General features: G+C 38.5%; 6 protein-coding genes across 6 annotated transcripts; 2 read left to right on the top strand and 4 right to left on the bottom strand.

Annotated features, from left to right (window-relative positions):
* Positions 1 to 20643: 20643 nt before the first annotated feature.
* On the bottom strand, positions 20644 to 21693 carry LOC105249119 (protein GVQW3-like). The gene has a single exon (XM_011254353.2). The coding sequence runs from the start codon at positions 21691 to 21693 to the stop codon at positions 20644 to 20646; it is 1050 nt and encodes a 349-aa protein (XP_011252655.2).
* Positions 21694 to 23866: 2173 nt separating this feature from the next.
* On the bottom strand, positions 23867 to 28252 carry LOC112639723. The gene has a single exon (XM_025414599.1). It carries the CDS (start codon positions 28250 to 28252, stop codon positions 23867 to 23869), a length of 4386 nt encoding a protein of 1461 aa, XP_025270384.1.
* An 82-nt stretch (positions 28253 to 28334) lies between these two features.
* LOC112639722 lies at positions 28335 to 28985 on the bottom strand. Its single transcript, XM_025414598.1, has one exon. The coding sequence runs from the start codon at positions 28983 to 28985 to the stop codon at positions 28335 to 28337; it is 651 nt and encodes a 216-aa protein (XP_025270383.1).
* A 6459-nt stretch (positions 28986 to 35444) lies between these two features.
* On the bottom strand, positions 35445 to 39492 carry LOC112639721 (putative uncharacterized protein DDB_G0290521). The gene is made up of 3 exons (XM_025414597.1): positions 39403 to 39492; positions 36845 to 37129; positions 35445 to 35555 (listed from the first exon to the last, which is right to left on the bottom strand). Exons 1-3 carry the CDS (start codon positions 39490 to 39492, stop codon positions 35445 to 35447), a joined length of 486 nt encoding a protein of 161 aa, XP_025270382.1.
* A 3493-nt stretch (positions 39493 to 42985) lies between these two features.
* On the top strand, positions 42986 to 44832 carry LOC112639720. The gene is made up of 2 exons (XM_025414596.1): positions 42986 to 43496; positions 43583 to 44832. The coding sequence occupies exons 1-2, from the start codon at positions 42986 to 42988 to the stop codon at positions 44830 to 44832; spliced, it is 1761 nt and encodes a 586-aa protein (XP_025270381.1).
* Positions 44833 to 61264: 16432 nt separating this feature from the next.
* LOC112639719 lies at positions 61265 to 64189 on the top strand. The gene has a single exon (XM_025414595.1). It carries the CDS (start codon positions 61265 to 61267, stop codon positions 64187 to 64189), a length of 2925 nt encoding a protein of 974 aa, XP_025270380.1.
* Positions 64190 to 72089: the final 7900 nt, after the last annotated feature.

Genomic DNA, 72089 nt, shown 5'->3' with positions numbered 1-72089 from the left:
TTTTCCTGTTATCTTCAAACATTATACATAAAAATATGAGAAAAATATATATATTAGCGTCAGTCAAATGCATTTAAATGTCTTGTCATATAATTTATGATCTCCAAAGTACAGCCATTGGCAAGCGTATAAAAAATCAAGAGAGAAGCATATATTTTGTTACATTTGTTTATTTTTTATTCATTTTTTTATTTTTAACTTGATGTTTTATTCTAAGCCTTGTCACACGCATGTCTGCAATTATAAAGTTATACACAATTATTTAAGTATAAATTAAATATTTCTTTTAGAATACATACGCGCATTATATTTATACGTGTGTATATATAATAATTAAATCAGGATTCATTGATGTTTTTAATTAATAGAATTGTAATTAGATAAATTAATTAATATTTTTTTTATCGTAGAAAGAATGTACCAAGTAATCGATAATATAGAAAAATAATTCATGATATTTCGTTAGTATATTTTTAATTAAAATTCATGAATGTGATCTGTTATCAATGCATTAAATGTTCTTTTAAAACCTAATGAGCCCCTAATGGATACATTTCCATATATTCCTAATATATTTCAATCCAACAATGAAATTTGCAACACATGAAATTAATAAATGATAACAATTGCAAGACGAAATAGCGCTGTAAAACGTTCTCCTAAATATTAAAACACAATACATTTTTAACGTATTATAATATATTTTAGGAATTTAGATCTTTTTCTGAATATATAAATGTTTTGATCATGGATCAAAATATAGATGCTTGCATTTTTAATTTGCATTTCGCAGAGATTATGAGTTTTTGTGTACCTATTAATTTTATCCTTTTTCAAAATGAAAGAAGTGTAACTATTAAATAGAACTTCATATTTTTAAATTAATATTCTAAAAATGCGCGTTATATTCATGCGGAAACGGACATATAATAAATTTTTATTTTATTATATATAGAATAAAGCTTTATTTTAACTCAGAAATGTCTTTTTTTACTAATTAATCCTTTACAAATTGTTACTCCTCTCTTAAAACTTTGTAACAGATTTACATAGCTGTTTAATTTTATATATTTCAAATATATATTTAATTTTTTAAATTTTCTTTATCTTATATTTCTACTAATGTATAAAAAAATAAAACACAAGAAGCAAATTACGATATCAATTATTAGACATAGCAATATTTGCATTGGTAAAACATTAACTAAACAAACATTGATCATAAAAATTGGAGATATATACATATTGTTAAGCTATTAAATAAACTTATATTTATTTAATGCTTAACTCATTATTTTCATTATTAAGTACAACACTTATTTTTATATACGTATATCTTAATAAAATTTATTTATTAAAGTTTTTTAAAGTAAAGTAATGTTATTACATGTTTAATTACATTATTATTATATGTTTAATTACAAGCTTTATATGCACTTTCTCATTGAAATTAACAATTTATTTAAGTTATTATGTTGTATGATATAGACAGAGTATACATATGTAACCATACAATTTTTAAATTTTTTAATTTATTTCTGTTGAAGGAAATCCTAAATTGGAAAAATGGACGCTCAATTCAATTCGACGTGCGGGATTGTGCGAAGATCATTTTCTTCAAAATTCCTTTACAAATACAAGAGGGTTAAAACGCAGTGCAGTGCCAATTCCTTTCGAGTCTCGAAATATAAACGTAAGTAACGAACACAATGTATGAATTGATAGAATCTCATAATATAAATAAAAATAATGAAAATAAGAAAAGAAAAAGCATGATAATGGAACAAGTGCTTCACTTAGAAGAAGCCCAAAAACAAAGTATGAACAATATTGCATCGACGTCTACTACACCATTTACGTCTACTGTTATTAATCTTAATGAAAATGTAATGGACGAGCATGCAGAATCACAGTTTATTGAACAACGAACAAATTCATTGCGATGCTATCAGCCACGACATTTAAATTTTAATTCTTCTATAGACAATGACGATTTAATGGAATGGATGCACATTGAGCCTATATATGAAAAAGTCCTTACGCCTCCTTCGTTTAATAATAATAATAATAATGATGATGATAATAATAATAATAATAATAATATAATAATAATAATAATAATAATAACAACAATACAAATATTATGGAATCTATGTATCTTGAACCATCGATGTATGAAAGAGTCCCGCCTCCTCCGTGTAATAATAAAAGAAATATTAAAAATAGAACAGAAACTAATACAAAAGATGAAATAATACATAAGCTATATGCTAAAGTTAAATCTCTAAGATCTGAAAATATACGATTGCGAGGGCAAATAAGAAAGCTAAAATATCGCTTACATTATTTCACAAAAACGTAAAACGTCAAAAAAAGATAAACAAAAGAGAATAATAAATCCACAAAAACTTAAAACGTCAAAAAAAGATAAACAAAAGAGAATAATATTAAAAAAATTGATAGATGAACAAGATCTAAATCCTGTTGCAAAGGCAATGATAAATTTACAACTGCATATACCCAATACACCATATACAGAAGAAGAGAAAAATCTTTCAAGGCAATTATATTATTATTCAGCCGCTGCTTTCTGCCGCTTAAGAAAAGCAGGTTGCAATTTTCCCGGGCAGCGAACTATTAAAAGATGGCTGGAAGAATATGACGTACGGCCAGGATTTTGTGATTTTATATTTCAAAAATTAAAGGAAAAGATTTCTTATTTACCAATAGAGGAAAGAGTGTGTGCCTTAAAGTGGGACGAAATGGCCATAAAACCTTATGAAGAATATTCGCAAAAACTGGATGAAATAGAAGGTCTTATTGATCTTGGTCCTCTACGAAGAAAATCGGAAAGATCTAAATGCGTATTTGTCTTTTTCCTAGACAGTTTAAATGCACGTCGTCCATGGCGACAACCTTTAGCATATTTTCTCCCGGGAAAATGCATGAAAGCAGAAGAAATAATAATATTATTGAAAGAATGTTTAGACAAATTGAATGCAACAGGTGCTGATGTACAACTTCTAACATGTGATCAAGGCACATGTAATCAAAGCGCTTACGCTCAATTCGGCATTAATCCAGAAAATCCATTCTTTGTATATAATGGGAAAAAATATAATGCGTCATTCGATTTCCCACATTTAGTAAAAAGATTGCTAAGTTTTTTTAGAACTCATGAAAATCTTTACTGTGATGAAAAAATTATATCATATTCTGATTTCGAAACAACATGGTCTGTTGATAATGCCACAAAAGGAGGTTCTAATTTATTGTCTCATATTACAGAAGCGCACATTCATCCAAATACTTTTGAATCTATGAATGTGAAAAGAGCATTCCAAATATTGAGGCACACTTTTGCAGCTGCAATAAAAACAGCCGGTCATGGAAAACAATTACACACAATTACATGGCAAGCGACAGCTGATTTTGCAGAGCGCTTAAATAAAATTATTGATGCATGCAACGGTTACAGTATTAATATTTCAGTTGGCGGCAAACGACCACTATCGTCTAAAAATCCGGATATTGAAAATTTATTAATAGATTTCGTCGAATGGTGCTCAAGATGATCTAAGTTGGAAAAAAGCATAAGTCAAGTTCCTTGTTTTAAAGATTTTGTTGTGACAGTAAGAGCTATTCTTGAAACTTATAAAACACTTTCAACGCAATATGATGGATTTGAACTTGCGACCGGATTATGCAACCAAGACTCAGTGGAACATTTATTTTCGAAACTGAGACAACGCCGAGGATTTCATTCTAATCCAACTGCAAGAATGATCCGATTTTCTATCAGACACATACTTTCTACAGGATATATACAAACTAGTGATAAAGGCAATACTCAATGCCCAGAAAGTGAAGCTCTTATAAATGAACCAAGTCAACTTATAAAAAGGATCGAAAATATGAATATGAGCAATAACGTAATAGAATATAATGACTTCGAAGATGAAATGGTTCTTCAAAATGACATTATTCTTCTCGAAGAATTTAACATGGAAGAAGTTGAAAAAATGTCAACCCGCTTAATACATATGATGAAAATGCTGTCGCATATTTTGTTGGGTTTATCGCGCGACGAAGCATTCAAAAAAGCAACTGTGACCATTGTCGTAATGATATGATGAAAATTCTTATGGATGAATTGATGGAAAACGAAAAATATAAAGAATTTCGAGAATATGAAAATGAAGATGAAGATGCTCCAACAATAACAAAATTAGTACGCCCAACGACTTTATATACAAATATTACTAAAACACAATTGATGGCATTTAATCGCACGTGGCAATATCATTGGGCATCTACAAAAATTCTTGAGAAAATTGTAACTGAATGTGTGCATGCAACAAATAAAATACATTCTGAATGGTTAAATGAAAATGAAGCATGTTACGATCATCGGATGCAAGCATTAAAATATATGATTACAGTGAAATTATATTCTCGAACGAGATACAATAATCGTGCTGCAAAAAGAACTAATATATCTTCAAAAAAGAAAGTTAAAAGATTTTTAAACAAGTAAAAACTATATTACAATAAATCATTTTGAGCACCGTTAGAGATAAAGAAAAAAAGAGGAAAAAATATAATAAAAGAAAAATATATCAAATCAACAACAGTAAAATAAAAAAAGAAAGCAGGAATAAATATTTTAATATACGTGAAAAAAAATGAAACTAAACATGAAAATAAAAAATAACAATAAATAATAAAACAATATAGAACGCGAAAAATGCATTATTTTTTAAAATTATATTTGAATATTGCTTTCTTCTTTTTAATATTATATGTTTTTTTAATTTTTGTCATTTAGAAAAAATACTTATTGCGCCTTCGCACTATGATTGGATTCATTATCAAAAATGTTTGCAAATCATATAGTTTAGCGCAATGACTATTATATTCTATTAATGAGAAAAATACGCATGAATTTTTCAATTTCGTAAAAGATCGCAATCACAGTTGAAATAAATTGCATAAATCGTTATAACTAGCAAGTCTTATCACGATATAAACCAAGGTAAAAGCGGTCATGCTACGAAATTGTAAAATCATGCATTTTCTTATTATCAATGGCAATATAAGACATATTAATATTAATTAAGTTTTAAGAAAATATAATATAGAAATATATATATATATATATATATATTTGTATATATATATATATATATATATATATATATATATACATACAGGGTGATTCAAAATAACCCCTGTGTCCACGAAATGACACATTGTTGAGTCAATTCTAAGACGATTTTTCATTTTGCAAAATTTCGTCCGAAGCTTAGTTTTCGAAATATTAAAGAAAGAAGTTAACGCATGACGAGTTGGATACAAGAGGCAGGCAAGGGTGACGCGAGACCAAAGCTGCCAGATCTCCGCCGCAAGCAACATGCAACACGGCGTGGAGGGGGTAATGAGGATGTAAGCGTAAGCGTACGTGTGAGCTCGGCGCTTCGGCTAGCTTCGGATAGTAGAAGAGGACAGAATACAGTCTTCTGTCTCCTTCCTACCGAAAGACGGGCACACGCGACGCGTCACGCTCCACGATATCTCGATATGCGCTCAATGTTTCTTTTACAGCATTTTTATTGTATAATGTGTTTAGAATATGTCTCTGTATATATATATATATATGTATACACATACATATTATAAACATATTATAAAGAATAATATTTAAATAATTATATTTGTATTATATATATATATATATTATATATCTAATATTTAATATATTTATAATATATTATATATATATATATATAGTATATATATACATATATATATTATATATATATATATATATATATATACCGTACAAATATAAATATGTGTTAATTATATTACAAAATATATTATAAAATTTTAGTTTTTAATAATAATTTAACACTTGTTTTCTCTCTTCTCTCTCTCTCTCTATATGTATATATATATATTTATATATATATATATATAGTATATATATAATAATACATTTAAAATAATAAAATAAAAAAATTTAATGAGTGGCGATTTCCACACCACCCACGGGGTATCACCAATGGCACGTTAGATTTTTTTATGTGGATCTTCGCCTAGAGCCCTATTATACCACATTGCATTATTTTATCATTTACAAGTATGATGTCTGTTACACAGACAAGATGTTTTTAATACTTTTACTTTCACAAATATGATGTTGTTACACAGACAAGATGATTTTAATACTTTTACTTTCCACAAATATTATGTCTGTTATACAGATAAGAAATTTTAATACTCCTACTTTTTACAAATATGATATTTGTAACAGACGAGATGTTTTTCACGTATTTATCTTTTACAAGCGTAATGTTTGTAATAAATTTATTATTTATGAGATGAGGGGCCAGCTATGTCAATGGTATCTGCAGGATGTAATTTTAAAAACTTTTATTTTTTTGCAACGGTAGCATATAACTTATCCGCTGACATAAGAGACAAATGCTTTTCATCAATTTTCATTTTGATAGCTGTCTCGCCTCTCGTTTTTAATGCAGATTAAATACACAAATAGCATTAACAGTAGCTGACGAAAAACTATTACGTTTTTTTGTTTTTAAATATTTAAAAGAGAAAACATTCTCTCCGAATCGATTTGAATTTGGAAGAGATCGAATAGTACTTTATAATATTTGTTAAATTGGGATATTTAGCAAGATTGTTGTGTCGATTTTGTAAAATTTTTTTCCACATGCTGTCGAAATTTAATTTAGAAAAGTTTTGTTTTTCTTCTATTGTAAAATCTGATGGTAAGGCCATCCATTCCTTCTTTAAATCAGTTTATCAAAACCGCCGATAGTTTTAGCTATAAAAGAAACATCATTGAATGATGTTTCTCTATTGTTATCAAATAAACTTATATATGGTCGAAAAAACTTGTAACTTTGATAAAAATATATTATTTAGAGGTAATCTTTTACGAATTTCTTCTGCAGCAGTCACATAAAATAATAAACAATTCTCTCGAACAATTGTAACTATGTTTTGTGAACTTTCAGCGTTAATTCGTTTAGATATTCCTCACATTCTGATCCCAAAATAATTTCATTAATAGGTTTTTTGATTTTCTTTTAATAAAAATATAATATTGAAGGAAAATGGTTTTAAATATTCTTCTTTTTAAAATTTCGACAGATTTGGAAAGAAAAGTTTAAAGATTTTGGATATAATAAATGAATCCTTGTTTCTAATGCTTGAAAAAATGCATTAAATGCATTAAAAAAATTCAAAACATATTTTAAAAATAGAAAATAAGTTTTTTATCTCTACGTTGTCCATCATAGACAAGAGATATTTCCCAGAATTTGTTTTTCGCTAACAACCTTTCAGTAAAGAAAGTATTTAATTGTATCCCAAATTCAAGACGTCTTTTCGATACATAAATAAATGCGAAGCCAGCGCGTATCACATANTTTATATTTTGATTGTAATACTTATAATGTTATATAATTTGTATTATCATTGTTCCTATGTCTTTATGAATTATATGTATAAGATTATTAATATGGCAAATTACGCTGTTTATATATTTTATTTTGTTTTTATTTTTCATAAATTTTTTATAAATTTTATCATAAATTGTAATATAAATATTTTTTTATGTCTTTTAACGTTCAATTAATTTTCCAATATTTAATATGAATTGAATTTTATATATTGTATATGTATCGTGAAAAAATTGAATATTATATAATTATTATTCTACTTCATGTTACATTTGTATAATTATATACATATAATAAAAAATTGTATTAAACGAAATTGAAAATGAGAAATGTTGAGTACTTTTCGTGTTGTCTTATCATCGGCTTTTTTCGCGATCTACCGCTTTGATCAATACACGCATGCGTCTGAAAAAGTCAGCATGTGACGTAGCGCAGCGTAACATGACACGATTCATCGACCGACGTTCAACGAGCCGGCTAGTTCTTTTGAGGAATTGAAGACAAATTAAACGTAATGGTAAGTAAAACTTTCTCATTTATTGGTTGATTATGTTAACGTGACTCGCGTTAAAGGAGAGAGTGAGATATTAAATACTTTGTATTAATTTTCCTTAATAATTCAACTTGATTCGCTCGCTTTAAAATAAGATAAGGTTTCCAAATATTGTCATCCAACAAACTTAGTGTCTATAAAAACTTATTTTTTTAGTTGGCAATATAATATTATCTGCATTGATTGTCGGATAAACACAAACGATCAAAACTTTGATGATTGTTTTTGTTGCTTACTTTTTCTGCTTTTTTCTTTTATCGCCCTCTCTCTCTCTCTCTCTCCTTCTCTCTTTCTGTTTCATTAACGAGCTTTTTCATTAACCTTTCATTAACGATATAATCCGCGTTTTTTAAAGTTTATACTTATATTCATGTTTTTTTAATCCTTTTTTCAGAATACAAGCCAGGCGGAATCAATGCCGACACAAGCATTGTCGACGTCGGAATCGCCATCGACGGAGGTTCCGACGCCGATGGCGATCCGACGCCGACGTCGATGGAGATCCCGGCGTCGACGGAGGTTCCGACGCCGATAGCGGATCCGACGCCGATGGCGGATCCGACGCCGATGGCGGATCCGACGCCGATGGCGGATCCGACGCTGACAGTGGTTCCGACGCCGATGGAGATCCCGGAGTCGACGGAAGTTCCGACGCCGACAAGAATGATAACATTAAGTGTAAGTTTAATTTTATAAAAAATATTAAATTAATAGTTCTTTAGTTAGATTCTTTAGCTAATTTGGAGATGATTGTCTTGATGAAAATGTCGAAAAAGTTAAATTTCTACAAGTTTTTAATTTTTGTCATTAATATCTTATTAAATTAAATTTTAGCAAAATAAACTCTATGTAAAATTAAGAATGAAGATATAGTTTTATTAATCTTTTAAATTTCACAAAGTATAATTACAAAAAGTTCTTTTTAATTATTTATAATTCGGAGATTATATTTCATTTTCGCTAGGGAAAAATTGTCTCCTGATTAAAAAATCTATTATTTTAATAAATAAAAAATGCTAAGTTATTTTGGAACTATATATATTTACAAATATACGTAGAAATATTGTTGAATTAAAAATAATATTATATTGCTATTCACACACAATATAATAACAATGTATATATAAAATAAAAATATTAAAATAAATTCTAATAATAACATTATATAAATTCTTAGCACAAATGTATAGCCAAAAATAATTTTTAATCAGACAAAATGTTTCTTCTATATTTTTGGATGCTGAAAATGATGCTACAAACCAATTTTTATCAACCACATCAGGTTTCCGATATAATAGAGGTGTGATATTCCAAAATATGACTTTTTTGCAATATTTCAGATTTCTTATAAAATGTTAACATTTTCTGAAAATTTGGATCAGATGTTATGAATGTATTGTTTATTTTATATAAAGTTCATTTTTTAAATTTTACTTTGTAGCCATGTTATGAAAAATTAATTAAGAACTGGGAACTACTCCAGGAGTAGTCTACTCATGTGGAGCGTCCGTCTCCATATGAAAAGTAGTTTCAAATTTTAATATTTCATAATATGACTAACAAGTAAGATATCGAAATTTTAAAAATACATTCTATAGAGGAAAAACAATACACATGACATCTGATCAGAATTTTCAGATAATGTTAATATTTTTTACAAAAAAAAACCTTTAATGTTGCAAAAAAGCCGTTTTTTACATATTAAACCTGAAATTATTTCGGAAACCTGATTTCACGTACTGCTGAATATTAGTTTGCGGCATTCAAAATGTATAAGAAATATCTTGTCTTGTTTAAAATTGTTTTTGCCTGTAAATTAGTGTATTATTAGTATTTATTTTAATATTTTTGTTTATATATATGTTATTATAATATGTATGCTCTGTCTTATGTTTTTCATATATACTTTTTGTTTTAGACTGAAGAACTAAATAATATTATAACAAGAGCTATTTCTTCTGTGAGAGGACGGGGAGGACGAGGAGGACAGAGAGGACGGAGAGGACAGAGAGGAGCAAGAGGACAAAGAGGAGGAAGAGGAAGAGGACGGCAACGAGGCAGGGGCAAAGAGGGAATAAATATATATATATATAAATAACCAAAACAAATAACATTCTATGTATATGTCATATCAACATAAATAATAAAATAATATAAAGAAAAGAAAATCATAATTTACGTTATTTAATTTCGTATTTTAATATATTTGTTTGCATATTGTTTGCGTCTTTTTTTTGGTAATATATTTTATAATTTGATCAATAATTTTAGACAAAAATAAAACTTTTTAAAAAAAATTTTTTATACACTTTTGTTTTACACATTTTAAGTTAATAGATTTTTGCATCAGTAAGAAATAAAGTACGCGATAATATCAAAATTTTGGAAACATTTTTCCTGTTATCTTCAAACATTATACATAAAAATATGAGAAAAATATATATATTAGCGTCAGTCAAATGCATTTAAATGTCTTGTCATATAATTTATGATCTCCAAAGTACAGCCATTGGCAAGCGTATAAAAAATCAAGAGAGAAGCATATATTTTGTTACATTTGTTTATTTTTTATTCATTTTTTTATTTTTAACTTGATGTTTTATTCTAAGCCTTGTCACACGCATGTCTGCAATTATAAAGTTATACACAATTATTTAAGTATAAATTAAATATTTCTTTTAGAATACATACGCGCATTATATTTATACGTGTGTATATATAATAATTAAATCAGGATTCATTGATGTTTTTAATTAATAGAATTGTAATTAGATAAATTAATTAATATTTTTTTTATCGTAGAAAGAATGTACCAAGTAATCGATAATATAGAAAAATAATTCATGATATTTCGTTAGTATATTTTTAATTAAAATTCATGAATGTGATCTGTTATCAATGCATTAAATGTTCTTTTAAAACCTAATGAGCCCCTAATGGATACATTTCCATATATTCCTAATATATTTCAATCCAACAATGAAATTTGCAACACATGAAATTAATAAATGATAACAATTGCAAGACGAAATAGCGCTGTAAAACGTTCTCCTAAATATTAAAACACAATACATTTTTAACGTATTATAATATATTTTAGGAATTTAGATCTTTTTCTGAATATATAAATGTTTTGATCATGGATCAAAATATAGATGCTTGCATTTTTAATTTGCATTTCGCAGAGATTATGAGTTTTTGTGTACCTATTAATTTTATCCTTTTTCAAAATGAAAGAAGTGTAACTATTAAATAGAACTTCATATTTTTAAATTAATATTCTAAAAATGCGCGTTATATTCATGCGGAAACGGACATATAATAAATTTTTATTTTATTATATATAGAATAAAGCTTTATTTTAACTCAGAAATGTCTTTTTTTACTAATTAATCCTTTACAAATTGTTACTCCTCTCTTAAAACTTTGTAACAGATTTACATAGCTGTTTAATTTTATATATTTCAAATATATATTTTAATTTTTTAAATTTTCTTTATCTTATATTTCTACTAATGTATAAAAAAATAAAACACAAGAAGCAAATTACGATATCAATTATTAGACATAGCAATATTTGCATTGGTAAAACATTAACTAAACAAACATTGATCATAAAAATTGGAGATATATACATATTGTTAAGCTATTAAATAAACTTATATTTATTTAATGCTTAACTCATTATTTTCATTATTAAGTACAACACTTATTTTTATATACGTATATCTTAATAAAATTTATTTATTAAAGTTTTTTAAAGTAAAGTAATGTTATTACATGTTTAATTACATTATTATTATATGTTTAATTACAAGCTTTATATGCACTTTCTCATTGAAATTAACAATTTATTTAAGTTATTATGTTGTATGATATAGACAGAGTATACATATGTAACCATACAATTTTTAAATTTTTTAATTTATTTCTGTTGAAGGAAATCCTAAATTGGAAAAATGGACGCTCAATTCAATTCGACGTGCGGGATTGTGCGAAGATCATTTTCTTCAAAATTCCTTTACAAATACAAGAGGGTTAAAACGCAGTGCAGTGCCAATTCCTTTCGAGTCTCGAAATATAAACGTAAGTAACGAACACAATGTATGAATTGATAGAATCTCATAATATAAATAAAAATAATGAAAATAAGAAAAGAAAAAGCATGATAATGGAACAAGTGCTTCACTTAGAAGAAGCCCAAAAACAAAGTATGAACAATATTGCATCGACGTCTACTACACCATTTACGTCTACTGTTATTAATCTTAATGAAAATGTAATGGACGAGCATGCAGAATCACAGTTTATTGAACAACGAACAAATTCATTGCGATGCTATCAGCCACGACATTTAAATTTTAATTCTTCTATAGACAATGACGATTTAATGGAATGGATGCACATTGAGCCTATATATGAAAAAGTCCTTACGCCTCCTTCGTTTAATAATAATAATAATAATGATGATGATAATAATAATAATAATAATAATAATAATAATAATAATAATAATAATAACAACAATACAAATATTATGGAATCTATGTATCTTGAACCATCGATGTATGAAAGAGTCCCGCCTCCTCCGTGTAATAATAAAAGAAATATTAAAAATAGAACAGAAACTAATACAAAAGATGAAATAATACATAAGCTATATGCTAAAGTTAAATCTCTAAGATCTGAAAATATACGATTGCGAGGGCAAATAAGAAAGCTAAAATATCGCTTACATTATTTCACAAAAACGTAAAACGTCAAAAAAAGATAAACAAAAGAGAATAATAAATCCACAAAAACTTAAAACGTCAAAAAAAGATAAACAAAAGAGAATAATATTAAAAAAATTGATAGATGAACAAGATCTAAATCCTGTTGCAAAGGCAATGATAAATTTACAACTGCATATACCCAATACACCATATACAGAAGAAGAGAAAAATCTTTCAAGGCAATTATATTATTATTCAGCCGCTGCTTTCTGCCGCTTAAGAAAAGCAGGTTGCAATTTTCCCGGGCAGCGAACTATTAAAAGATGGCTGGAAGAATATGACGTACGGCCAGGATTTTGTGATTTTATATTTCAAAAATTAAAGGAAAAGATTTCTTATTTACCAATAGAGGAAAGAGTGTGTGCCTTAAAGTGGGACGAAATGGCCATAAAACCTTATGAAGAATATTCGCAAAAACTGGATGAAATAGAAGGTCTTATTGATCTTGGTCCTCTACGAAGAAAATCGGAAAGATCTAAATGCGTATTTGTCTTTTTCCTAGACAGTTTAAATGCACGTCGTCCATGGCGACAACCTTTAGCATATTTTCTCCCGGGAAAATGCATGAAAGCAGAAGAAATAATAATATTATTGAAAGAATGTTTAGACAAATTGAATGCAACAGGTGCTGATGTACAACTTCTAACATGTGATCAAGGCACATGTAATCAAAGCGCTTACGCTCAATTCGGCATTAATCCAGAAAATCCATTCTTTGTATATAATGGGAAAAAATATAATGCGTCATTCGATTTCCCACATTTAGTAAAAAGATTGCTAAGTTTTTTTAGAACTCATGAAAATCTTTACTGTGATGAAAAAATTATATCATATTCTGATTTCGAAACAACATGGTCTGTTGATAATGCCACAAAAGGAGGTTCTAATTTATTGTCTCATATTACAGAAGCGCACATTCATCCAAATACTTTTGAATCTATGAATGTGAAAAGAGCATTCCAAATATTGAGGCACACTTTTGCAGCTGCAATAAAAACAGCCGGTCATGGAAAACAATTACACACAATTACATGGCAAGCGACAGCTGATTTTGCAGAGCGCTTAAATAAAATTATTGATGCATGCAACGGTTACAGTATTAATATTTCAGTTGGCGGCAAACGACCACTATCGTCTAAAAATCCGGATATTGAAAATTTATTAATAGATTTCGTCGAATGGTGCTCAAGATGATCTAAGTTGGAAAAAAGCATAAGTCAAGTTCCTTGTTTTAAAGATTTTGTTGTGACAGTAAGAGCTATTCTTGAAACTTATAAAACACTTTCAACGCAATATGATGGATTTGAACTTGCGACCGGATTATGCAACCAAGACTCAGTGGAACATTTATTTTCGAAACTGAGACAACGCCGAGGATTTCATTCTAATCCAACTGCAAGAATGATCCGATTTTCTATCAGACACATACTTTCTACAGGATATATACAAACTAGTGATAAAGGCAATACTCAATGCCCAGAAAGTGAAGCTCTTATAAATGAACCAAGTCAACTTATAAAAAGGATCGAAAATATGAATATGAGCAATAACGTAATAGAATATAATGACTTCGAAGATGAAATGGTTCTTCAAAATGACATTATTCTTCTCGAAGAATTTAACATGGAAGAAGTTGAAAAAATGTCAACCCGCTTAATACATATGATGAAAATGCTGTCGCATATTTTGTTGGGTTTATCGCGCGACGAAGCATTCAAAAAGCAACTGTGACCATTGTCGTAATGATATGATGAAAATTCTTATGGATGAATTGATGGAAAACGAAAAATATAAAGAATTTCGAGAATATGAAAATGAAGATGAAGATGCTCCAACAATAACAAAATTAGTACGCCCAACGACTTTATATACAAATATTACTAAAACACAATTGATGGCATTTAATCGCACGTGGCAATATCATTGGGCATCTACAAAAATTCTTGAGAAAATTGTAACTGAATGTGTGCATGCAACAAATAAAATACATTCTGAATGGTTAAATGAAAATGAAGCATGTTACGATCATCGGATGCAAGCATTAAAATATATGATTACAGTGAAATTATATTCTCGAACGAGATACAATAATCGTGCTGCAAAAAGAACTAATATATCTTCAAAAAAGAAAGTTAAAAGATTTTTAAACAAGTAAAAACTATATTACAATAAATCATTTTGAGCACCGTTAGAGATAAAGAAAAAAAGAGGAAAAAATATAATAAAAGAAAAATATATCAAATCAACAACAGTAAAATAAAAAAAGAAAGCAGGAATAAATATTTTAATATACGTGAAAAAAAATGAAACTAAACATGAAAATAAAAAATAACAATAAATAATAAAACAATATAGAACGCGAAAAATGCATTATTTTTTAAAATTATATTTGAATATTGCTTTCTTCTTTTTAATATTATATGTTTTTTTAATTTTTGTCATTTAGAAAAAATACTTATTGCGCCTTCGCACTATGATTGGATTCATTATCAAAAATGTTTGCAAATCATATAGTTTAGCGCAATGACTATTATATTCTATTAATGAGAAAAATACGCATGAATTTTTCAATTTCGTAAAAGATCGCAATCACAGTTGAAATAAATTGCATAAATCGTTATAACTAGCAAGTCTTATCACGATATAAACCAAGGTAAAAGCGGTCATGCTACGAAATTGTAAAATCATGCATTTTCTTATTATCAATGGCAATATAAGACATATTAATATTAATTAAGTTTTAAGAAAATATAATATAGAAATATATATATATATATATATATATTTGTATATATATATATATATATATATATATATATATATACATACAGGGTGATTCAAAATAACCCCTGTGTCCACGAAATGACACATTGTTGAGTCAATTCTAAGACGATTTTTCATTTTGCAAAATTTCGTCCGAAGCTTAGTTTTCGAAATATTAAAGAAAGAAGTTAACGCATGACGAGTTGGATACAAGAGGCAGGCAAGGGTGACGCGAGACCAAAGCTGCCAGATCTCCGCCGCAAGCAACATGCAACACGGCGTGGAGGGGGTAATGAGGATGTAAGCGTAAGCGTACGTGTGAGCTCGGCGCTTCGGCTAGCTTCGGATAGTAGAAGAGGACAGAATACAGTCTTCTGTCTCCTTCCTACCGAAAGACGGGCACACGCGACGCGTCACGCTCCACGATATCTCGATATGCGCTCAATGTTTCTTTTACAGCATTTTTATTGTATAATGTGTTTAGAATATGTCTCTGTATATATATATATATATGTATACACATACATATTATAAACATATTATAAAGAATAATATTTAAATAATTATATTTGTATTATATATATATATATATATATATATCTAATATTTAATATATTTATAATATATATATATATATATATATATGTATATATATACATATATATATATATATATATATATATATATATATATACCGTACAAATATAAATATGTGTTAATTATATTACAAAAATATATTATAAAATTATTTAGTTTTTTATAATAATTTAACACTTGTTTTCTCTCTCTCTCTCTCTCTCTCTATATGTATATATATATATATATATATATATATATATATGTATATATATATATATATACATTTAAAATAATAAAATAAAAAAATTTAATGAGTGGCGATTTTCCACACCACCCACGGGGTATCACCAATGGCACGTTAGATTTTTTTATGTGGATCTTCGCCTAGAGCCCTATTATACCACATTGCATTATTTTATCATTTACAAGTATGATGTCTGTTACACAGACAAGATGTTTTTAATACTTTTACTTTTCACAAATATGATGTTTGTTACACAGACAAGATGATTTTAATACTTTTACTTTCCACAAATATTATGTCTGTTATACAGATAAGAATATTCTTAATACTCCTACTTTTTACAAATATGATATTTGTAACAGACGAGATGTTTTTCACGTATTTATCTTTTACAAGCGTAATGTTTGTAATAAATTTATTATTTATGAGATGAGGGGCCAGCTATGTCAATGGTATCTGCAGGATGTAATTTTAAAATACTTTTATTTTTTTTAGCAACGGTAGCATATAACTTATCCGCTGACATAAGAGACAAATGCTTTTCATCAATTTTCATTTTGATAGCTGTCTCGCCTCTCGTTTTTAATGCAGATTTAAATACACAAATAGCATTAACAGTAGCTGACGAAAAACTATTACGTTTTTTTGTTTTTAAATTATTTAAAAGAGAAAACATTCTCTCCGAATCGGCATTTGAATTTGGAAGAGATCGAATAGTACTTATAATATTTGTTAAATTGGGATATTTAGCAAGATTGTTGTGTCGATTTTGTAAAATTTTTTTCCACATGCTGTCGAAATTTAATTTAGAAAAGTTTTGTTTTTCTTCTATTGTAAAATCTGATGGTAAGGCCATCCATTCCTTCTTTAAATCAGTTTCATCAAAACCGCCGATAGTTTTAGCTATAAAAGAAACATCATTGAATGATGTTTCTCTATTGTTATCAAATAAACTTATATATGGTCGAAAAACTTGTAACTTTGATAAAAATATATTATTTAGAGGTAATCTTTTACGAATTTCTTCTGCAGCAGTCACATAAAATAATAAACAATTCTCTCGAACAATTGTAACTATGTTTATGTGAACTTTCAGCGTTAATTCGTTTAGATATTCCTCACATTCTGATCCCAAAATAATTTCATTAATAGGTTTTTGATTTTCTTTTAATAAAAATATAATATTTGAAGAAAATGGTTTTAAATATTCTTCTTTTATAAAATTTCGACAGATTTGGAAAAGAAAGTTTAAAGATTTTGGATATAATAAATGAATCCTTGTTTCTAATGCTTGAAAAAATGCATTAAATGCATTAAAAAAATTCAAAACATATTTTAAAAATAGAAAATAAGTTTTTATCTCTACGTTGTCCATCATAGACAAGAGATATTCTCCAGAATTTGTTTTTTCGCTAACAACCATTTCAGTAAGAAAGTATTTAATTGTATCCCAAGATTCAAGAAGTCTTTCGATACATAAATAATGCGAAAGCCAGCGCGTATCACATAATTTCAATATTTTGCGATTTGTTTCTTGGAAACATTCACAAAATTCACGAAAAATAGCCGTACGTTTTGGACTGCTATTGAGATAAGTAGCAATTTTTTTTAGAAATTCTTCGCCATATGCAGGCATTTTAGAACATGCAGCGTGCGCTGCTAATGCGGAGGAATGACATGGGCATGAAAACGTTAATAAATGTGGACATATTTCTTCTAATTTTTTTTTAAACGATAAATGTTTTCCTGTCATAACAGATGCATTGTCACATGATAAAGCTACGATATTTAAAAATGGAATCTGTAATTTCCACATTTCACATTTAAATGCCTTAAACAACTTTTCTGCACTTGAATCTTTGGCATCAATATCAATTAATTTAACTAATTGTGAGCGAATATCTAATGTCTCTGGATCAACGTATCGAACAAGAAAAGTTATCCATTTATCATTAGTTATATCAGATGTTTCGTCAATAAAAATTGAAAATTTTGTATTCTGAATTTTATTGACGACACGATCTGTTTCAACTGGGCATAAAACATTTGTAATAATGCTTTTACATTTTGTTCGGCCCATACTCATGCTTTTTAACACATTAGGGTCTTTTCCAATATGTTGAAAAAAGTTGAGAATTTCTTTTGCAGTTTGATGCGAAATATTTTTATCAGCAATTAATGCAGCATATCGAATTTCTGCTATTTTTTTTCGCTCTTCAAACGACAAAAGTGAATCATCTGTTATGTTTATATTTTCGTTTGTATTCTTTGTTTCTGTTTTAATTTTACATATTTCTATATGCGCTTTGGATTCTGCGTGACGATAAATTTTCGATAAATCACCTCTCATTGATTTATCACAAAATGAACAAAAAAATAAATTTTCATCATGTGATACTTTGCGTAACCATGGCTTAAATAATTCTATTTCTAGCCATTGTTCTTGAAATTTATATTTTTCGGATATTTTTTTATCTGAATTTTTATTATTATTTTCACACACATTATTAGTATTTAAAGCTAAATTATTTTCTTTAATATTATTTTTATGACACGCAAAATCCGCATGTCTTAAAATATGTGTATTGCACGAAAAATTTTTATTGCATATACTACAATAATAAAGACTATCGTCGGATGGTACTTTGCGTATCCAAGATTTATATCGATCATCATTGAGCCAAGCATCGGAAAAGTTTCGCTTAAATTTTTTTTTCAATTCATCACTCATTTTTGTGAAACAAAAAATAGACAGAAACAAAGAATTAAAGAAGCTGAAGATGAAAAATGATATATATATATATATATATATATATATATATATAGAAATTTGAAATAATCAGAACTCACACACAAATCGGGATTGTGACAGTTCTTGAACACCAAGATTTCAGAGCACGTATAAAAAAATACGTTTACTTGATAGTACAAGGCGACAAGATTATCTGATGAAAATAAATGCCGCGAAATAAATGAACGGCGTAAAACAAATTAAACGGCATGAAACAAATAAACAAATGCCGAGTGTGTCTCATTGTCTGTTCATCCAAGCACGGCGATAGATCGAACATGTCTCGTAAGTAAATCATTATTTATACAAAGATATTAAAAAATAATTTAATCTTTAATTTCTATTTTAATTTTTTCTTCATAATTTTATAGAAGATATTAATGAAGAGATGGACGCTTTGGTGCTGCAAGATGCTGCGCAGCCAACGATGCAGCAGCTGATGCAACAAATGTTGCATCAGCAACATTTGTTGCATCAGCTGCAAATATTTATGCAGCAGCAGCAGCAGCAGTACCAGCACCAGCAGCAGCAGCAGCAGCAGCAGCAGCAGCAGCAGCCGCCGCCGTCGCCGCCGCCACCGCCGCCGCCGCAGGAACAGAAGGTGCAACAGCAGGAGCAAAATGGTACATTATTTTTTATATTAAATTATATATATATATATATATATATATATATATATTATAATTTGTTTTATTTTTCAGAAAATAAAATTAAAAAAAGAGGAAGCGGCAAGGCTCGTGCCCGCTGGTATACCCAGCGCGGCAGGGGCATGTCTGGCGGTCGAGGAGGCGACCGAGGTCAAGGAGGTTGGGCCCGAAGAGGCCGAGGAGGCGGTTGGGCCCGAGGAGGCCGAGGAGGCGGTTGGGCCCGAGGAGGCGGTTGGGGCGTCATAAAAAATTATTATTATTATTGATATTATTGATATTATTGATATTATTATTGATATAGAAATATAAAAAATAATTAATAAAAAATAATTAATAATTTATAGAATATTTATTTATTCAATATTTTATTCCTTTTATCCTTTATTTCTAGATATTTTTTTCTCCATCTTCTATATATGAATACAATATGGTATAATAGGGCTCTAGGCGAAGATCCACATAAAAAAATCTAACGCGCCATTGGTGATACCCCATGGGTGGTATGGAAAATCGCCACACTCATTAAATTTCTTTATTTTATTATTTTAAATGTATATTTATAGAGAAACAAGTTAAATTACTATACTAAATAGTTTTATAATATATTTTGGTAATATAATTAGTACATATTCATATTTGTATAATATATTTATAATGTATATATATATATATATATGTATATATATATATATATATATATATATATATATACATACATATATATAATATACAGGGTCTGTCCGGAAAGTAATGCGTCGCATTTTTTTAAAAAAAATTTATTGATCGGATAGGTTAAACAACTTAAAATTTTTCAAAGTATGACCCTTCTGCATCAATACATTTTTGCCAACGCGATTTCCATGCGTCATATGCTTTCAGGAACTCCTCACGCGGGATGCTCTTCAGGTAAGCCGTCGTAGTAGCTTGCACGTTATCCACCGACTCGAGATGCTTTCCTTTGAGGTTCCTTTTCAGCCGAGGAAACAAAAAAAAGTCCGCCGGGGCCAGGTCGGGACTGTAGGGTGGCTGCGGCAACGTTGTCACACCGATCTTGGTCAGGTAGGCCATGACAACAAAGGCGGTGTGAGCCGGCGCGTTATCGTGATGGAGTTTCCACGAAGCGCGGATCTCCTTCCGAACGCGGGCAACCCTGTCATTCAGTCTCTGAAGCACTTCCTTGTAAAATTGAGCGTTGACGGTCTGGCCAGTAGGTACGAATTCATGGTGCACTATCCCCTTTGCATCAAAAAAAACAATGAGCATGGACTTCATCCGGGACTTGCTCATGCGAGCCTTCTTCTGGCGTGGCGACGACGTCGTGTGCCATTCTGCACTCTGTTTCTTTGACTCCGGATCGTACTCAAAGATACATGACTCATCCCCAGTGATAACGTTGTCCAGGAAATTGGGATCATGTTCACAGAGTTCCTTGAGTTCTCTACACACTTCCACTCGGTGTTGCTTTTGCGCATCGGTCAAAACTTTGGGCACGAGTTTTGCGCAAATCTTCCGCATGGCCAAGTCTTCCGATACAATCTCATGAACAACCGTTTTCGGCAAGGTCAATAATTCCGACATCAAGCGAACACTCATTCGACGGTCTGAATTCAGTAACTGGCGCACACGAGTCACATGATCGTCCGTTCGCGATGTTGACGGGCGTCCTGCGCGGGCCTCGTCGGTGATGTCCTTCCGACCTTCTCTAAACATCTTGTGCCATCTGTTGGACTGCGATCTGGAAAGGCAATCGTCCCCGAAGGCTTCCTTAAGCATTTCAAAAGTTTCGAGCGGCGTCTTTTCCAGCTTCACGCAAAACTTTATCGCATAGCGTTGCTCTAAAGTTTTCTCCATCATAAGTTCGACGCGACTACTACGTAAACGTTCACAAAAAAAGCCGTCCTAACCCTCCAAGCGCACGGAGACAATTGACCGACCAACCATTGGAAAGCTAAGGGTTCCCCCCACTCTCCCCAACCGGTCCGAACGCACTGCGACGTATAGTCACGTCACAAAAAAATGCGACGCATTACTTTCCGGACAGACCCTGTATATATATATACATATATATATAATATATATATATATATATATTTAATAATATATATATACATATATATATATATATAATATATATATATATATATATATATATATTATAAATATATTAAATATATTAAATATTATATATATATATATATATATATATATATATATATACATTATACAAATATATTATAATTATTTAAATATTATTCTTTATCGTATAATATGTTTATAATATGTATGTGTATACATATATATATATATATATATATATATATATATATATACAGAGACATATTCTAAACACATTATACAATAAAAATGCTGTAAAAGAAACATTGAGCGCATCGAGATATCGTGGAGCGTGACGCGTCGCGTGTGCCCGTCTTTCGGTAGGAAGGAGACAGAAGACTGTATTCTGTCCTCTTCTACTATCCGAAGCTAGCCGAAGCGCCGAGCTCACACGTACGCTTACGCTTACATCCTCATTACCCCCTCCACGCCGTGTTGCATGTTGCTTGCGGCGGAGATCTGGCAGCTTTGGTCTCGCGTCACCCTTGCCTGCCTCTTGTATCCAACTCGTCATGCGTTAACTTCTTTCTTTAATATTTCGAAAACTAAGCTTCGGACGAAATTTTGCAAAATGAAAAATCGTCTTAGAATTGACTCAACAATGTGTCATTTCATGGACACAGGGGTTATTTTGAATCACCCTGTATGTATATATATATATATATATATATATATATATTGTTCGCGAATGAGTTATTCGAGACGATAGGCGCGACAGAAAAGGTCTTGGACTCGGACACTGCACAATTGAGAAAAAACAAGCCACGACACGTATGATTTTTTTGTACTTTTGAGAGTTTTATTTTCAACACCACACGATAAATAAAGTTTTACACAAATATATATATATATATATTTCAGAATTCGAGAAATATTGCCGAAAATTAGTTCAAGTCCGTAATCGAGAGGAAAGTCCGAGTGAAAAAAGCGGTCGAATAATACTGCGGTTTGCGAAGCGATAAGTGCGGTTTGGCGAAAAGTGCGAGAGCGAAAAGTGCGAGACTTCTTCGTGTCCTCGCGCGGTGCTCGTTATATACCGGGCAGATTTTTGGGCCCGTATCGACGTGGCCCAATTAACTTTGTATTTTGGCGGTGACCTCAGGGCGCCGCGCGTCATTGGCCGCTGATGAGGTCTACCGCTGACAATGAGTTAATTGTCATGCGCGCGATCTTTTTAGATCAGCTGATTGGTAATCAGCTGATCGTGACGTATGGGCGCGCATGCCCGTAAACTGTACAGTTTTCGGCGACCGTTGACACTGTTATTGTCAACGGCAGAGATAAGCGTTTTTTGTGGTGGCAATAAAATCGAGATAACTCGAACGATCGGTTTTTTCTCTATAAATAGAAACGTCGAGAAGATTCTCGACGTCCGTTAATTTGAAAAATCTCGGTTTTCGGTAATAATGAGCTGAGATGATATGCATGCGAAATATGAATTTCAAACATCCCGCCCGCCTCGTCAGTACATGACGAAATGAATGAGTGCGTGTAAGTACTGACAGATGTCATGAATAGTTCGATTTGTGAGTTGTGAATCGCGCGTGATGAATGGAATGTGACAACACGTGTGATTCAGTCTATTGAAATTTTCGCTTGAGTGAGTATTGCGTTTTGGTGAAACATTGTGATGGTGAATAATGAGAAACATACTCGTGATGTCGTGTACAATGTGCAAAAGTATTGGCGGTTGATTTCCAAAACGTGGAGTGCGGTGATGAGTGATCGTGAAATCGCGACGTGAAAATGAAAAAAAAAAGAAATCGCGAGAAGACAATTAATAACGCTATCCGCCGATCGTACGTGAGGTTATAAGTGACGCGAGTGAAGTGCGATGCGGTGAAACGAATTAATGAGAAACCGCAGCAAAAAAAAAAGAAACGAAATAAGAACGTGTGATTGTGCGGGCTCACGAATCCGGTTGTGATGAGTCTGCCCTGGCGTTGTCTCCTGGCAGGACGATGATCTTCGCGAGTGGCCGAGTGAACTCCGAAGATGCGGTGCAGACGGTGACGACGCGTGTAATTCCGTCGTCTCCGGGGTGCAGTGCCGTGATGCGGGCGAGTGGCCATCTCGTCGGAGGCGTGATCTCCGATCGCAGCAGGCACAGGTCGCCGATGCTCGGGCCGGCTTCGTCCTTGGTCCACTTTGGTCGTGACGCCAAAGTGCTGAGATACTCGCGCGTCCACCGTTCCCAAAAGTGGTCGCGCATTTTTTGAAGAAGCCGCCACCGAGATAGAGCGGTGTCCTTCTCGGACGTGAGTGACGGCTCCGGAACGGCCACGAGGGGGGCGCCGATGATGAAGTGCCCTGGTGTTAGCGCCGCCAGATCGTCGGGATCGTCCGTCAGCGGCTGCAACGGACGCGAATTTAGGCATGCCTCCACCTGAGTGAGGAGGGTCGCCATTTCCTCGTAAGTGAGGGTGGCTTCGCCGATGACCCTTCGGAGGTGGTGTTTGGTGGATTTGACGGCGGCCTCCCATAGTCCGCCGAAGTGTGGCGCTGCGGGGGGGTTGAACCTCCATCTCACACCGTCGGAAGCTGTTGCGTGAATTATCCGACGGCCGTCGGAAGAGGAAGCGCGGAACAGCTCCCGCAGCTCACGGTCGGCTCCGACGAAGTTCGTGCCGCAGTCGGAGAAGACGTCGCTGCAGAGGCCTCGCCGGGAAACGAAGCGGCGGAAGGCAGCCAGGAACGCCTCGGCCGTGTAGTCCGTGACTGCCTCCAGATGGACCGCCTTGGTGCTGAGGCAGACGAAAACTGCGATGAAGCCCTTGGATGCCTTGTGGCCTCGTCCCTTGCTGGCCCGAATGAGGATAGGGCCGGCGTAGTCGACCCCGGTGCGCAGGAACGGGCGTGCAGGAGTCACTCGTTCCCGGGGCAGATTGCCCATGAGTGGTTGCGGTGCGGCGGCTCTCCACCGCGTGCAGGTGACGCATCGGTGGATCGCCCGCTTGACGACTGCTCGACCACGTGGGATCCAGACTCGTTGACGAAGCAACCCGAGGGTGAGCTGCACTCCTCCGTGCAAGGTCCGCCGGTGGCAGGAGTCCACCATCAGGTGAGTCAACCGTGACTCCGGTGGGATAATGCTGGGATGCCGCTCGTCGTGAGACAGGATGGCGTTCTTCAGTCGCCCTCCGACTCGCATTACACCGCTGTCGTCGAGGAACGGACTCAGCTTGGTGAGAGGACTTCTGGCTGGCAAGGCGCGTCCTTTGCTGAGTGCTGTGATCTCGCCGAGGAAGTGCAGAGTCTGTGTGATGCGAATCCAGTGAAGGAGTGCGTCTTCGATCTCGCAAGACGTGAGTGAGAGTGCGGCGTCAGCGGTGGTGCGAGATCTCCGGGTGCCGGTCCGTCGCCATCGAAGACACCAGGCTGTCACCCTGAGCAGTCGGTGCAATGACGAGAAACGGAGCAGGAAGGCCGACTCAGAAACGTCCTTGACAGCCGCCGAGAGTGAGGCGACGGCCCTTTGCTCCGGCACAGCAGCGTTGAGCAGGGCGCCGTCGTTGTTCGGCCACCTTGTTTGGTCCTCTAAAAGCCAGGATGGTCCCGTCCACCACAGAGGATGACCGACCAGGTCGCTGGGCAGAATTCCTCGGGAGGCGCAATCAGCTGGGTTGTCCTTGCCCGGCACATGTCGCCACCGCGCCTCGGGTAGCCGCTCCTGGATCAGCGACACTCTGTTGGCCACGTAGGTCTTCCAGCGGGAGGCGTGTCCGTGGATCCAGTGAAGAGTGACCCTGGAGTCCGACCAAAGGAAGACTGGAGCTGAGGACAAACTTAGCAGAGAGCGCGTGTGAACGACGAGGTTCGTCAAGAGGGCGGCCGCGCATAGCTCGAGTCTCGGCAAGGACACGGGCTTCACGGGCGCGACCTTGCCCTTAGCGGTCAGCAGGTGGAGTGTGATGCCCCTTCCAGTGGAGGAGCGGAGGTACACCACGGCAGCGTACCCTCGCTCCGATGCGTCGGCGAATCCGTGCAGTTCGACGTGTGAGTGCGGACCGTCGCTGCCGAGCCAACGAGATACCTTCATCTCGTTGAGGCGCGGAAGTTGCGAGAGCAGGTTCCGCCAAGCGAGCGTGTCCGGTGATGGAAGTGGAGTGTCCCAGTCAATCTTCTGGAGCCAGGCGGCCTGGATTAGGATCTTGGCCCGCATTGTGACCGGGGTGATCCAGCCGAGAGGATCGAACATTCGTGCGGTTTCGGACAGGACACGCCGTTTTGTAAGTTCGTCGAAGTGACGTGTCGGTTGTGAAAAAGTGAAGTGGTCACCGGCCGGGTGCCAGTGAAGACCGAGCGTTGTGTGGCTCTCATGAGACCATGAGTGAGGTAAGTGGGTGAGCCGGTGCTCGTGCGGAACGCCGTCCAGGATGCTGAGGTGGTTGGCCGCCCATTTCCGAAGAGGAAACCCGCCCGCCATGCAGAGGCTGCGGAGCTCCCGTTGCGCTGCGGTGGCCTCCGAGAGGGTGCTCGCGCCGGTCACGACGTCGTCCACGTAAGTATCGCGGCGCAGCGCGACAGCTCCCTGTGGAAATCGGTGACCTTCGTCGTCGGCGAGCTGGTGTAAGGTCCGTATGGCGAGGAATGGCGCGCACGCCAAGCCATACGTGACCGTTCGCAAGCGGTATTCGCGGATGTCGTCAACGGCACGGTGCCGCCAAAGTATCCGCTGATGATCGCGGTCGTCTGGATGAACAAGAATTTGGCGGTACATTTTCTCAATGTCCGCCAAGAAGACGTAACGGTGCCAGCGCCAGCGCAGGAGTACGTCGGCGAGAACTGGCAGGAGATTGGCACCAGTCAGCAGACTGATGTTGAGCGAGGTGCCCGAGGTCGTGAGCTGTGAGCCGTTGAACACGACTCTGAGCTTAATGGTGGTGCTCGTTTCTCGCAACACTCCGTGATGCGGTAAGTAGCACCTTGCAGTATCTTCTTGTTGTGATGATGTGGTTACAGCTTCCATGTGTTGCAGGTTTTCGTAGTCCTTCATGAAGCTGCGGTAGAGGTTGCCGAATCGAGCGTCCTTGTCGCAGCGGCGCTCCATGGCATGGAGCAAACGCTCGGCCGGCCGACGGGTTCCTGACAGAGAGGGTAGAGCTCCGGAGAAGGGAAGCCTCACAATGTAACGTCCGGCGGTGGTGCGTGAGTGCTCGCGGACGAAGATGTCCTCGCACCTTCTCTCCTCCGGGGTAAGAGCGACGGGAACGGTATTCTCCTTCTCCTGCTCCCAGAAGAGCTGCACCAAGTCGGTCAGCTGGCGGTCTATGGTGCATTGGTGAGCGGCATGGCTACTCTGGGTCGTGGCTTGGTGTCCTCCCGACAGGATCCACCCGAGAGAGGTCTTCTGCGCGATGGGCTCGTCTTTGCCTCCCTTGCGGAGTCCATCCTGAAGGATGGCGGAATAGACATCCGCACCGAGCAGTATCTCGATTGAATCTCGGTCTAAATACTGCGGATCGGCCAGAGGGAGACCGCGTATGTGGGGCCAGGTGACGCTGGCTCGCACGATGGGCCCCTGGTACGAGGAGAGATGCGGCAGGACGTACGCCTGGACGGGGAGCGTTGCTCCAGTTATTGCCGAGGAGTGCGCCAAAGACAGCCGTCCGCGGGTTGCTCCAGAGGCTCCTCCGATCCCGGCTATCGTCATCGAGGAGCGGATCCGCGGCAGGCGCAATCGTTGTGCCAGGGCCTCTAAGACTAGAGAGACCTCTGATCCTTGGTCGATCAGTGCTCGGATGTCGTGCGGTCTTCCCACGTGGTCCTTGATAGTGACCCGTGCGGTGGCAAGAAGAATCGCCTTGCGGTCTGATGCGAAGCGTGTGGTGGACAAGGAAATCGCACCATCAGATTGCGAGTATGCGTCGTGCAAAAGCGTGTGGTGGCGTGCCTTGCAAGTGAAGCAAGTTTTCGACGACTGACATTTTGCCAAGTAATGGTTGCCGAGGCAGTTGAAGCACAATCTGTTTGCTTCTACTAGGCCTTTTCGCTCGGCAGCGGTCTTGGCTTTGAACGTCGAGCATTGCATAATCGAATGCTTTTCTTTACAGGCGGCGCACGTTGACGAACCGGATGCGCGTTTTACAAAGTGCGACCTTGCGGACCGAGAAGTGTCTCCGGATTTCGCGGCAGTGGTTGGTTGCACGGCGTTCAGCGTGAGGATCTGCTTCGCTATGAAGTCCATGAGGACGTCGTTGCTTGGCGGGTCGACGGAATCGCGGATCGAGGACTCCCACTGCATTCGCGTCTGTGTGTCAAAGCGCTCGACGAGCAGGTAATTGAAGAGGTCCATACCGTGCGTGCCGATGGGCCTTTCAATGCTCTCCTGAGCATTGATGGCAGTCGTGGCGGCGTTATAAATTCGGTTCAACTCGTCAGCGGTCGCGTTCTTCATTGTAGGCAGCGAAGTTGGCGCGAATGAGCTCTCGCTTGTTCTCGTAGTGAGAACTTAAAATTGACCACGCCCTGTCATAATTGCCCCCGACAATCGACAAGGCCCTAATTAGTTTTTCCGCAGGACCCTGTAAGCTCGTACGGAGATAGTGGAGCTTTTCCACGTCGGAAATGGATGTATTGCTCCCGACGATGGACAAGAAGATGTCGCGAAACGCGGGCCAATCGCTGTATGCACCGGAGAACGACTGGAGCTTAATTCGCGGCAGCGAGGTCTTGAGCGTCTGCTCTTGGTGAGCCTCGACCTTGGGCGTGGTGGACGACTTGCCCTTGAGTTTGTGCGCGTATTCGACCAGCGTGCTCCTTTGTGTCACGTAGGTAGTTTCCGCGATATCGATAAAATCATTCTTTGCGTACTCACTCTCAAGATATTTGTCTTTCAGCGCCGCTACAATGAGGTCATGATGGGTCTCGAATCTGGTCCACAGCGTGTCGAGAATGCGGAGGCGAGCCTGAATCGCTTCGGCGGTGATGCTCGAGACGCCCATCTTGCGCAGATTGTCCACGGAGCGAGACATTCGTCCGTGGATGTCGTTCTGCGCCTCCAACAGCGCCTTTGGATCTGCACTCATGATCACTTTTCAGTTTCAGATTCACGCACTACGTCACAAAGTTCACCCACGAACTGCGGATGCGGATAAAATATCCGGCTCGAAGGACCAGAAAATGTTCGCGAATGAGTTATTCGAAACGATAGGCGCGACAGAAAAGGTCTTGGACTCGGACACTGCACAATTGAGAAAAAACAAGCCACGACACGTATGATTTTTTTGTACTTTTGAGAGTTTTATTTTCAACACCACACGATAAATAAAGTTTTACACAAATATATATATATTTCAGAATTCGAGAAATATTGCCGAAAATTAGTTCAAGTCCGTAATCGAGAGGAAAGTCCGAGTGAAAAAAGCGGTCGAATAATACTGCGGTTTGCGAAGCGATAAGTGCGGTTTGGCGAAAAGTGCGAGAGCGAAAAGTGCGAGACTTCTTCGTGTCCTCGCGCGGTGCTCGTTATATACCGGGCAGATTTTTGGGCTCGTATCGACGTGGCCCAATTAACTTTGTATTTTGGCGGTGACCTCAGGGCGCCGCGCGTCATTGGCCGCTGATGAGGTCTACCGCTGACAATGAGTTAATTGTCATGCGCGCGATCTTTTTAGATCAGCTGATTGGTAATCAGCTGATCGTGACGTATGGGCGCGCATGCCCGTAAACTGTACAGTTTTCGGCGACCGTTGACACTGTTATTGTCAACGGCAGAGACAAGCGTTTTTTGCGGTGGCAATAAAATCGAGATAACTCGAACGATCGGTTTTTTCTCTATAAATAGAAACGTCGAGAAGATTCTCGACGTCCGTTAATTTGAAAAATCTCGGTTTTCGGTAATAATGAGCTGAGATGATATGCATGCGAAATATGAATTTCAAACATATATATATATATATATACAAATATATATATATATATATATACAAATATATATACATATATATATATATATATATATATATACAAATATATATACATATATATATATATATATATACAAATATATATATATATATATATATATTTCTATATTATATTTTCTTAAAACTTAATTAATATTAATATGTCTTATATTGCCATTGATAATAAGAAAATGCATGATTTTACAATTTCGTAGCATGACCGCTTTTACCTTGGTTTATATCGTGATAAGACTTGCTAGTTATAACGATTTATGCAATTTATTTCAACTGTGATTGCGATCTTTTACGAAATTGAAAAATTCATGCGTATTTTTCTCATTAATAGAATATAATAGTCATTGCGCTAAACTATATGATTTGCAAACATTTTTGATAATGAATCCAATCATAGTGCGAAGGCGCAATAAGTATTTTTTCTAAATGACAAAAATTAAAAAAACATATAATATTAAAAAGAAGAAAGCAATATTCAAATATAATTTTAAAAAATAATGCATTTTTCGCGTTCTATATTGTTTTATTATTTATTGTTATTTTTTATTTTCATGTTTAGTTTCATTTTTTTTCACGTATATTAAAATATTTATTCCTGCTTTCTTTTTTTATTTTACTGTTGTTGATTTGATATATTTTTCTTTTATTATATTTTTTCCTCTTTTTTTCTTTATCTCTAACGGTGCTCAAAATGATTTATTGTAATATAGTTTTTACTTGTTTAAAAATCTTTTAACTTTCTTTTTTGAAGATATATTAGTTCTTTTTGCAGCACGATTATTGTATCTCGTTCGAGAATATAATTTCACTGTAATCATATATTTTAATGCTTGCATCCGATGATCGTAACATGCTTCATTTTCATTTAACCATTCAGAATGTATTTTATTTGTTGCATGCACACATTCAGTTACAATTTTCTCAAGAATTTTTGTAGATGCCCAATGATATTGCCACGTGCGATTAAATGCCATCAATTGTGTTTTAGTAATATTTGTATATAAAGTCGTTGGGCGTACTAATTTTGTTATTGTTGGAGCATCTTCATCTTCATTTTCATATTCTCGAAATTCTTTATATTTTTCGTTTTCCATCAATTCATCCATAAGAATTTTCATCATATCATTACGACAATGGTCACAGTTGCTTTTTTGAATGCTTCGTCGCGCGATAAACCCAACAAAATATGCGACAGCATTTTCATCATATGTATTAAGCGGGTTGACATTTTTTCAACTTCTTCCATGTTAAATTCTTCGAGAAGAATAATGTCATTTTGAAGAACCATTTCATCTTCGAAGTCATTATATTCTATTACGTTATTGCTCATATTCATATTTTCGATCCTTTTTATAAGTTGACTTGGTTCATTTATAAGAGCTTCACTTTCTGGGCATTGAGTATTGCCTTTATCACTAGTTTGTATATATCCTGTAGAAAGTATGTGTCTGATAGAAAATCGGATCATTCTTGCAGTTGGATTAGAATGAAATCCTCGGCGTTGTCTCAGTTTCGAAAATAAATGTTCCACTGAGTCTTGGTTGCATAATCCGGTCGCAAGTTCAAATCCATCATATTGCGTTGAAAGTGTTTTATAAGTTTCAAGAATAGCTCTTACTGTCACAACAAAATCTTTAAAACAAGGAACTTGACTTATGCTTTTTTCCAACTTAGATCATCTTGAGCACCATTCGACGAAATCTATTAATAAATTTTCAATATCCGGATTTTTAGACGATAGTGGTCGTTTGCCGCCAACTGAAATATTAATACTGTAACCGTTGCATGCATCAATAATTTTATTTAAGCGCTCTGCAAAATCAGCTGTCGCTTGCCATGTAATTGTGTGTAATTGTTTTCCATGACCGGCTGTTTTTATTGCAGCTGCAAAAGTGTGCCTCAATATTTGGAATGCTCTTTTCACATTCATAGATTCAAAAGTATTTGGATGAATGTGCGCTTCTGTAATATGAGACAATAAATTAGAACCTCCTTTTGTGGCATTATCAACAGACCATGTTGTTTCGAAATCAGAATATGATATAATTTTTTCATCACAGTAAAGATTTTCATGAGTTCTAAAAAAACTTAGCAATCTTTTTACTAAATGTGGGAAATCGAATGACGCATTATATTTTTTCCCATTATATACAAAGAATGGATTTTCTGGATTAATGCCGAATTGAGCGTAAGCGCTTTGATTACATGTGCCTTGATCACATGTTAGAAGTTGTACATCAGCACCTGTTGCATTCAATTTGTCTAAACATTCTTTCAATAATATTATTATTTCTTCTGCTTTCATGCATTTTCCCGGGAGAAAATATGCTAAAGGTTGTCGCCATGGACGACGTGCATTTAAACTGTCTAGGAAAAAGACAAATACGCATTTAGATCTTTCCGATTTTCTTCGTAGAGGACCAAGATCAATAAGACCTTCTATTTCATCCAGTTTTTGCGAATATTCTTCATAAGGTTTTATGGCCATTTCGTCCCACTTTAAGGCACACACTCTTTCCTCTATTGGTAAATAAGAAATCTTTTCCTTTAATTTTTGAAATATAAAATCACAAAATCCTGGCCGTACGTCATATTCTTCCAGCCATCTTTTAATAGTTCGCTGCCCGGGAAAATTGCAACCTGCTTTTCTTAAGCGGCAGAAAGCAGCGGCTGAATAATAATATAATTGCCTTGAAAGATTTTTCTCTTCTTCTGTATATGGTGTATTGGGTATATGCAGTTGTAAATTTATCATTGCCTTTGCAACAGGATTTAGATCTTGTTCATCTATCAATTTTTTTAATATTATTCTCTTTTGTTTATCTTTTTTTGACGTTTTAAGTTTTTGTGGATTTATTATTCTCTTTTGTTTATCTTTTTTTGACGTTTTACGTTTTTGTGAAATAATGTAAGCGATATTTTAGCTTTCTTATTTGCCCTCGCAATCGTATATTTTCAGATCTTAGAGATTTAACTTTAGCATATAGCTTATGTATTATTTCATCTTTTGTATTAGTTTCTGTTCTATTTTTAATATTTCTTTTATTATTACACGGAGGAGGCGGGACTCTTTCATACATCGATGGTTCAAGATACATAGATTCCATAATATTTGTATTGTTGTTATTATTATTATTATTATTATTATTATTATTATTATTATTATTATTATCATCATCATTATTATTATTATTATTAAACGAAGGAGGCGTAAGGACTTTTTCATATATAGGCTCAATGTGCATCCATTCCATTAAATCGTCATTGTCTATAGAAGAATTAAAATTTAAATGTCGTGGCTGATAGCATCGCAATGAATTTGTTCGTTGTTCAATAAACTGTGATTCTGCATGCTCGTCCATTACATTTTCATTAAGATTAATAACAGTAGACGTAAATGGTGTAGTAGACGTCGATGCAATATTGTTCATACTTTGTTTTTGGGCTTCTTCTAAGTGAAGCACTTGTTCCATTATCATGCTTTTTCTTTTCTTATTTTCATTATTTTTATTTATATTATGAGATTCTATCAATTCATACATTGTGTTCGTTACTTACGTTTATATTTCGAGACTCGAAAGGAATTGGCACTGCACTGCGTTTTAACCCTCTTGTATTTGTAAAGGAATTTTGAAGAAAATGATCTTCGCACAATCCCGCACGTCGAATTGAATTGAGCGTCCATTTTTCCAATTTAGGATTTCCTTCAACAGAAATAAATTAAAAAATTTAAAAATTGTATGGTTACATATGTATACTCTGTCTATATCATACAACATAATAACTTAAATAAATTGTTAATTTCAATGAGAAAGTGCATATAAAGCTTGTAATTAAACATATAATAATAATGTAATTAAACATGTAATAACATTACTTTACTTTAAAAAACTTTAATAAATAAATTTTATTAAGATATACGTATATAAAAATAAGTGTTGTACTTAATAATGAAAATAATGAGTTAAGCATTAAATAAATATAAGTTTATTTAATAGCTTAACAATATGTATATATCTCCAATTTTTATGATCAATGTTTGTTTAGTTAATGTTTTACCAATGCAAATATTGCTATGTCTAATAATTGATATCGTAATTTGCTTCTTGTGTTTTATTTTTTTATACATTAGTAGAAATATAAGATAAAGAAAATTTAAAAAATTAAATATATATTTGAAATATATAAAATTAAACAGCTATGTAAATCTGTTACAAAGTTTTAAGAGAGGAGTAACAATTTGTAAAGGATTAATTAGTAAAAAAAGACATTTCTGAGTTAAAATAAAGCTTTATTCTATATATAATAAAATAAAAATTTATTATATGTCCGTTTCCGCATGAATATAACGCGCATTTTTAGAATATTAATTTAAAAATATGAAGTTCTATTTAATAGTTACACTTCTTTCATTTTGAAAAAGGATAAAATTAATAGGTACACAAAAACTCATAATCTCTGCGAAATGCAAATTAAAAATGCAAGCATCTATATTTTGATCCATGATCAAAACATTTATATATTCAGAAAAAGATCTAAATTCCTAAAATATATTATAATACGTTAAAAATGTATTGTGTTTTAATATTTAGGAGAACGTTTTACAGCGCTATTTCGTCTTGCAATTGTTATCATTTATTAATTTCATGTGTTGCAAATTTCATTGTTGGATTGAAATATATTAGGAATATATGGAAATGTATCCATTAGGGGCTCATTAGGTTTTAAAAGAACATTTAATGCATTGATAACAGATCACATTCATGAATTTTAATTAAAAATATACTAACGAAATATCATGAATTATTTTTCTATATTATCGATTACTTGGTACATTCTTTCTACGATAAAAAAAATATTAATTAATTTATCTAATTACAATTCTATTAATTAAAAACATCAATGAATCCTGATTTAATTATTATATATACACACGTATAAATATAATGCGCGTATGTATTCTAAAAGAAATATTTAATTTATACTTAAATAATTGTGTATAACTTTATAATTGCAGACATGCGTGTGACAAGGCTTAGAATAAAACATCAAGTTAAAAATAAAAAAATGAATAAAAAATAAACAAATGTAACAAAATATATGCTTCTCTCTTGATTTTTTATACGCTTGCCAATGGCTGTACTTTGGAGATCATAAATTATATGACAAGACATTTAAATGCATTTGACTGACGCTAATATATATATTTTTCTCATATTTTTATGTATAATGTTTGAAGATAACAGGAAAAATGTTTCCAAAATTTTGATATTATCGCGTACTTTATTTCTTACTGATGCAAAAATCTATTAACTTAAAATGTGTAAAACAAAAGTGTATAAAAAATTTTTTTTAAAAAGTTTTATTTTTGTCTAAAATTATTGATCAAATTATAAAATATATTACCAAAAAAAAGACGCAAACAATATGCAAACAAATATATTAAAATACGAAATTAAATAACGTAAATTATGATTTTCTTTTCTTTATATTATTTTATTATTTATGTTGATATGACATATACATAGAATGTTATTTGTTTTGGTTATTTATATATATATATATTTATTCCCTCTTTGCCCCTGCCTCGTTGCCGTCCTCTTCCTCTTCCTCCTCTTTGTCCTCTTGCTCCTCTCTGTCCTCTCCGTCCTCTCTGTCCTCCTCGTCCTCCCCGTCCTCTCACAGAAGAAATAGCTCTTGTTATAATATTATTTAGTTCTTCAGTCTAAAACAAAAAGTATATATGAAAAACATAAGACAGAGCATACATATTATAATAACATATATATAAACAAAAATATTAAAATAAATACTAATAATACACTAATTTACAGGCAAAAACAATTTTAAACAAGACAAGATATTTCTTATACATTTTGAATGCCGCAAACTAATATTCAGCAGTACGTGAAATCAGGTTTCCGAAATAATTTCAGGTTTAATATGTAAAAAACGGCTTTTTTGCAACATTAAAGGTTTTTTTTTGTAAAAAATATTAACATTATCTGAAAATTCTGATCAGATGTCATGTGTATTGTTTTTCCTCTATAGAATGTATTTTTAAAATTTCGATATCTTACTTGTTAGTCATATTATGAAATATTAAAATTTGAAACTACTTTTCATATGGAGACGGACGCTCCACATGAGTAGACTACTCCTGGAGTAGTTCCCAGTTCTTAATTAATTTTTCATAACATGGCTACAAAGTAAAATTTAAAAAATGAACTTTATATAAAATAAACAATACATTCATAACATCTGATCCAAATTTTCAGAAAATGTTAACATTTTATAAGAAATCTGAAATATTGCAAAAAAGTCATATTTTGGAATATCACACCTCTATTATATCGGAAACCTGATGTGGTTGATAAAAATTGGTTTGTAGCATCATTTTCAGCATCCAAAAATATAGAAGAAACATTTTGTCTGATTAAAAATTATTTTTGGCTATACATTTGTGCTAAGAATTTATATAATATTATTATTAGAATTTATTTTAATATTTTTATTTTTATATATACATTGTTATTATATTGTGTGTGAATAGCAATATAATATTATTTTTAATTCAACAATATTTCTACGTATATTTGTAAATATATATAGTTCCAAAATAACTTAGCATTTTTTATTTATTAAAATAATAGATTTTTTAATCAGGAGACAATTTTTCCCTAGCGAAAATGAAATATAATCTCCGAATTATAAATAATTAAAAAGAACTTTTTGTAATTATACTTTGTGAAATTTAAAAGATTAATAAAACTATATCTTCATTCTTAATTTTACATAGAGTTTATTTTGCTAAAATTTAATTTAATAAGATATTAATGACAAAAATTAAAAACTTGTAGAAATTTAACTTTTTCGACATTTTCATCAAGAAAATCATCTCCAAATTAGCTAAAGAATCTAACTAAAGAACTATTAATTTAATATTTTTATAAAATTAAACTTACACTTAATGTTATCATTCTTGTCGGCGTCGGAACTTCCGTCGACGCCGGGATCTCCATCGGCGTCGGAACCACTGTCAGCGTCGGATCCGCCATCGGCGTCGGATCCGCCATCGGCGTCGGATCCGCCATCGGCGTCGGATCCGCTATCGGCGTCGGAACCTCCGTCGACGCCGGGATCTCCACCGACGTCGGCGTCGGATCCGCCATCGGCGTCGGAACCTCCGTCGATGGCGATTCCGACGCCGACAATGCTTGTGTCGGCATTGATTCCGCCTGGCTTGTATTCTGAAAAAAGGATTAAAAAAACATGAATATAATGTGACGTGACGCTTTTTGAGCTCCGTCACGGTTTCCCTGCCGAGGAAAACAGCGTGCGCGGGGTCGTCTCTCGCGCCTGAGAGGGGACTACCGTTGGTTATTATTCAATTGTTTAGCCCTATTTTTTAGCGAAATTGAAGACCCGCGATTCGAATACGGCTACCGTGCGTGCGTGCAAGATCGACAAGTTGTAAAGGAAGCTACCGCTAGACATCGAGGATACCGAAGATACCGAGGATACCGAGGATACCGAGGATAACACAGGAATAAGGTCAAGTAGTAAGATCCCGCGCCACCGCGCGTTATAATGTAATTGGAGGTTGAATCTGCATTATTTCAGATTGTAAAAGAAACGGCAGCAAATACAGACAACGGTGATGAAGGCAACTTTCCAGGCAGCTGACTGGAAAAACAGAAATCTCGGAAGGAGACGCGGAGACGGCCTGGCCAGCCGGCCACGTCCCCGAGAATCGGCATCACTAATTACCGTCGTTCACAAGTACTGGGCCCCTGTGTAAGGGCAACGCCGTACAACAGCAGCAACGTTCGAGGGGGCGGAGAATCAACCCCGTTTCCCCGAAATCGACAAGATGCGCGGAGGATCGGCGCGGGATTCGAGGGCCTTACGAGCACAGACGAAGATCGACACTGTGTGGTGAGCTAGTGACCAGTGCACAGCAACCAATATTCGGAAGAGACGACCCTGAGGGAGCCGCCGCCAACACTAATTGTAAGCCGTCGCACAGGTAGCCGACTAGAAAAATTACTCCGGGATCAGCTGGTGTCATCGTATCGAGATACCGTCACCGGGCGGCTATCGTACCGTAAAGAAAAATTACCGAGAAGTTGAAAACTTGTACCGTAATTATCGGACGCCAGCTGTCACCGGGGTCGCGGAATTGTCCCTCTCAGGGGTGTTCGTGCCGACAGTCCGTGGTCTTATGTATCGTTTCCGTACCGTTTAGAATTGTATCGTTTCTGCTAACATTTTTCTTGTATCGATATTCCGAGCGTGACGCGGCGATTTTTGATCGAGTATATCGCATACCGGAAGACGGGATTTGAGCGAGTAATTTCTTCGCGAGCGAGTGTTACCGAAATTAAGAGAACGGCTCTGCAAGAATATTGCCTCACGCGAAATCTCCGCCGAAAAGTATTTAACGCATCACTTGTTCGAAATTGCCGTTACGCGGACGTCGTGCTATTGTTAACGAAACGAAAGGTCGTGCTGCGACCGTTACATCGGGTAAACAATTTCCGTCTATCTCCTTGAAACTACCGTTAGAGAAAGCTTTTGTTTTTTTATCAAGACTTTGTCGAAAGTCCTCGTTAATTGCCGTAAGAAAAGGTTCGATTCGAGTTATATCGAACTTTCACAAAATCCGTATACCGTCTATTCCGGGTTAAAATTCCGTTTATTTCATAGTTATCTATTGTTCCTTACCGTTAATTGTCGTTGAGCGTAGAAGTTACCGTCATTGTATGAAAATTCAGGTTCGATTTATATCGATATTGCGCACGAGGCTCGCGCCTCCAGGAGTGTTCGTAAACCATCCGTGTATAATCATCTGTTCGTAAAATCCCCGTACACTCTGGTTACCGCTAATTACGTGGATTACCGCCAATAAACTAGTTGAGAATTATACCGAAATCTGTTAGCGAGACGAACTTCTCGGCGTACGAGCCGAAATCAGCCGTAATTCGTTCTCGAGTTTGGTAGAGACTTCGCCGCTAAGGTTCACGGCCTTCGATTACCGTCATTATTGAAAGGCTAAAACTATTTTCAATACCGTTTTTTTTCCCTTTTCTTTTATTGCCGACTCAGAGTTAATATTTCAAGTAACCTCTCTGAGAGTATTGTATCTGATCTTCGCATCAGCCGTTATAACGTGTCCATTGTTTCCGCAATTTATAAGATAACCGTTATATTTCGAAATTTGTCTGCTTTCTTTTATTATTTTATCTGGTGCCTTGCGTTCCTGTATATTTACCGGTATATTTACCGATTTTCTCGCTATTATATTAAATTTATCGCTATTCTATTAAATTTATCGTTATTATATTAACTTTATCGCTATTATATTAAATTTTATCTACATTATATTAAAGTCAACTATATTGTTCGTTGTGTGTATATTCTAACATTCCAATATATGTAATTAATTGTGAACAAAATAACTGAGTAGTCATTTCTCTCTCCCAACGATAATCTAGCGCTCTCTCTCCCTTACGATAAATACTTCGCAAAGAACTCTGCCCCTCTGCCATAAACTGAGCTTGCCGTTACCGTTTCGATATCGTGGCGCGGAAATACCGCGCCTGGCGCCCATATTCTATCTCCTTTTTGTTGGAGAGTCTGTTACCGTACTTTACCGCCATTTTAAGATACCATACCGCCATTTTGAGATCCCGATACCGCCAATTACCGACACCGCCAAATTTGCACGCCACCTCCTCGGGAGCGGCGTTCCCGAGGCGGGCGACGGCGTCGCAAAGATTTTGGCGCCCAACGTGGGGCCCGACGCCGTGTGAAGATACCGTATAAAATCGAATAAGATAGTGGATTTTTTTTTTCCTTTTTTGGAAGAGAGCTAGAGAGAGAGAGAAAAAGGAATCGTTTTTCGTTGGCTTTCTTAAGCCGAAAAATCGTTTGTTCAGTGGTGTGGTTTTATTATTGTACTTGTGCCGTTAAAAATTTTTGCAGTGAGTTTTTTTTGCTTTTCTGGTGTCCCGTATCAAACGTACCGTCTGGTTGGGGTAAGTTAAGACTTATTGAAGGCCCTAAAGCGGCCTGGAATTTGTGTGCTTCGCGTCTTAAAAAGTATCAAAACTACTGAATATTATATACAACTGTCGAGGATTTATTTTTTTTTTCCTTTGTGAATTTAGGCCGCCTACCGTTCGTTTATCGTTCTTGACGCTACCGAAAATTCGATTTTTATTATTATTTTACCGTTATATCGATAATCTTGTGTGGTGAGAATTCAAAATTTTTTTTTATTAATTCCGTTAGTGGCTCTTGGTTAGGAATCAAAGAGGACGAATTACTAATAATTTTTTTTTGAGACCGTCTCCGGAAAGACACCTTCCTCCGTCGACAGCGAGAGAGACTTGTTTTGACTTTTGAATTTTTGAATTTTGTTTCATTATCATTATTTTTTTTTTTCTCTTCTCTGTTCCTTTCGTTCCTTTGACTGTATTATTATTATTATTTTTTTTTACCTTTTCCGTTACCGCATTGTTTTGATCCCCTGTTCAACTTTCTTTTCCTCTGCTACCGTTATTTCGATTTTTGTTTAGTTGTATTTTTTTTTCTCTCTATCATTTATTTTGATTTTCATTTTTTTTTTACCGTTAAGATCTTTAGACTTTTCGTGTTTCTGATACCGTTTAAACTTTTGAATTTTGTTTTTCTTTCTGTACCGTTGTCCTTAGTATTATTAGTTTTTTTTTCTATCTTTTCTTTCTACCATATTTTGTTTTGATTTTTGAATTTCTTGTTCCGCTATTATTTATTTTGATTTTTTTTTTTTTGAATTTCTTTTTCTGCTGCCGTATTGTCTAACTTTTGACTTTTTGTTTTCTCCCCGTCACCTATATTATTTTGAATCTCCTTTCGCTACCGTACCGTTTCGATTTCGAAACATTATTTTGATTTTTTAATTTTTTTTCTTTGTTCCTTCGGGCTCTTATACAGGGTGTCCCATTTTAATGCCCCACTTCAAATAACTTTCTTATTTTTAATTTTAGAAAAAAATGTTTCAGACAAAAGTTATATGGTTTCAAGGGGGTCATAAGGTGGTGTCATTAGTTTGACCTTGAAGAGTCATATGAAGGTTACATGAAGGTCATTTTGAATTTCTTAAATGGAACACCCTATATATTTTTGCATATTCTTGTAGCTTATCTCGAGAGCTTTCCAAAACACTATAAATAAACATTTTATCATCAAGTATTTTTTGAGTTATGAGGCTTGAAGTCATTTCTTAATTTTACATAAACCATAAAATATCTTGTAAAATATTCATTTTTCGATTATCTTACCTTAATACTTTTATGTACAAAATAATGAGAGGAATCAATTGGTGTAAAGCAGTGCTGGGATTTACTTGCAACTTTCGGCCAGATTTCTTAGCTTACGCCTACTGTTCCCCTCTTACTGCTCGCTCCTTAGCGACCGCGCCACCGGACGCTCGTAACTAAGGAGTGATCAGGAACGTGCGCGTTACAAATGTTATGTGACAATTTATCTAAGTTCTCTTTATTGTTTATTAATAATAAAAATAAGTATTCTATTATTAATTACGTATATGTTCTGTAATAATTTAAAATATTTGTGTTTTGAATCGTAATTACAATAAGAGAATTTAGATAGATAGATTGCCACATTACATTTGTGACACACACGTTCCTGAGCGCTTCTTAGTTACGAGCGGCGCGAGCGGTAAGGGGAAAACAGTAGGCGTAAGCTAAGAAATTCGGCCGAAAGTTGCAAGTAAATCCCAGCACTGGTGTAAAGAAAAAGTACAGTTATTTTTAAGAAAAAATATGGAATTGTTAATTACAAATTCCATATTTTTCTGCAAAACAACTGTACGTTTTTTTTACACCAATTGATTTCTCTCATTATTTTGTACATAAAAGTATTAAGGTAAGATAATCGAAAAATGAAATTTTACAAGATATTTTACGATTTATGTAAAATTAAAAAAATTATTGCAAGCCTCATAATTAGAAAAGTACTCAATGAAAAAATACTTTATTACAATGTTTTGGAAAGCTATTGAGGCAAGCTACAAGAATATGTAAAAGTATATAGGGTATCCCATTTAAAAAGTTGGAGGTGACCTTCGCGTGTCCTTCAGGTGACTCCTCAAGGTCAAATTAATGGCACCACCTTACGTCCCCCTTCAAGCCATACAACTTTTGTCTGAAATATCTTTTTCTAAAATTAAAAATAAGAAAGTTATTTGGGGTGGGACATTAAAATGGGACACCCTGTATTGTTTTTATTGTTTTTTTTATTTCTATACTTCTGCCGTGTTGTTTCAATTGTAAATAATTTTTTTTTTGTTGTATTATTTCGGTTTCGTTTCCGTACCGTTTTCGATTTTGAATTTATTCCTTGGGTATCGCGATCTTTTCATTTTTTTTTTAGTATATTATTACTACCGTGGTAATTTTCGCTAATCGGTAAGTCTCTCGTTAGCCCTATGAGGAAGGATAGCGATCTCCATCAGTGGATACAGGGATTAAGCGTCGGTCAAGCGCGTCGCCACTTGTTAGATCGGGGCCTGAGTGCCCAGGGGATATTGCCGGTTTTACGGGCACGGCTCCTCAGGTACGAAACGCGCGGGAGCGGGGAAACAGAAGAGGAAGAGGACACGATGTCCGCAGAGGGTCAAGGTGGTGCGAGGGCGCGAGACCTCTTAGGGGAGGGCGACCCGCCCGATCTACGGGGCACACCCCCCTTGGGGGGGCCAGAGGTGAAATTGGACGAAATCGCGGGGGGAAATACCGGATACCGTCCACCCCAACGCGAACCTGCGGCCGCGCCGCACGCCAGTTCCCGTCCGGGGAGGGCCTCAACGGCGGAGGCTTATAATGTAATGAGGAAATGGAACCTCCATTTCTCGGGAAAACGGGGTAACGACGCGGAAGCCTTCCTGTTAGCTGAGAATCCAGGAAGCACGCGCGATAGTCCCCATTTCCGACGCGGACCTTTTCAAGTGTTTGCCGCTGTTTTTATCGGAGGTCGCGCTGTACTGGGTACGGTTGGAGAGCGGAAATTGGCGGGATTGGAATGATTTTGAAGCAGCATGGATGGGGCGATTCGGGGATCCCGATTACCAGTACGCGCTTCGCGACGAAATATTCAGGCGAACGCAGGGGGAGTATGAAATCGCGGCCGACTATTTAACCTGCCTAAGGGCCTTACTTAGCCGAATGTCGCCACCCTGGGCCTTGGAAGAACAGTTGAACTTTGCACACCGGAACATGCTACCGCGGATGCAAATAGCGATTCGACGGCAGGAGTTTAGAGACTTCGCGACTCTCGAAAACCTAGCCACGCGCATGGAGAGAAGCCTGCAAGCCGAAAAACACTACCGACCCCCGTTACCGCCGGAACAATCCCTCTTTCCGGATTTGGCATATCACGCACCGAAGAATAAAAATAAAAACGCCGCTACCGTCGCTACCGCTAATGTTACCGCTAAAAGGAAAGAGAAGAAGAAAGCCGCTAAAACCCCGAACGTGAATACCGCAACTACCGATACCGGTACCGCTACCGCTACCGCTATGGCTGCCGCTGCCGCTACCGAATCATCGACGAGTGCTACCGTTATCCCCAATTCCGCCAGCAACATAAAATGCTGGAATTGCGAGAAGACAGGACATCGCGCGCGCGGATGTACTGAGCCGCGCCGGAAATATTGTTACCGCTGCGGGAGGCGCGATGCAACCGTACAAACCTGCCCGACATGCTCGGGAAACGAGAATCGGAGCCAGTAGAGAGGGTCCCTACGACTCCGAGTCCCGAAGGCGAGACCCTAGTTACCGCCGACGATACCGTAGGGGACGATACGCTACTGCAGTCGTATGTCACCCTGGGGAGGGAGGAGCTACCGTCACTGAAATTCTTCAAAATTAAAATATACGATTACACTCTCGCGGCCCTCGTGGACTCGGGGTCCAATCGAACCCTACTGGGCCGCGAAGGAATAAAGATTATCCGTGAATTGGGACTGGATACCGAGAGGGGCAGGGGGATACAAAACAGAACAGCGAATGGACAAATCGCAAATATAAGGGAAGAGATTAAGGTACCGTTAGAACTGGAGGATCAGTGTCGCGAAATTACCGTTGCGTTGTTACCGAATTTAGCAGTTCCGTGTATTCTGGGATTAGACTTTCTTACGAAATTTGGAGTAACATTAGACTTTGCCACTAACGGATGGTATTTTGCCGAATCGCCACACAAGAAATACCGCTTAGTTACCGAAGTAGATCCAAATGAGAGCTCTTGTTGCGGGATATCGGAATTAACTCCCGCACAAGAAAAGACTTTAGATTTTTTTTTACGGACGTTACCGCAAACATCAGATAACCCCGGTGTGACCACGCTTACCGAACATAAGATAGACGTGGGGGACAGCCCACCCATTAAACAGCGTTGTTACCTCGTATCGCCTAAGGTTCAGGAAGCCATACGTGCGGAGACTGATAAAATGCTCCAGGCAGGGATCATCGAACCGTCTTATAGCGAATGGTCGAACCCCATCGTAATGGTGAAAAAACCTAACGGAAAGTACCGCTTTTGCTTAGACTTCCGAAAAGTAAATGACGTATCTAAAAAAGACGCATATCCGTTACCGAATATAAATGGCATTCTCGACAAATTACGTTCGGCTCGCTATATATCGACCATTGATCTGAGTCAAGCCTACTTCCAGATACCGTTAGCTAAAGAAAGTCGGGAGATTACCGCATTTAGTGTCCCAGGGAAGGGACTTTTCCATTTTACGCGAATGCCGTACGGACTTACGGGAGCACCGGCAACCTATAAGGGAACGCCGCTCCCGAGGAGGTGGCGTGCAAATTTGGCAGTGTCGGTAATTGGCGGTATCGGGATCTCAAAATGGCGGTACGGTATCTTAAAATGGCGGTAAAGTACGGTAACAGACTCTCCAACAAAAAGGAGATAGAATATGGGCGCCAGGCGCGGTATTTCCGCGCCACGATATCGAAACGGTAACGGCAAGCTTAGTTTATGGCAGAGGGGCAGAGTTCTTTGCGAAGTATTTATCGTAAGGGAGAGAGAGCGCTAGATTATCGTTGGGAGAGAGAAATGACTACTCAGTTATTTTGTTCACAATTAATTACATATATTGGAATGTTAGAATATACACACAACGAACAATATAGTTGACTTTAATATAATGTAGATAAAATTTAATATAATAGCGATAAAGTTAATATAATAACGATAAATTTAATAGAATAGCGATAAATTTAATATAATAGCGAGAAAATCGGTAAATATACCGGTAAATATACAGGAACGCAAGGCACCAGATAAAATAATAAAAGAAAGCAGACAAATTTCGAAATATAACGGTTATCTTATAAATTGCGGAAACAATGGACACGTTATAACGGCTGATGCGAAGATCAGATACAATACTCTCAGAGAGGTTACTTGAAATATTAACTTTGAGTCGGCAATAAAAGAAAAGGGAAAAAAAACGGTATTGAAAATAGTTTTAGCCTTTCAATAATGACGATAATCGAAGGCCGTGAACCTTAGCGGCGAAGTCTCTACCAAACTCGAGAACGAATTACGGCTGATTTCGGCTCGTACGCCGAGAAGTTCGTCTCGCTAACAGATTTCGGTATAATTCTCAACTAGTTTATTGGCGGTAATCCACGTAATTAGCGGTAACCAGAGTGTACGGGGATTTTACGAACAGATGATTATACGCGGATGGTTTACGAACACTCCTGGAGGCGCGAGCCTCGTGCGCAATATCGATATAAATCGAACCTGAATTTTCATACAATGACGGTAACTTCTACGCTCAACGACAATTAACGGTAAGGAACAATAGATAACTATGAAATAAACGGAATTTTAACCCGGAATAGACGGTATACGGATTTTGTGAAAGTTCGATATAACTCGAATCGAACCTTTTCTTACGGCAATTAACGAGGACTTTCGACAAAGTCTTGATAAAAAAACAAAAGCTTTCTCTAACGGTAGTTTCAAGGAGATAGACGGAAATTGTTTACCCGATGTAACGGTCGCAGCACGACCTTTCGTTTCGTTAACAATAGCACGACGTCCGCGTAACGGCAATTTCGAACAAGTGATGCGTTAAATACTTTTCGGCGGAGATTTCGCGTGAGGCAATATTCTTGCAGAGCCGTTCTCTTAATTTCGGTAACACTCGCTCGCGAAGAAATTACTCGCTCAAATCCCGTCTTCCGGTATGCGATATACTCGATCAAAAATCGCCGCGTCACGCTCGGAATATCGATACAAGAAAAATGTTAGCAGAAACGATACAATTCTAAACGGTACGGAAACGATACATAAGACCACGGACTGTCGGCACGAACACCCCTGAGAGGGACAATTCCGCGACCCCGGTGACAGCTGGCGTCCGATAATTACGGTACAAGTTTTCAACTTCTCGGTAATTTTTCTTTACGGTACGATAGCCGCCCGGTGACGGTATCTCGATACGATGACACCAGCTGATCCCGGAGTAATTTTTCTAGTCGGCTACCTGTGCGACGGCTTACAATTAGTGTTGGCGGCGGCTCCCTCAGGGTCGTCTCTTCCGAATATTGGTTGCTGTGCACTGGTCACTAGCTCACCACACAGTGTCGATCTTCGTCTGTGCTCGTAAGGCCCTCGAATCCCGCGCCGATCCTCCGCGCATCTTGTCGATTTCGGGGAAACGGGGTTGATTCTCCGCCCCCTCGAACGTTGCTGCTGTTGTACGGCGTTGCCCTTACACAGGGGCCCAGTACTTGTGAACGACGGTAATTAGTGATGCCGATTCTCGGGGACGTGGCCGGCTGGCCAGGCCGTCTCCGCGTCTCCTTCCGAGATTTCTGTTTTTCCAGTCAGCTGCCTGGAAAGTTGCCTTCATCACCGTTGTCTGTATTTGCTGCCGTTTCTTTTACAATCTGAAATAATGCAGATTCAACCTCCAATTACATTATAACGCGCGGTAGCGCGGGATCTTACTACTTGACCTTATTCCTGTGTTATCCTCGGTATTCTCGGTATCCTCGGTATCTTCGGTATCCTCGATGTCTAGCGGTAGCTTCCTTTACAACTTGTCGATCTTGCACGCACGCACGGTAGCCGTATTCGAATCGCGGGTCTTCAATTTCGCTAAAAAATAGGGCTAAACAATTGAATAATAACCAACGGTAGTCCCCTCTCAGGCGCGAGAGACGACCCCGCGCACGCTGTTTTCCTCGGCAGGGAAACCGTGACGGAACTCAAAAAGCGTCACGTCACAACTCCCCCTTCCCAGACGGGTGCCGAGGGGACCTCAGGACCCGGCACACCGACGACCGTCGCTCCGGTAGCTATACTTCCATGTTCGTGATAAGACGACTACTTAACCCCTCGGGTTTCCTTGAGGTGTCCGTAGCCCGACCGTTCGTGGTCCATTACCATGTCTGGTAAAATCGCGACTCGATTTCAGCCATCGCGTCCTTCCCCCGCGGTACTTTCTTATGCCCGTTATCTCCGCTTCTCAACACCATAAGGAGATAAGGGATTAGGGATCGGTAGGGAAAACTGATTGCACTTTGAGTCAAAGTAAGCTTATTTATTCCGATCCTCCTTCGGACCGACCTTCTTTAACAAAATTAAGACAAAAAAAAAACTGGATATATAAAAAAAAAAAAGAAAACGGAACGTCGCAATCGAGAGAACAATAACAACAAAAAAAAATTTTTCCGATACGGTAGCGCAAACAACAAAAGGAGAAAAAGAAAAAAACGAAACTAAACCTAGGAACTATACTAAAGAACAAAAAAACTAAAAACGTAATACTAAAAAAATAAAAAAAGAAAAGAAACTAAAAAAAAATAAGCAAAAAAACACAACAGTCTTTAGCGGAGGCGGGATTCCTCCGATCAGTCGGCCCCCACGTCCCTCTTCCAGGGCCACCCATCCCGAAGGGGCGAATGATCCCGCACTGGCGGTGATGTTGGCGGCAGCGCTCGCGGTCCCCGCGACGCCGAGTACGGGGTGCTGTGGCGGTAGGCGGCTCCACAGCGGTCGCAATCCCACAGCGTTACCCCCCGGTGCCCGCACCCGTAGCAAAAGCTACCCGTGCGGGGCAAGGGGCAACGCGCGTAAGAGTGCTGCTGTGAGCCGCAGTTCCAGCACCCCACAGCGTAGGGTGCGTCTCGCGTCGGGCGCTCCGGGCGACGAGGCCTCCCAGATGAGGTGGCGCGGCGTTGCTCCGCACCCGGCTCCACGGCACGCTCCAGAGATCGGGTCCTTTCCCGTGGCGCGGACTCCGTGTGGGGCTCGGGGGCGTCCGTCTGGGTCCCCCTCGCTACCCCCTGGTCGGACGTGGTTTGCACCGAGGTGCTCCGGGAGGATGGCCACTCCCTAACCACTGCCCCGTCCGTCGTCCAGCGGGCCTCTCTGACCTGGTGGGCCACGTCCTCCAGATCCGTCCAGAAGCCCTCATCGTTAAATTCAATGTGCTCCCAGACGGATCTGTGACGCGACCAGAAGGCCCGCCAGATCCTCCTCATCTCACGTCGGTCTATTACGTTTCTCGGCATCTAAACGGTATCGGGCAGACGGTAAGGCTTCAAGTCTTGTATGTGACTTTTGCCGGCGGGTGACCCATCCAGGAATCCCAATTCATATACGACTGGAGAGATCACCCGCACTACTTTAAACGGGCCCTGGAACTTGTGTGCTAATTTTGCGGCTATATTCTGAGCCGCCGACGACAAAATATGTTGGCGTCTCAACACCAGATCTCCTACCGTGAACGTGTGATCACGCCTACGTAAATTGTATCGCGAAGCCTGTTTCTCGTAAGCTCTGTCTAAGTTTTCGATAACCCATTCCCTCAGGACTTGCATGTCCTTCATACGGGCTGCCCATCTTGCGGTATCCCCCGGTTCGATCTCGGTAACCCCCTGACTGCGTTTCACTGAATGTACTGGCTCTAATTCACGCCCGAGGTTCAGGAAAGCGGGAGATGCTCCTAAAGAGGAATGACAGGCGGTATTGTACGCGAACCGGAAATCCGCGATGTGTTCATCCCACTCCCTGTGATCCTTTTCGATGAACGCGATAATCATCGTTTTTAGGATGCGGTTTACGCGTTCTACGGGATTGGCCTGGGGATGGTATGGAGGTACGGTAGTGTGTGTAATCTGTCGATCGTCAGCGAACGCCTTCATAACCTTGTTAATAAACTCGGTACCGTTATCCGTTAACAGAAATTTAGGAGCTCCCCATCGCGATATCACTAGGTCGTCTATAGCCTCACTAATTTTCGGACCTGTCGCGGCTCTTAAGGGTTTACATTCCACCCATTTTGTAAAAAGGTCTTGGATTACCAAGAGATATTGGAACCCAGCCTTACTTCGCGATAACGGGCCTATAATGTCGGCCGCTATTTCCGTCCATGGCCCATCCGCGATACGACGTCCCATAAGACCCGCGGGGCTTGCCTGTTCTACTTTCGTTCGCTGGCAGGTATCACATTGTCGGATGTATTCGGTAACTTCGCGAAATAAATTCGGCCAGAAATAGGAAACGGCAATACGCTGGTAAGTTTTCTCGGTACCCAAGTGGCCTGCCTGTGGCATATCGTGCGACTCTTTTAATACTTCCCTTCGGTATTCTTTCGGTATCACTAACTTCCATCGGTCTAAGTCTTCCACGATTTCGGAAACTACGCGTTTCGGCCTGAGAAAGTATAATCGCTCCTCAATCACTTTCCATTGCGTGTATTTTTCGGGGGTCGCCAAAACTTCTTTGTATCTTTTCCGGTACCATTCGTCGGTAGTGTTCGCCAGGTCTACGGTATCTATTGCGGCCGTCATGTGAACGGAATTTGTCGCGGCCTGTACGGTATCTTCGGTAACCTCCGTTTCAAACATTCGGGAGAGTGCGTCGGGCACATGGTGTAGGGCACCCTTCCGGTGAATCACCTCGTAATCATATTCTAATAATTCGAGCGCCCACCTTGCTAATCTCCCTGTGGGGTTCTTAAGGTTATGAAGCCAACGTAAACTACTATGATCGGTAACAACGGTAAAACGGTATCCCTCCAGGTATGGTCTAAATTTCTGGATTGCCCATACGACTGCTAAACACTCTTGTTCGGTAACGGAATAACTTGTTTCGGGATCTGATAAAGCTCGACTCGCAAAAGCTATCACCCTTTCCTCGTCCTCGATGATCTGAGTCAATACCGCACCTAAACCCACGGAACTCGCATCGGTATGTAATGTAAACGGTAACTCAAACTCCGGACAGGCTAGTGTCGGCGCAGTAACTAAATGGTCCCTGATTTGATCGAAGGCGCGACCCTGATCATCCCCCCACTCCCAGTGCCTGCCCTTTTTCAAAAGGCGCGTCAATGGTTCGCTAAGGGTCGCGAATTGGGGAATGAATCTGCGGTACCATGACGACATTCCCAAAAACCGGCGTAATTGCTTAATATTTCGCGGTGCGGGGTATTCTAAAATCGGTCGCGTCTTTTCTAGGTCCACCGTCAGCCCCTCCCTCTGCACGATAAATCCCAGGTATCGTACCTGAGAACGGCAAAATTCACATTTATCCGGATTAACGGTAAGGCCGGCGGCGGTGATTTTATCCAATACTTTCTTAAGCCAGAGCATGTGTTCCTCAAATGTCGCTGTCATGATTACTATATCATCCAAATATGCAAACGCGTGGGGCTCCATTTCCGGTCCTATCAATCGATCTAATAATCGCTGGAAGGTTGCCGGTGCTCCCGTAAGTCCGTACGGCATTCGCGTGACATGGAAAAGTCCCTTCCCTGGAACACTAAATGCGGTAATCTCCCGACTTTCTTTAGCTAACGGTATCTGGAAGTAGGCTTGATTCAGATCAATGGTCGATATATAGCGAGCCGAACGTAATTTGTCGAGAATGCCATTCATATTCGGTAACGGATATGCGTCTTTCTTAGATACGTCATTTACTTTCCGGAAGTCTAAGCAAAAGCGGTACTTTCCGTTAGGTTTCTTCACCATTACGATGGGGTTCGACCATTCGCTATAAGACGGTTCGATGATCCCTGCCTGGAGCATTTTATCAGTCTCCGCACGTATGGCTTCCTGAACCTTAGGAGATACGAGGTAACAACGCTGTTTAATTGGTGGGCTGTCCCCCACGTCTATCTTATGTTCGGTAAGCGTGGTCACACCGGGGTTATCTGATGTTTGCGGTAACGTCCGTAAAAAAAAAGTCTTTTCTTGTGCGGGAGTTAATTCCGATATCCCGCAACAAGAGCTCTCCTTTGGATCTACTTCGGTAACTAAGCGGTATTTCTTGTGTGGCGATTCGGCAAAATACCATCCGTTAGTGGCAAAGTCTAATGTTACTCCGAATTTCGTAAGAAAGTCTAATCCCAGAATACACGGAACTGCCAAATTCGGTAACAACGCAACGGTAATTTCGCGACACTGATCCTCCAGTTCTAACGGTACCTTAATCTCTTCCCTTATATTTGCGATTTGTCCATTCGCTGTTCTGATTTGTATCCCCCTGCCCCTCTCGGTATCCAGTCCCAATTCACGGATAATCTTTATTCCTTCGCGGCCCAGTAGGGTTCGATTGGACCCCGAGTCCACGAGGGCCGCGAGAGTGTAATCGTATATTTTAATTTTGAAGAATTTCAGTGACGGTAGCTCGTCCCTTTCTAAGGTGACATATGAATGGAGTACGGTATCATTCCCTGCGGTATCTGATGCGGTATCTGGGGTCTCGCTTTCGGGACTCGGAGTCGTAGGGACCCTCTCTACTGGCTCCGGTTCTCGTTTCCCGAGCAGGTCGGGCAGGTCTGGACGGTAACCTCGCGTTTCCCGCAGCGGTAACAATATTTCCGGCGCGGCTCGGTACATCCGCGCGCGCGGTGTCCTGTCTTATCGCAGTTCCAGCATTTTATATTGCTGGCGGAATTGGGGATAACGGTAGCACTCGTCGAGGGTTCGGTAGCGGCAACGGCAGCGGCAGCGGTAGCGGTATCAGTTGATGCGGTATTCGCGCTAGGGGTTTTCGTGGATTTCTTTCTTTCCTTCTTTTTAGTGGTAACGTTAGCGGTAGCAACGGTAGTAGCGTTCTTCGCCTTACCCTTCGGCGCGTGGTAGGCCAAATCCGGAAAGATAAATTGTTCCGGCGGTAGCGGGGGTCGGTAGTTTTTCTCCGCTTGAAGGCTTCTTTCGATGCGCGTCGCCAGGTACTCTAGAGTCGCGAAGTCTCTGAACTCTTGACGTCGAATAGCGATCTGCATACGCGGTAACATATTCCGGTGTGCGAAATTTAATTGTTCCTCCAAGGGCCAGGGGGGCGTCATTCAACTCAGTAAAGCCCGCAAACAGGTCAAATAATCGGCCGCGGTTTCATATTCCCCCTGTGTCCGCCTGAAAATTTCATCGCGAAGAGCGTATTGATAATCGGGATTCCCGAATCGGCCCCTCCATGCCGCCTCAAAATCGTTCCAGTCCCGCCAGTTCCCGCTCTCCAATCGCACCCAATACAACGCGATTTCCGATAAGAAGAGAGGTAGGCACTTAAAAAGGTCGGCGTCTGAGATGGGGACTATCGCGCGGGCCTCCTTAATTCTTAAGAGGAAGGCTTCTGCGTCGTTACCGCGTTTTCCGGAGAAATGGAGATTCCATTTTCTCATTAAATTATACGCCTCCGCTGTTGAGGCCCTCCCCGTACGGGAACTCGCATGTGGCGCGGCCGCGGACTCGCGTTGGGGCGGGCGGTATCCGGTATCTCGTGTCATGTCGTCCCGCTTCACCTCCTGCCCCCCCAAGGGTGGTGGGTCCCGCCGGTCGGGCATGCCACCCTCCGCTAAGAGGTCTCGCGCCCCCGCACCATCTTGGTCCTCTACGGACATTGTCTCTTCCCCCTCGTCGGTTTCCCCGCTACCGCGTGTCTCGTATCTGAGGATTCGTGCCCGCAAAACCGGCAATATCCCCTGGGCACTCAATCCTCGATCCAACAAATGTCGACGCGCCTGACCGATGCTTAACCTCTGTATCCACTGATGTGGATCGCTATCTTTCCTCATAGAGACAACGAGAGAATTACTAATTAACGGAAGTCAAAAATAAAAAAAAATTCTTTAAAATCGAAATAATACTACAAAAGGACGGATTCAAAATCAAAACGGTACGGTAAAAAGAAAAGAGAAATGACACACAAAGAGAGGAAAAAAATTTTAAATCAAAATACCACGGTAAAAGTAAAAGAAATTCAAAAGTCAAGATAATACGGTAGAAGGAGAATAAAATTCAAAAATCAAAATAATACGGTAGAGAAGAAAGAAGTTCGCAAATGAAAATAATACGGCAAAAGGAAAGAAATTAAAAAAAAAAGAAAAATCAAAACAGCACGGTAACAACAAGAAATTCGAAAATCGAAATGATACGGTAAAAAGAAAAAAGAGAAATTTAGAAATCAAAGCAGTGCGGTAAAGAAACAGAAAAAGAAAAATAATAATAACAGTACGGAAGCGAAAATTCAAAAGTCCAAACAATACAGTATAAGAAAAAGAAGTTCAAAAATCGAAACAATAACATATAAGAAAAAGGAAATTCAGAATCGTCAAACAATACGGTAGGAGGAAAGATCTAAAAAAAATAATAATAAAACCAATAATAATAACGGTATAGGAAAATAAAACAAAATTCAAAAGTTCAAACGATACGGGAAACGCGAAAAGCCTAAAGATCATAACAAACAAAAAAAATTCAAAAATTAAAACAAGTCTCTCTCGTTGTCGACAAAGGAACAGTCACGCAGCCTTTAATAATATTATTATGTTGTCTCCTTCGATTTCTAATAAAGAGCCACCAATGGTATGATCATAACAAAAAAATTAAATTTTTAAAATAATTTTCACCCCACAAGACTATCGGAATAACGCTAAATAACGGTAGCACAAAAAAAATCAGATCTTCGGTAACGGCAAGAACAATAATCGAACGGCAGACAACCTAAATTCCAAACGAAAGAGAGAAGGAGAAAAAAAAATAAAATCTTCACCACACAAGGTTATCGAGATAGCAATAAATGTCAGAAAGTCAATAATAAATTCAAATTATCGGTAACATGAAAAACGGTAATCAAACGGTAGGTGACCTCAATTCGAAAACGGAAAAAAACGCAAGTAACTCCTATGCAATTTTAAACGGTAATTCGGTAATCTTATCCGCGAAGCACACAAATTCCAGGCCGCTTCAGGGCCTTCAATAATTCTTAACTTACCCCCAACCAGACGGTACGTTCGGTACAGGACACCACAAAATACAAAAAAAACCACTGCTAAAAATATTCTAACGACACAGACACATTAACGAAGCACAACACTTAATTGTCGATTTCTCTCTTTCACTTTAAAAGGTGAACGAGAGGAAAGAAAAACTCTCTTTCTCTCTCTCACTCTCTAGCTCTCTCAAAAAAAAATTATTATTTTTACTTTATACGGTATCTTGAGTTTCACACGTCGGGCCCCACGACCCTGAGATTAAGAGTCTCATGCTCTACCGACTGAGCTAGCCGGGCCGACCGGCAATGCTTGTGTCGGCATTGATTCCGCCTGGCTTGTATTCTGAAAAAAGGATTAAAAAAACATGAATATAAGTATAAACTTTAAAAAACGCGGATTATATCGTTAATGAAAGGTTAATGAAAAAGCTCGTTAATGAAACAGAAAGAGAGAAGGAGAGAGAGAGAGAGAGAGAGGGCGATAAAAGAAAAAAGCAGAAAAAGTAAGCAACAAAAACAATCATCAAAGTTTTGATCGTTTGTGTTTATCCGACAATCAATGCAGATAATATTATATGCCAACTAAAAAAATAAGTTTTTATAGACACTAGTTGTTGGATGACAATATTTGGAAACCTTATCTTATTTTTAAAGCGAGCGAATCAAGTTGAATTATTAAGGAAAATTAATACAAAGTATTTAATATCTCACTCTCTCCTTTAACGCGAGTCACGTTAACATAATCAACCAATAAATGAGAAAGTTTTACTTACCATTACGTTTAATTTGTCTTCAATTCCTCAAAAGAGCCGGCTCGTTGAACGTCGGTCGATTGAATCGTGTCATGTTACGCTGCGCTACGTCACATGCTGACTTTTTCAAGACGCATGCGTGTATTGATCAAAGCGGTAGATCGCGAAAAAGCCGATGATAAGACAACACGAAAAGTACTCAACATTTCTCATTTTCAATTTCGTTTAATACAATTTTTTATTATATGTATATAATTATACAAATGTAACATGAAGTAGAATAATAATTATATATATATTCAACTTTTTCACGATACATATACTGCGACGTTTATTCAATTGAAATTCAAAATGAATCGCGACACTCCTCGAGATGTTGGATGGGAGCGTGCGCGGGGGAGCGAAAACGTCGTCAAAAACAATAACGAAATTATTATACTCGCGTTCTGAGGAACAGGGATGGAGGACGTTCTCGCGCGAGCCGCGGCGGAGCGGAGACCGTATCGATATATCGAAAAGCTGGGCGCCAGATGCGGTCTTTCACGCATCAGTTTTCGCGAAAAGCCGAAAGATGTTAAAAGAAAACGATAGCCTGCTTCGCCGCGGGCCGACTAGCTCGCCTAACGGTAGAGGGGAGGGATTATTAGAGAAAGTTAATTGATTATGCGAGTCTTCGCGGAATTAACGGACGACAGACAAAACGACAATCGACAATCAAGCGAGACGAACACTTAAATAAATTACGCGATTTGAACAAAAAAAAAGATAACAAGTTTATTACTAGAAAAATAAAGTAACACTACGAGTGAATAATTAACAAATCAATATGTTAAATCATTAAGTAGAATTATATTCGAATATAATATTTGTTAATGTATATTATAATTAATGTAAAGCCTCGATCGTTATTTAAATATTTTGCTTTATATCTCGATTGAAACAGTCAGTCTCGCATGTCGGGATTATTGTTCTCCGAGCAAACAATCGATAGATTAAGGATCATAAATCCGTTTCATATTTATTATGATTTATTCCCTAACAGCACAAGTAGATTCTGAGAATGTTCTAAGAATATCGCAAAAGTATATTGTGTATATTCTCAGAACAATCTCAAACGTACTGCGATTGACGCAGTACGTTCTGCGAATGATCTAATGTCCGGGGTAGCATCTCCCATAGTATTTCTCCGCGAATGTCTATAGTTGGAGGACAGTTTCAGAAAATGATGAAAATAGGAAGATTGCAGTAGATCATTTATACACGCACACATATATACCGCCAAGTGCGCGCGTGCTCACGCATTGAACAGGATAGGTTAGGATTAGGTTAGGTTAGGATTAGATTATTAATATGTCAATTTTGATTTTTTATTGATGTTTTTATTGCAAAAACGTTAAGATACTTCAAAATATGTGTCATATACATTATGAACACATTATTCTTCATTACATATATGTTATGTATATACAGGGTCTACCAAAAGTGTGGAAACCCCTAAATATCTCGGAAAATATACGTTTTACAGAAAAGTGTTTCCAACAAAAGTTGTAGGGTTTAAGAAGATCTATATACTGATTCTATCAGTTTGACCTTGGATGGCGTCGTCAAGGTCAGGTCAAGGTCACATTGACTTTTTTAAATGACACCCCCTACATTTGATTGCATATTCTTATAGCTTAATTCAAGAGCTTTCCAAAACACTATAATAATGTTCATTTTTATTAAGTACTTTGCGAGTTATGAGGGTTGAATGATAGAGTAGCGCCGGTATTAACATTATCCAAGGTGTACTACATGGAGGTTACTCGCTCGGATTTGCATCTGTTGTGTGTGTGATCCAGCTAACTAAGGCAAGATCGATTCCTCAACATATCCTCATATTTCGCTGAAGTCAAATTGCCAAAAAATTGCTCCATAAAACGTGTATAAAATGTCTCGTTAGTTCCTTCATTTACCGCTATGTGACGCACTACATGCAGTCTAACTCGCATTTAAAATTCAACTAAGAATGTATAAAGCTATCAAAGAACGAGCACCTTCTAACTTCAGCTTTGAGCAAGCAGAAATTAATTGTTATCGTCCAAATACAACGTACGATTAATTAAAATTAAACGTTTTAAAAATGGCTGGCGACTTGTCGGAACGTGAAAGAATCACTATCCTCATGATGCGTGGATGGGGTGATAACGAAAGATCGTTCTCTGATGTCGTTCGATTATTTAATGACACGTATCCGAACCGTCGAATTAATAAGTCCACTGTGTTAAAAACAATAAAACGTTTTAGACAAACTGGTAGCGTAAGAAATCGCTCTAAGTCAGGAAGACCATTGTCTGCAACCAACGAAGAAAAACAACTTGATGTTCTGCAGACATTTATTGAAGATCCCAATTCTAGTGTTCAGAGAGTCGCTCAAACTCACGATATTGCTCCCATGTCGGTTTGGAGAATTTTAAAGAAGAACAAGTTCCATCCATATAAATTGCAATACGTTCAAGAATTGCAAAACGGAGATGAGGAGCGTCGTATACATTTCTGTGAAAGAATGATGGCACTAATAGATGTCCGGCCCATCTTCCCTTATCAAATTGTTTTCACAGACGAGGCAACTTTTACCTTAACAGGAGAAGTTAATAATCAAAATTTTCGTTTCTGGTCAGATGAGAATCCGAATTGGGTGCGGGAAACTCACACACAACATCCACAAAAAATAAATGTATGGTGCGGAATAATAGATGGCTATTTAATAGGGCCGTTTTTTTTTGAAGAATATTTGAACGCTCAAAGGTATGAGAGATTACTTGTTGATCAAATAATTCCAGCCATACAGAATACTTTTCCAAATAATTTCCAAGAAATATGGTTTCAGCATGATGGAGCTCCTGCTCATTTTGGTGCAGGACCACGTCGTATTTTAAATGAGACTTTTCCGCTACGGTGGATAGGAAGAAGGAACGGAAATGAGGGAGGAGAGGATTGGCCACCTCGGTCACCAGATCTAACTCCTCTTGATTATTATCTATGGGGATATCTGAAGAGTAAGGTTTACAGAACAAAACCTAAAACCATTCACGAATTGATACAGCGAATAAGGGATGAAATGGCTTTGATACCTTTTGAAACGAATCGTAAAGTCATTTCTACATTCTACCAAAGATTAGCATATTGTCAGGAAGTAAATGGCAGCCACTTTCAGCATTTACTTTAACACATTGAAACACATTTGCAATCGTTTGGTGCAACCTAACCTGATCTCTGTATACACGCACCGCACGCACGCACACGCACACATTTCGAACAATTATTATGATAAATGAGCATCCACAAATTTATTTACTGTTTACTATGTCGATTGCTTTCCAGGTCTTTAAATGCTCGATTGTAATTTGGTTGGGTCTTTGCTTTTGCTGACTGGATCCACGACCGATCTTGCCTTAGTTAGCTGGATCACACACACAACAGATGCAAATCCGAGCGAGTAACCTCCATGTAGTACACCTTGGATAATGTTAATACCGGCGCTACTCTATCATTCAACCCTCATAACTCGCAAAGTACTTAATAAAAATGAACATTATTATAGTGTTTTGGAAAGCTCTTGAATTAAGCTATAAGAATATGCAATCAAATGTAGGGGGTGTCATTTAAAAAAGTCAATGTGACCTTGACCTGACCTTGACGACGCCATCCAAGGTCAAACTGATAGAATCAGTATATAGATCTTCTTAAACCCTACAACTTTTGTTGGAAACACTTTTCTGTAAAACGTATATTTTCCGAGATATTTAGGGGTTTCCACACTTTTGGTAGACCCTGTATATATATAACATTTATAACTTAACAAATAATATTCCAATAACATCCAAAACATTCTTAGTATTACATAGAATATTCTTTCCAAATATTCTTAGAACTTATAAAAGAATCTTGTTAGAATATTCTCCGAATATTTTGTGCTGTCTGGGCTCAGGAACCTTAATATTTAAAAAAATTAATTTAAAAAATAGTATATGTTTTGAGCAGCTTTATCACATTAATAGAAGCCTGTCACGGTCGAGCGATTGAACAGTCTAAATATAGAATGCATGTTTGTAATTTTAATTCAATTAGTTTTGAAAAACAGGAAAAAGAAATGTAATCAAAATAAAAAAAATTTCAAGTACAGAAAAAAAACATACTTGTTCTGTTGAAGACTCTTGCAGAACTCTGCGAAAAACTCTGTGATGAACTCTGTGATGAATTCTGTGAAGAACTTTGTGGAGAATACTGTGAAGAGCCTTGCAAAAAACTCTGTGAAGAACACTGCATAGAACACTGCGAAGAACCCTGTGAAGAACTCCGCGAAGAACACTGCGAAGAACGCTGCGAGCTGAAAGTTATATATATATCATTTTAAGACACATTATTTTAAAAATATTAAAGAAAATGTATAAATAATATTGTATAAATAATACTATATTTTTAAATACTATATTTTTTAAATACTATATTTTTTTCTTTTAATGTAAATTTAATAAAACGTCCTTTGTGTAAAAATTTGGCTATCACCCAGATATGGATGACGATCAAAGTGCTCAAAATAAAATTTAAAAAAATTTCAAGAACAGAAAAAAAAACATACCCGGTCTGTTGAAGACCCTTGCAGAACCTTGCGAAGAACTCTGTGATGAATTCTGCAAAGAACCTTACGAAGAACTCTGCGAAGAACTCTGCGAAGAACTCTGCGAAGAACACTGTATAGAACATGCGAAGAATCCTGCGAAGAATTCTGCGAAGAGAGAACATTGCGAAGAATACTGCGAAGAACTCTGCGAAGAGAGAACACTGCGAAGAATACTGCGAAGAACGCTGCTGAAAGTTATATATATTTATATACATATATCATTTTAAGACGTTTTAAAAATAATAAAGAAAATGTATTGCATATTTGACAAACCAGAGAAGGAAATAGTGCAATTAAGTTTTACGCAAAGCATAATAATATTATTGTAATATTATTGTACTTTGTATATTATTATATTATTGTGTCCAGATCAAACCAAAGTTAAATTTGAACCTTGAACCGAGCAATTTTTTTTTTATTGATATGATTCCTTTTCTGAAACAAGCTCGCCGAAATGCTACTTGGAGAATGCTCGCGGTTTTAGGTTCAACTTGAACTTTTGCTTGATATTCCTGAACACTTCTAAATTTGTAAAACTATTCTGTTGATACGAAATATATATCTGAGATGTATATCTAAGATATTTTATACTAATTATGTATTAAAAATGTTATATTTTTACATTTTTTGTGTATATAACCTTAAACTATTCTAAGCAGAAAAGCTTTATAAGTATGTAAAAAATATACAAAATATTACGTAAATCATATATAAAATCTGTCTGTTAAACTTTATTTACTATTATATGTAAGATAAAAGTTAAAGAAAAAAAGGATTACCTTCGATTTGATAACACGTTGAAATCTCTTACTCCATCGATTACCGAGCAAGCGGGAAGAGACCGGAACAGGAACATATGCAGATGGCGTTGAACGTATGTACCGTTTCCATATTTGGCGTCAAACCTGAGATTATACGCCCGCGATAGAAAGGCGTACGTATCTTTACCGTATCTTTGAGTAAATTCTGAGATTGTACGCACGCGATAGAAAACCGAATCATACTATAAGAGATATTATAGAGTTGTTCTCAGTATCTTACGGATGATCACAGTATAATGAGTATGAAAATGGGATGATACGCAGGATATCATGTGCTGTTAGGGTTATTAGCATGACTCAGCACGACTGCCTAAATTTAAGCCATCATTCCCTTCATACTTGAACGAACGTTCCAGAAGTCCACGATTGTATATAAATTCGCGACGGTCAGGGATCCACACACAATCAATTTTCAAGAGTCTATTCAAATACGTGCGAGTTAGCGACATATCGAATTATTACAAACAGCAACCGTTCCGATTTTGAAATCTAAAAATTTTGTTGAGTTTCTTAGTGATAATTAAACATATACATTTTAAATTTAAAATTCAATCATTATTTCCTTTGAATCTACAATTATCCAGTCTCTCGCTATCTATCTCTCTTTCTTCTCCTTTCTCTCTCTCTCTTTTCTCTCTCTCTCTCTCTCTCTCTCTCTCTCTCTCTCTCCGTAACTCTCTCCGGCCGTTTCGCTGCCTCTCGTTCTCTCAGAGCAAGCCGGCGGTCAAGATTTACGAACGACAAATTTCGCTCGTTCATAAACATAAAATTTGGTCCTTCGAGCCGGATTTGGTTTCGTGAGGCGATCTGTGCGGAACTCTCGCCGAAATTATGGAGGAACTGTGTCAAAAGCAATTATCACTGTTCCATACGGTGTCAAGGGCGCTTCCCAACTTCACCAAGATTGGAAAAAACAATTACACGGCTGCGAAGATCCGATCACGAGTGACTTCATTAAAGGAAACATGGGCGCAGTGCATTCAAAATCACGCTGTTCTTCAGACTGGCATCTCAGGAGAGAAACGGAAGGACCTAGCTTATTTCAAGGACCAGATGTTCGACAAACACGAGGATGTCTATCAGAATACGTTGGACTACATGGCAGAGTGTCTCGAGGATATTGAACCACCCGGAGACCTCCTTCAGTCGTCCAGCAGAATATTCAACCAGGGTGAATACACCTCATCCTTTTCTTTATCGCATTTACCGCCGATTAAAATTCCCCCATTTAGCGGAAATTACGACGAGTGGGAAACTTTCCGCGATCGATTTACGTCGTTAATTATTTCGAATAAAGATCTTACTGCGTTCGCACGTATGCATTTCTTAGCGTCAAGCTTAACCGGCCGCGCTCTCGAATCGATTAAAACGATACCTATTACCGCTGATAATTTTGAAATAGCATGGAAAACGCTCGTTTCACGCTACGAGAATAAGCTGCGATTAATTGAATCGCACGTCAGTGATCTCTATAATTTACCAAACGTTTCACGCGAAAATGCAGTAGAACTTAATGAGCTTCGCGATAAAGCCAACCGCGCAATAGCGTCCTTAAAAAATTTAGGCCGATCTGCGGACGAAATGTTAAGTGACTTATTAGTTTTCCGCGTATCTCAACAGTTAGATCATGCGACACGAAAAGCGTGGAAATTAAAGGGAAGTGATAGCACGACAATTCCTACGTATGAAGATTTAGACAGTTTCCTCGCGTCTCGAGCTCACGCTCTTGAAGAATTAACGTCGTCCAATACAAAACCCGTGCGTTCAACAAAGGTCGCGACCACTACGGCATTTGCGACCAATGTCACATGTCCATTATGTAAAGCACCTCATTTTGTAAATAAATGCGCAAAATTCGTACAAAAAAGCCCAACTCAACGATTGGAAATAATTAAACAAGCGAATCGTTGTTTAAATTGCTTAAGTGCGAAACATGCAGTTCAGTCGTGTACAAGCAAATATTCGTGTAGAACATGTAAGAAAAAACATCATTCGATGTTGCATCGTGAATCGACGTCAGAATCAAACGGAAATCTTAATGCTACAACTGCAACCTCTCCGTCGGAGACGTCCGATACTGCGGCAATTACTGCTTTCTGTTCAACCGTTCCGTCGCGGCCCTCCGTTTTATTAGCTACAGCTCGCGTCAAGATCAGCTCTCGAGAGGCTCACACTCTCATTGTTAGAGCGCTGCTTGACCAAGGGTCAGAAATGACGTTTATCACCTCAAGACTCAGTCACGCGTTAAAATTACAGCGCGTTAACTTGCCTATCACGATTTCAGGTGTCGGAGGTATCAATGCTGGAACTTGTAGGTGGGCTGCGCCGATTAATATCTCGCCTTTCAATAAATCGCATCCCACTATTTCGGCTACCGCCTCTATTTTAAAATCATTAACTCGGTATTCGCCAGCGTTTTCCACATCGAATGTCGAATGGAAACATCTGACCGATCTCAATCTCGCCGATCCAGATCCGTTAAGCCCCGATGCAATTGATGTTCTTATCGGAGCCGATTTATACAGCGAACTTCTTCTTAACGGAATTCGAAAAGGCCCAAGCGGTCAACCGATCGCACAGGAAACAATTTTAGGTTGGGTCCTCTCAGGCCCTACATCGATTCCATCGTCATCATATCATACTATAACGGTGCAACACAGCGCGATCTCATTAAGTCTCGATAAAGAGCTTCGCCGGTTTTGGGAGATCGAAGAAATTCCCCGTCAAATTCTGCTCACGCCGGAAGAGCAACAATGCGAAAATTATTTTAAATCAACTTATTCGCGTGATTCTGACGGGAGGTATATTGTTCGCCTCCCATTTAAAAGGGGACCTCCGATCGAAATTGGCGATTCCTATAATCTTGCGAAGCGACTTACTAAAACACTACACCGACGGTTAGCCGCAAATCTCTTGCTAAAAACTGAATACACCGAATTTATGGACGAATACGAACGCTTAGGGCATATGAGAAAGGTATCGCAACCCTCCAGCGAATCTCAATGCGTTTACATTCCTCACCATCCCATAATTCGGGAAAGCAGTCTTACGACACATTTAAGAGTCGTTTTTAATGCTTCGTGTCACACCACGAATGCGACTTCTTTAAACGATCATTTACTGAAAGGCCCTAAACTCCAAAACGATTTAGCGGCAGTAATTCTTCGATGGCGACAACATCGCTACGTATATTCTGCCGATATCGCGAAAATGTATCGTCAGATTAAAATCGATTATCGCGATATTGATTACCAACGCATATTGTGGGCAAAAAATAGTAACGAATCGATACAAGCGTATCAACTCTTAACGGTCACATACGGTACAACGGCGGCTCCATATTTAGCTTTGCGCGTACTTCGCCAACTCGTCATTGACGAAGGGAACAAATTTCCTATAGCTTCTCACATTTTGCAGCATAACATGTACGTCGACGATGTATTATTCGGTGCCGACGATATTCCTATCTTGCGACAAGCTCGAGATCAAGTGTGCGAATTACTGCATCGCGGCAAATTCGAGCTTCGCAAATGGTCAAGTAATTCGTCTAAATTGCTCGAAGATATCGATACCAAGAATCATGGTTTAGCCTGTAACAAAAATCTACAATCTGATGAACAACTAAAAATTCTCGGAATCGTGTGGAATCCCTCGTTAGATGTATTTCAATTTCGGGCATCTCTTCCAACGACTCTCTCAAACACCAAACGATCGATTATGTCTACGGTTGCGAAATTGTTTGATCCCTTAGGCTGATGTACTCCAGTTACTATCTCAGCTAAAATTTTTCTGCAACAGCTCTGGCAAACTAAACTTGACTGGGATGCCGTACTCTCATCTCACCTCTTAGAACAATGGAAAACAATTCAAGCGTCTTTGTCCGACTTAAATGATTTAACGGTCGCTCGCTGGACTTATAACGGATCTGACATTTTGCGGTGCGAACTGCATGGATTTTCCGACGCATCCACAGCGGCCTATGCCGCCTCCGTGTATCTCCGTCTTCAATCTATTTCCGGCGAAATTAAAGTAACTTTACTCTGTGGAAAATCCAAAGTCGCGCCCATAAAATCTTTAAGTATCCCGCGGTTAGAGTTAGCAGCCGCCGTATTATTGTCAAGATTAATGGAATTTACGAGCACTTCTATGAATCTAACCTCCGATATTGGGGCCAAAATCTTTGCGACGCCGTCGCCCGCCTCGGGAACGCCGCTCCCGAGGAGGTGGCGTGCAAATTTGGCGGTGTCGGTAATTGGCGGTATCGGGATCTCAAAATGGCGGTACGGTATCTTAAAATGGCGGTAAAATACGGTAACAGACCCTCCAACAAAAAGGAGATAGAATATGGGCGCCAGGCGCGGTATTTACGCGCCACGATATCGAAACGGTAACGGCAAGCTCAGTTTATGGCAGAGGGGCAGAGTTCTTTGCGAAGTATTTATCGTACGGGACAGAGAGCGCTAGAATATCGTTAGGAGAGAGAAATGACTACTCAGTTATTTGGTCACAATTAATTACATATATTGAAATGTTAGAATACACACAATGAATCGTATAATCGGTTTCGCTATAAGATGGATAACTTTAATATAATACAGATAAGTTTGATATAATAACGGTAAATTTAATATAATAACGGTAAATTGAATATAATAGCGATAAAATTTAATATAATAACGGTAACTTCAATATCAGAGCGATAAATTCAATATAATAGCGATAAACTCGGTAAATATACCGGTGAATATACAAGAACGCGAGGTACACGATAAAATAATACAAGAAAGCAGATAAATTTTGAAATATAACGGTTATCTTATAAACCGCGGAAACAATGGACACATTATAACGACTGATGCGAAGGTCAGATACAATAATCTCAGAGAGGTTACTTGAAATACTGACTTCGAGTCGGAAATACAAGAAGACAAGGAAAAAAAACGGTATTAGAATAGTTTTGGCCTTTCAATAATGACGGTAATCGGAGGCCGTGAACATTAGCGGCGGAGTCTCTACCAGACTCGAGAACGAATTACGGCCGATTTCGGCTCGTACGCCGAGACGTTCGTCGCGCTAACAAATTTCGGTACAATTCTCGACTAGTTTATGGGCGGTAATCCACGTAATTAACGGTAACCAGAGTGTACGGGGATTTTACGAACAGACGATTATACGCGGACGGTTTACGAACACCCTTGGAGGCGCGAGCCTCGTGCTCAATATCGATATAAATCGAATCTGAAGTTTCACACAATGGTGACGGTAACTTCTACGCTCAACGACAATTTACGGTAAAGAACAATAGATAACGACGAAATAAACGGAATTTTAACTCGAAATAGACGATATACGGATTTTAATAAAGTTCGATATAACTCGAATCGAACCTTTTCTTACGGCAATTAACGGTGACTTTCGACAAAGTCTTGATAAAAAAACACAAGCTTTCTTTAACGGTAGTTTCAAGGAGATAGACGGAAATTGTTTACCCGATGTAACGGTCGCCGCACGACCTTTCGTTTCGTTAACAATAGCACGACGTCCGCGTAACGGAAATTTCGAACAAGCGGTACGTTAAATACTTTTCGGCGGAGATTTCGCGTAGAACAATATTCCTGCAGAGCCGTTCTCTTAATTCCGGTAACACACGCTCGCGAAGAAATTACCCGCTCAAATCCCGCCTTCCGGTATGCGATATACTCGACCAAAAATTTCCGCGTCACGCTCGGAGTATCGATACAACAAAAACGTCAACGGGAACGATACAATTTTACACGGTACGGAGACGTTACATGAAACCACGGACTGACGGCACGAGCACCCCTGAGAGGGATAAATCCGCGACTCCGGGGACAGCTGGCGTCCGACAACTACGGTACAAATATCAAACGGTAATCCTTACTACGATATGATAGCCGCCCTGCGACGGTATCTCGGCACGATGGCACCAGCTGATCCCGGAGGGAAATTTCTAACCGGCTACCTGTGCGACGGCTTACATTTTTATTCCGGTGGCTGCTCCCTCAGGGTCGTCTCTTCTAGATCCTGGTTGTTGTGCACAGGTCACTAGTTCGCCGTACAGTGTCAATCCTCGTCTGTGCTCGTAAGGCCCTCGAATCGTTATTGTTGGACCGATTCAACAGTCGTATTAGCATGGGTCAAGCAACATCCGTCGAAATGGAAGACCTTCGTCGCGAATCGCGTATCGGAAATTCAATCAAGACTTCCAGATGCGTCTTGGCGACATATAGCGACCGAAGAAAATCCAGCGGACTGTGCATCCCGAGGAATATCGGGAAGTCAAATTTCGACTCATCACTTATGGTGGCACGGCCCTTCATGGTTGCGCCTTCCGGAGTTGGAGTGGCCAATGCAAGACACGGCCTCCAAGTTCGAAATTTCGATCGAGCGGAATAATCGCGGAACAACGCATATCGCACAACCCGCAGAGGTATGGGATTTAGCCATGCGATATTCTTCATGGTCAAAGTTAATCAGGATCACCGCATACATTATGAGATATGTTTCGCGAAGTCGCCCTCCAACGCAACGCCGTGCGGATTTAAACGAACCGTGTTTTGCCCTCTCCGTAGCCGAATGTCAAGCCGCGCAAAATTTCTGGTTGAAACAAATTCAAGAACAGAATTTTCCCTTCGAGAAAGCTGCTCTCTCACAAAATCAACCCATCTCATCAAAAAGCTCAATTGTCTCGCTTAATCTGTTCATCGGAGAAGATGAATTAATTCGTGTCGGCGGGCGGTTGTCAAACGCGCCGCTTCCATTTCATATTAAACATCCAGTGATATTAGCTGACCATCCACTAGTCACAATGATAATTCGACACATTCATGTGCAACAATTGCACGCTGGAATGCAGCTGATCCTATCGACGTTGCGCCAAAATTTCTGGGTTGTCCGAGCTCGCACTCTAGTGAGAGCGGTTATTCATCGTTGTATCGTATGCACGCGCGAAAAGGCCGCTGTACCATCTTATCTTATGGGAAATCTGCCCGCAGTACGCGTTTCCCTCCCCGCTCGCGCATTCTTACATTGCGGACTAGATTACGCTGGTCCCGTCCAAATAAGAGCTATGTCCGGTAGGGGGTTCGCCTCTCGAAAAGCATATATCGCTATATTCGTGTGCCTGGCTACTCGAGCTGTGCACCTTGAATTAGTTGAAGGCTATTCAACTCCCGCGTTCTTAGGAACCCTTTCGCGATTCTGCGCTCGACGCGGATTACCAGAAACGATATATTCCGATAATGGAACCACCTTTGTCGGCGCCGATCGCGAATTAGTCTCAGCGTTTCGAGCTACACTAAAGGATCCAAATTTTCTCAACCAAGCGGCTTCTCAAAAAATCACTTGGTGTTTTATCCCGCCATCCGCCCCTCATTTCGGCGGTCTGTGGGAAGCCGGCGTACGAAGTGTGAAATATCATATCCGTCGTGTCGTCGGCTCATACTCTGACGTTTGAGGAATTCTCAACACTTTTATGCAACATAGAAGCTTGTCTAAACTCGCGGCCCTTGGCCCCGCTCACAGATTCGATCGACGACTATAATCCATTAACTCCGGGACACTTTCTGATAGGCACTCCTCTGAATGCCATCCCCGAACCCTCATTATTAAACATTAACGAAAATCGCTTGTCGCGATGGCAATTGGTGCGTCAAATGACAGAAAGATTTTGGAAGCTCTGGCAGAGCAATTATCTAAACACATTACAACAACGGGTCAAATGGCGAAAAGAACCCAAAATTCAAATTAAAGTCGGCCAATTAGTACTGATTCGCAATACCTTGCTTCCGCCCTGTAAATGGGAATTAGGTCGCGTCATTAAATGTCACCCAGGTTCTGACAACATTATACGAGTTGTAACTGTAAAAACCGCCGCATCCGAATATAAGCGTCCGGTAGTAAAGCTATGTCTATTTCCCGTCGATATCGAATAAGTATAAATCTTGATTAATTTGTACAGATTCATGTAATTAACATATCTTCCGCCTTGAGTCAATTTAATTTTGATGTTTCTCTTTCGTTAATCTGGACTCTATTAATTAAGTTTTCGAAACTAGCGTTTCGAGGCGGGCGGTATGTTAAATCATTAAGTAGAATTATATTCGAATATAATATTTGTTAATGTATATTATAATTAATGTAAAGCCTCGATCGTTATTTAAATATTTTGCTTTATATCTCGATTGAAACAGTCAGTCTCGCATGTCGGGATTATTGTTCTCCGAGCAAACAATCGATAGATTAAGGATCATAAATCCGTTTCATATTTATTATGATTTATTATTAGCATGACTCAGCACGACTGCCTAAATTTAAGCCATCATTCCCTTCATACTTGAACGAACGTTCCAGAAGTCCACGATTGTATATAAATTCGCGACGGTCAGGGATCCACACACAATCAATTTTCAAGAGTCTATTCAAATACGTGCGAGTTAGCGACATATCGAATTATTACAAACAGCAACCGTTCCGATTTTGAAATCTAAAAGTTTTGTTGAGTTTCTTAGTGATAATTAAACATATACATTTTAAATTTATAATTCAATCATTATTTCCTTTGAATCTACAATTATCCAGTCTCTCGCTATCTGTCTCTCTTTCTTCTCCTTTCTCTCTCTCTCTTTTCTCTCTCTCTCTCTCTCTCTCTCCGTAACTCTCTCCGGCCGTTTCGCTGCCTCTCGTTCTCTCAGAGCAAGCCGGCGGTCAAGATTTACGAACGACAAATTTCGCTCGTTCATAAACACAATAATAAGAATTGGATCGATTTCGAACAATAACTCAGCAAACAATAATAAGCGATAATTGAACTGAGGTTAACAATTCCTTACAAAGATATTAGTTCGCTATTAATTCCCCGAAAAACGGGAACGAATTATACAAATCAAGAAACGACGGTCCACAATAAATTCGAATGAAATACGAAAGCGAAACAGACAATATAATTGATCCTGGTACGAAAATTGCGACGGTATTCTGAACAAGTATCTGCTCGAATCGACAACGAGAATGAGAGCGCTAATACAATCCGGTTATTTATCCGAGCCCGTTTTTATGGCCGGAGTTCTCAGGACTGAGCGAGACTTTACGGAATACTAAGGATTTTCGGTACAAAAATATTCGCGGATATTAATCCAACGGTAGCATAATTTCGGTAACCAGATCGACGACTTATTGCAACGGACTTTTCCCCGCAATTTCCTAGTTCGCGAAACAAATCGACAGCTTACTAATTCGACATCATACGAAACCGAAGATACTGAATACTTTTGCGAAAACGGATCAGGTATGCGATAGGCGAACGCTATTCTCAAGCTTCTACAGCCGACGGCAGACGGAGAATTTTCTCCGCCGATGTCTCGCCTCTTTCTTCCGCGCAAATCGCTCAATTTTATCCTCACTATTTGAGCAATTATCTCGCACCACGATAAATTCGGCAGACGCTACATATTATTCATTACGCGCCATTCGACAGCGTAATAAGCGCGACAAAGACGACAATATTCTGTTACCCTTTGTTACGCTCTTTTCGGCGGCGTAATAAGCGCGACAATGACGCAAATACTTTCACGCTCACTCTACAATGAAATATCAAAAACGCTGTAACACGCGGTTTTTTCCCGTACCGCGAATTTCTGATTGCGGATAGCCGTCGGTTCCAGGTACAGAGAATAAGATGTACGTGTGCTTAAATGATGCGTTTATTTGTATATGTATGCGGTACAAGTGTGTGTGTGTGTGTATGATTTGGTCGCCGCGAGTGTTAAAGCGCGATAGATCGATAAATCGCTTATTCGCTTGGAGCGGGCGGCGGTGAGGCGCGATATAAGTATAAACTTTCTAATTACGGTAACAATAGTAACGGTAGTGCCTCGGGTCTCGAATAACAGGCGAGGATACGGTCGCAATACCGGAGTATGCAAATGTAAATTATAATTTCGGCGGAATGCAATCGTGCGGTTCCCGGTATTCGATGCGTTCTTTAATTTCTTATCGCGCGCGTTTTGCGCGCGGTTTTATTGCGCTCGCTTATGGCCGTCTGAGTGAGATGTTAAGCCCGGTGGGATGGCTCTTTAAGAATTATTTGTTTCCGAAGGATATTAGGAGTAGGACGGCGTCGCGACGCTAGCAAGCGTCGGAGGCGGCTCGTGTTCCACCTCGGGATAGATGCGACACCTGAAAGTATATTTGGAGGCGATTTTGAAGGCACCGATATCAATCGGCGGAGGCAGCGTTCGCACTACCTTCTGGCCTTCTGATTCCGCAGGATTTCCTCTTTGTCTCGTAGCTTGCCTTCAGACTAGCTCGGCTAGGAGGATCGGAAGGATCTGAACTCAAGTGTCACCGGGAGCCCATTTTATACCGCTAATTACGGCACGCGCCGGCGTATTTGTTATTAACTCCCACCGGGCGACGGAAAAAATAACGGTATATTCGTCGCGGGGTTCTCATTCGGCGGCTCCCGGTGACGGTGTTCGGGATGCCGCGTGCGGTTCTCAACCGGCGGCTCCCAGCCGACGATGTTCTGTCGGACTTCCTACCCGGTTTTTGCTAAGTTTCAAAAAGTGGGCACACAGCCCTCTGCCTCTGCCCGATCGGTGGTCGTCGGGCGGCAGCTTCCGGCTGATGTTTGCCGGGAAACGATGCATTCCGGGGTGCATCGTTACAACGCTCACACGCACTCTTACAATTAACGACGACATACACGCAATCAGACATCCAAAAATCGCCCTGAGATACGTCACGGGTTATTCTACGCGGCGACAACAGCGGTACGACAACCCGGGCGGTATTCGCTTTCACGATCCTTCGCGCACGCGGTCGATATTCGCTGGTCGATAGCTTCGCGTAAAGAACACCCGAAACCCGGAGAGAGACGAACATTGTCTTATCAATTTAACGCCTACGCTACGATGGTCCTTCCTCGGTCGCTTGTCTCCGGTCGCCCGACAAATTCACGAAATATCACCGTCTCGGCAAACGGCTCGAGCGGTCGCGAAACACGAAAAAGATGGCGACGGCGGCAGAACGGCCGGCACGCGGACGAAATCGCGTACGTGGCTTACACAAATGATGGGCCACCTCACCGATAACGCTTTCTCCCGTGGGGATGGTCCTCGGCCTCGTCCTCTGCTCGGTTTTTCGTCAGCGACGACAGATACAGCAAACTTTACACAAACGACAACGAGCTTACAATCAGACTTAATTTCGCGAGCGTCCGCACCAGAATGATCCTGGGATCTCGCGGCCCGGGGTCGATAGCGGCGTCAATGACCGCTTAGTGGGGTGCGCAGCCCCGCGGCCAATCAGGATACGGCACGCGAGAGGTCCTAGCGCCTCGCGAGATCCGCGGCGCTTTTAGCGCTTCGCGCGCAATTAATTTGATTTGATGGTATAATGGCTGTCGCGGGCCCCGGTACAAGGGCCCGTTGGAGGCTCCGCTGTCGTTTGTCCTCCTCGGAGGGTAGCGTTGATCGGACTTCCGTCCTCCTTCCTGAGACGCGGGTGAATTCCCCTGGTATCGTCCTTTCAAGCGCTATTATCTCCTCCGTTCGCTGTCGTTAAGCGTCTTGCTGCAATCTTCCTTGATGTGCTTCCGGTCCTCCGGATCTTCTCCGGCGAGATGCCCGTTGTC

The sequence above is a fragment of the Camponotus floridanus genome, unplaced genomic scaffold (genome assembly GCF_003227725.1).
Source record: "Camponotus floridanus strain SB8 unplaced genomic scaffold, Cflo_v7.5 scaffold84, whole genome shotgun sequence".
Taxonomy (NCBI): domain Eukaryota; kingdom Metazoa; phylum Arthropoda; class Insecta; order Hymenoptera; family Formicidae; genus Camponotus; species Camponotus floridanus.
This window is presented reverse-complemented; position numbering and strand designations above follow the sequence as displayed.

Bases quoted from the DNA above. Each gene is read 5' to 3' on its own strand.
- LOC105249119 (XM_011254353.2), bottom strand. From the start codon at position 21,693: ATGGAGAAAACTTTAGAGCAACGCTATGCGATAAAGTTTTGCGTGAAG.
- LOC112639723 (XM_025414599.1), bottom strand. From the start codon at position 28,252: ATGGACCTCTTCAATTACCTGCTCGTCGAGCGCTTTGACACACAGACG.
- LOC112639722 (XM_025414598.1), bottom strand. From the start codon at position 28,985: ATGAGTGCAGATCCAAAGGCGCTGTTGGAGGCGCAGAACGACATCCAC.
- LOC112639721 (XM_025414597.1), bottom strand. From the start codon at position 39,492: ATGGGCGCCAGGCGCGGTATTTCCGCGCCACGATATCGAAACGGTAAC. The intron at 37,130-39,402 runs GTATTTATCGTA...TCCTTTTTTCAG, and splicing joins GGGGCAGAGTTCTTTGCGAA to AATACAAGCCAGGCGGAATC. The intron at 35,556-36,844 runs GTAAGTTTAATT...CTTCTGTGAGAG, and splicing joins CAAGAATGATAACATTAAGT to GACGGGGAGGACGAGGAGGA.
- LOC112639720 (XM_025414596.1), top strand. From the start codon at position 42,986: ATGGGGCGATTCGGGGATCCCGATTACCAGTACGCGCTTCGCGACGAA. The intron at 43,497-43,582 runs GTGCTACCGTTA...GGATGTACTGAG, and splicing joins CGCTACCGAATCATCGACGA to CCGCGCCGGAAATATTGTTA.
- LOC112639719 (XM_025414595.1), top strand. From the start codon at position 61,265: ATGGAGGAACTGTGTCAAAAGCAATTATCACTGTTCCATACGGTGTCA.